Source organism: Puma concolor, chromosome A2 (genome assembly GCF_028749965.1).
Source record: "Puma concolor isolate L17-30 chromosome A2, mPumCon1.1.hap2, whole genome shotgun sequence".
NCBI lineage: Eukaryota > Metazoa > Chordata > Mammalia > Carnivora > Felidae > Puma > Puma concolor.
Genome location: NC_141668.1, coordinates 2,882,702 through 2,950,440, shown reverse-complemented (window position 1 = coordinate 2,950,440; position 67,739 = coordinate 2,882,702). Strand labels below are relative to the sequence as shown.

General features: G+C 60.9%; 1 protein-coding gene and 2 long non-coding RNA genes across 3 annotated transcripts; 2 read left to right on the top strand and 1 right to left on the bottom strand.

Annotated features, from left to right (window-relative positions):
* Positions 1-1,696: 1,696 nt before the first annotated feature.
* On the bottom strand, positions 1,697-6,688 carry LOC147582922 (uncharacterized). The gene is made up of 3 exons (XR_015243678.1): positions 2,558-6,688; positions 2,303-2,474; positions 1,697-2,049 (listed from the first exon to the last, which is right to left on the bottom strand). It is a non-coding gene; the product is annotated as an uncharacterized LOC147582922 (long non-coding RNA).
* A 7,556-nt stretch (positions 6,689-14,244) lies between these two features.
* LOC147582921 (uncharacterized) lies at positions 14,245-44,268 on the top strand. The gene is made up of 3 exons (XR_015242577.1): positions 14,245-14,355; positions 35,675-35,778; positions 44,106-44,268. It is a non-coding gene; the product is annotated as an uncharacterized LOC147582921 (long non-coding RNA).
* An 18,096-nt stretch (positions 44,269-62,364) lies between these two features.
* Positions 62,365-67,144, top strand: EN2 (engrailed homeobox 2). The gene is made up of 2 exons (XM_086685551.1): positions 62,365-63,079; positions 66,388-67,144. The coding sequence occupies exons 1-2, from the start codon at positions 62,383-62,385 to the stop codon at positions 66,702-66,704; spliced, it is 1,014 nt and encodes a 337-aa protein (XP_086541677.1). The 5' UTR covers positions 62,365-62,382; the 3' UTR covers positions 66,705-67,144.
* Positions 67,145-67,739: the final 595 nt, after the last annotated feature.

Genomic DNA, 67,739 nt, shown 5'->3' with positions numbered 1-67,739 from the left:
CTTCAGGAAGTGTGGACGCCAAGGCCGGGGGGGGGGGGGGGGTGCTGAGAGTCTGCAGGTGAGGCCGCAGGTGCTCCCGGGGAGGAGCGGGGACACCGGCTCATCCTGGGTCCTCCCGAGGGGCCACCAGGGGAAAAGAGACCCACACGTGGCTGGCACAGGTGATAACACAGATCGGGTGCTCTCACCCCACGGCTGTGGGTGTTTCTCTACCCCTCGTCCGGCCACTCGTGACACGTGACCGAGGGAGGGCCTGCCCTCAGGATGCCCCGCTCCCAGGGGTCATCGGAACTGGGCCAGCTGTATGGGAAAAGCCTGCTGGACACACAGCCTCCAGGTGCCGCGGAGACCCTGCGGGGTGCCTCCGGGACTTGGGCAAACGCTGCATCTGTAGGCCACGTTCCGATTTGGACGCTGCAAGGAGGGTGCACTTAGCTAGCTCTGCAGCAAAGCCATCCACTCGGTGTGGGGACGGTCGTGGGGGAGGGGGTCAGCAGAGGCAGGCAGGGCTTGGGTAGTGCTTCCTCGGCCGAGCGTCACTACCCGGGGAGCTGGTTCCCGTCTGGAACGGCGGCCCACACCTCGGTCCCCATCTTCTCTGGTCAGGCACCCTCTCAAAGGATTTGATTTTCTCTGAAGGAAAACCCATTTGCCACCTGAAAGGTGGCAAAGCGCTCGGCACCCACACTTCAAAGGCTCCCCGGCCCCCAGCCCTGCAGGTGTCCTTCCCCTTTCATTTAAACTTCAATTTTGCAGCAGCTGTGGATGAGGCCAATGTCAGGAGGGATGTTTTTGAGGCAAGATCGTTGGAGGCTGGGTGAATGTGACCCCAGAAGCAGGACGGCTGGGAGAGACGCTCATGAGTGCCCGTTTCCTGTAGAGCACAGACCACACGGGGGCCGCAGGCGAGTAACAGCCGCTACTCGGGGGCCACGCCATCTTGGGGTTCAGAGACCCCCAGCCCCTGCTTCACCCGGGAGTGGCTGTGCCCCTCCTCAGAGGAGTCTGCAAAAAAGGCTCATGACAGTGAAATCCAGACCCGCCCGTGTGTCTTCCGGTCTCAGATGGTCTGGTTAAAACAAACAAACAAACACCTGCAGCATCCATCCGTTTATGGGGTCTGGGGTAAAGGAAAACTCGCAGGAAGCGAGTAATTTCCCCAAACTCCATCAGGCTGTTTCCGTGCCCCCAGCCCCCGAAGTGTGGAAGCCAGGAACCCCGACGTGAGTGTGGTTTTGTTCCAGAGACAACAGGGGCACAGTTTCAAGCCGGGCAGGTGAGGTAGGCTCCCTTAATAAGAAAGCCTCTCCACTTTAATATTATTTTCCCTACTTTGGAGGGAATCGTCTGATCCGTTACCAAACATACTTCCCGAGCTCTCGTCACAGCGTATTAAACAGGCGTGGCTGTTTCTGGATGGGTTGGGGGACATTCACTTAAGGGGGCCGGTGACAGCTTCACTCCAGCTGTGTTTCTGCCGCCCCGTGGGAAGACAGGAGGTTCGGGGGACAAGGGTCGCCAGTGGGAACAGGTGTTTAGGCCGAAGAATCCCAAAGAGGCTGGCGTTGCTGCCCGGATGGTGGACAGAAGCAGATGGACGGAGGCCAGGTCGCCAGCGGGGATTAAGTCTCATTAGATCAAAGCTAAGGACGGGGGGGGGGGATGGGGGGTGGGGGGTGGGGGCCCAGGGTCAGCATCGGGAATCTCTCCCGGCAGGGGTTATGGGACAAATGGCATGTGGGGCCAGCTGCGCTCTTTGATTTGGGAACATTGGAGGCTTCCTCCAGCTCACCCTCAGGGCGGGGACCAGGAGGCTCCGAGGATGAAAGGCCGGGTCCCAGCAGCCAGGTGGGTGGCCGGACCTCCGTTGCCTCCTCCTTCCCCGTCCATTGTCCTCTCGCGACAGTGGATGGTGGGCAGGACGGGCCTCTCTTTGTGAAGGTGACGCTGTGCAGGGCCAGACCGTCTGGAGACAAAGCCTCCATCGCTTACCTGGGGGCGCGTCCCTTGGGCAGGTCACCAAACCTCACGGTGCCTCGGCTTTCTCCTCTGTAAAATGGGAAGAATGAGGCTGGAGCCTATCCCCCAGGCTCGCTGTGAGGCTGCATTCCTGAAGCGGCAGGCACGGTGATCGCTGCTCAGGGAGTGCTCCCCAAGTACGCCTGATATCAGCTGCCGGGGCTCCCCTCTTCCCCGCCCGTGGCTGACCTCCGATGGTGGATGGTCGGTCGATCATTTCATCTGGCAAGGCCCTGGGGAAACCCCGCCCCCACCTTGCACCTGCCCTCCCGAGGCTTCTTACCTGCAAAGGTGATGCACCTTTGGACCGGAAGTGGTGGGAGGTGGGACTCGTTCCCCGGCCGGAGCCCCTTTCTGCCCCCCGGAGGATGTGGTCCTAAGGGGTCAGGAGAGCAGGTGCAGAGGTGGCGAGAACGGCAGAGGCTTGCGCGAGGCAGCACGGTCTGCTCAGACCCCTGCAAGTATAAAAGGGGCCTTCCACGGGATGTTCTAGAGCATGATTGTCCTGTGCACGTGCGTTTAGATACATCTCCCTCACCTGTCGTTCTCTCACTGGCCCAGCTCAGCACAGGTGAGGAGGCGTCTTCACATGCTGGGCACTGGATCCAGGCTCGAAGCTGAGGGAAGCTGTCCACAGGAAGTGGACAGTAAAAATGGGGGAGTGAGTTGAGCAGCTTTTTCGCCATAGTGTGGAAGGTTCTAGATAGGCCTATCGGTGCCCCATTTATCCAAGCAGTAACTAGGAAACTATGCTGGAGGCCGCCTTCCTTGAGTTAAAGCACACAGATCGTGGGGTGCCTGGATGGCTCAGTCCGTTGAGCGTCCGACTTCGGCTCAGGTCGTGATCTCATGGTTCATGGGTTCGAGCCCCGAGTTGGGCTCTGCACTGACAGCACGGAGCCTACTTGGGATTCTCTCCCTCTCCTCTGCCTCTCCCCCCACTCATGCACATTCTCTCTCTCTCTCAAAATAAATATATAAACAAAAAAAAAAGAACACAGGGGTGCCTGGGTAGCTTACTCGGTTAAGCGTCCGACTTCGGCTCAGGTCACGATCTCGCGGTTCGTGGTTTCGAGCCCCACGTCAGGTTCTGTGCTGAGAGCTCAGAGCCTGGAGCCCGCTTTGGATTCTGTGTCTCCCTCTCTCTCTCTCTCTCTCTCTCTCTGCCCCTCCCCCACTTGTGCTCTGTCTCTGTCTCTCAAAATAAAATAAAAACATTAAAGACAACCACACACAGTGGGGCAAGCTCTGGGGGGCTACAGGGCCCATGCACCTGCATATCCCTCGGCGCACTTAAAACCATGTTTGGCTCATAGCAGGTGCTTGATAAAATTTGCCGAGCACTGCTGTCCAGAGATCTTGGATTCCAGCATTGTCTCTCCCAAAGGACTCGACCCCACCTCCTCCTAGTCAGCTCCGTGACTCATCCACTCACATCGGAAATTTGAAACACAGTCCCTGATCTCTTCAGCGGGTTAAAAATCATCCCAGCGCCAAGCGCTCTCTTATCTGACGACGGCCCCCCTGCTCCGAAGGGCACGGCCACAGCAAGTGCACGGGGCGGAGTCCAACACGCGCTTGGCCATTTGGGCCACAAGGAAGCAAAACACGTCCCGCCCCACACCACTAAGAGCAAACGTCATGCGTTGAGATATTTATGCATTTCTGAAGAAACGTATAAATGAGTATTTGCTCATCCCTTTTTAGTCTAGGCTTCTTCGCTCCGGGGTGAAGGGAGTAAGGCCGGCTGATCATCATTTTACAGGCCAGTCATCTGAGACCCCTCCCCTCCCCAAACCCAGCGCAGAGCGGGCTCCCCACGGGCACACTGAAGGGGTCGGCAGAATATGTCAGCTCTCAAGACAGATCTTGGTCAAATTCTGACCAACTTACTAGCTGTGTGGCCTTGAGAAAGTTGTTGCCCTGTTTGTGCCTCAGTTTCCTCACTGGATGGGATAAATGGACCTGCCTCACTGAGTCGTTGGAAAAGATTAGCCACAATAATCCACGAAGAGCGCTCAAAGCCACCTGGCCCGTCCCGTGGTTATTGTTACAAAGGAGGCCCTGGCTACACCGCCCGGCCACGGCCGCCCTCCGCCTGGGGGCCCGTGAGGCCGACTCCCATGGTCACAGGAATTATTCCCGGGCCCCTCAACTCTCGCCGAAGGTCCTGTTTTGCACGCAGCTGGGTATTTTTTTGCTAAGATTCTGCAAGCATCCAGGCAGGCTCCAGGGAAGGGTCTAGGGCCCCAAGAGAAAAGCGTCAGGATCCGAGGAGCTGCCCCCTAAGCTCTCCGCAGGGTTCCGCCGGCAGCCCTGAAACGTGCAGAAGAATGTGGGGACCCCATCCAACCTGTGACAGTCCCTGGCTAGATTTCCGGTCTTTGTCAGCCGAACAAAGGCGCGTCTCCCCGCTCCCTGCACCCGGGAACTAGACCACCGTGAGCGGAGGAAAAGGAAACATAATCTGGCTGCGGTTGTTGGCGGAGAGTTCAAGAACAAACTCCCCTTTGTGTCTTCCGGCTCCGTGCAGGAGAGTGATAAAGCCAGCGAGGGGAACAGGAAAACAATTTCTTGACTCGCTCTGTCGCCTAGCTCCCTTTCCCAGGACGAGCTGCTGGAGCAGCGCTGGGCGTGGGCTGGGTGCACCCTTCTCCCCTGGGGCGTGGAGGCCGCCAGGGCGCGGCGCAGCGGGTGGGGGCGGGGCGGGATCTGGGGGCCTGGAGGGCGTCGCTCCGCCGCCGCCGCCGTTTGGGGCGCAGCCCGGAGGCCAGGCCCGCCCTATCCTGGGAGCCATCGAAAGCTCCAAAGCCTTGTCTGAGGTGATGCCCATGGTCCCACAGCTCCCAAGAGCTTCTGGAAAAGTCTATGGCCCTGCATCCTGGCCTCTCTGAGCCGGAGGAGCCCTTTCTGTGGGCCCCACCCACCCCTTGAACAGGTTCCGTTGGGGAGAGAGATCCTACCGGGTGGGACCGCGGCGCCGGCACCAAGAAAGGTCTCCTAAGCAGACCCGAGCCCCTGCCTCCACTCGCATCCTTCCACGTCTGACCTTACTCCAGCCTCATCGTGGAGGCCTATGCACTGGTGGACTCGGACTCCTTGTTCTGCATTTATTCGAGAATGTTCAAGGGAGAAACCACATTTCTCTGGACCGGGCCAAGAGTTTAGGGCAGGAGTGGCGAAGACGGTCTGAAAGGACTAGGGTGCGCGCCTTGGCAGCGAGCAGACGGAATCCGCACTCCTCCTGATCCTGGGACGGGGCCCTGGAGCCGAGCCCGTCCCGCGCAAGACGCCGGCTCCGGACCCGGCCTCCGGGTCCCGCCCGTGGCTCCCTCCGGGCGGCCCCTGCCTCCGCCCGCCCTGGCGCGCCCTCCCCCAATCAGGGAAGTGCTCGAGGGCAGGTGCTCCTGAGGTCGGGGAACAGCCGGCACAGCCCAAGACCTGCGGGGTCCCTTCTTCCTGTGGGGAGAAGCTCGGGGCTCCCCACCCGCGGCTGCCCCCAGAGCTGGAGGCTGGCGCCACGGGGCGTCTCAGCGCGCCCCCTGCTGATTGCGCGGGGCGGGGGCAATGCCACCTCCCTGGGGAGGCCCCGTTTCAGAAGGCGGAGAGGAGAAAGGCATGTGTCCCTGGCCAAAGACATCTGGTTTCGGAACGAAATCTCCAGAACGAAACAAAAACCAGCCTGGCGGGACGCAAGCATTGGTCAGCGTTCCCTCTGACTGGTATATGGCCAAGGCGGGGAAGAGAGGCCCCTGCCCGGGCCGCCTCCCTCTTTGCTGACCCGCCTCGACCGCGGGCGACCCCAGAAATCAGGTCTCCCAATGGGTCTCCCGCTTAGACAGAATCCAGGGTCCTAGGCATCTGCGGGTCCACGTGCACCCGCAAGGCCAGAGGAAGGCCTGCTCCCTGAAAGTGGCCCGGGGTGGGAAGGGACTGGGGGAATGACTTGGCCGCGGCCGCTCCCGCCCGCAGCCCAAACGCGCCCGGTCTCCTTCCTTGGGCTCCAGGCACCGAACGAGAACCGCTCCGGCCCCGGATTTTTTCAAATCACTTTTGCTGGTTTTCCGTGGCTTCCCTCCCGAGAGGCTGGGTTTCCGGCCAGCCCTCTTGCCTCCTCGCCCCACTGCTCCCTCCGCGCAGCCCTAGGGAACAGCGCGGACGCCAAACGCGCCGGGGCCCGGCAGGCTCGGTCCTCGTCCGAGTGCGCTGAGCGAGCTGCTAGGGGGCGCGGCGCCTCTCGGGTCCCCGGGAGCGCAGTGCGAATCCCGGCGCCAAGGCCCGGCCGGGCGCTCAGGTCTCCGGGCCCGAGCCCCGCCGCGCAGCTTCTGGGGGGCGCTTCAACCCTCCGAAAGCGCAGCTTCATTTATTTATGTGTTTTAATGTCGTCAACGGGCAGCTAAACGAATTGCAATTTGTAATTTTTATGGTTAATTTGAGATCTCGCTCTTGTTGGCTAATCCTGTTAGTTGGCGGCCAAACAAGGGGAAAGTCGTGTCGCCGCCGCGGTGGTTCTAACGGGCATTTTACGTGAAATGACACCGGCGGCCGGAACAAAGGGCGCAGCGCATCCGCAGGCCCGGCGGCCGCGGCGGGTCGGTGCCGGCGCCAAGCGAGCCGAGGCCCGGGCTCCGCGCGCCCCAGCCACGCCGCCCCGACCTCGAAATCGGGGGGCCCCGGTTGTGGCCGCGAGCTCCCCCCCCCCCGCGCCCCAGAGCCTCGCCCCGCGGCCCCCGAGCCGCCCCGGCCTCGCCCACCCCGCCGGGCGTCCGGGCCCTCCTGCCCTCCTCGCCTCCTCTCTGCCTCCCCGGCCGCTCTTGGCGCCGGGCCCCACGGGGAGCGGAGCGGGGAGCGGGGCGGTAGGGGAACGCCGTCCCTTCGCCCCCCTCCCCCCTCCCAGGGGCAGCCACCGTGCGGGGGCCCCAGCTCCTTCCGGCCCCCGGCGCGGCCCGGATGGGGGGGGGGGGGTCCCCGGGGCGGAGCGCGCGTCAGTGGGGGCGCTGGAGCGCGCGGCTCGGCTTGTTCGCGCGTTGTCGCCCGCGCCGTGTTCCTTGTCCCTGGCGCCTGCTCGGTGCCGTCCCAGTGCGTTTGATTGAAACGCGGCTGCGAGAAGGTGTCGAGCAGGGAACGCGGCGCGCGGGGCGGGCGGGGCGAGGCCGCCGAGAGGGAAGGGGACCCGGGCGGGGAAGGGGCCCCTGGAGAAGCCCGGGAGCGCGGCGGCGCTGCTTGCAGGACTCCTATTTTGAAATCGGCGGCTGTGCCCTCCGGGGCGCAGGATGCAAGGGTCAAGTGTCACTTCCTCTGGCAGTCAATCTCCAATATTCCTTGTAATGTTTCTAAATGGACGAATTCATTACGCGGGGGACACGTGAATGGGGAGAGGCCGCTGGCGCGCCGGGTCAATAGCGTCCACTAATGGTTCATTTTGCACAGCGGAGCGCGGCGCCGTGGAACCCAATCAATAGTGTTCACTTCCTCGCCGCCACGGGCCTAAAGGTCACTTAGGGAAGGTGGGAAAGGGCAGGCCCCCGACAAGTCCTAACTGTCTCTCCTCTCCCCCTCCCACCGGTTCCCCCCCCCCCCCCCCCCCGCGACCTCCTCCACCCTGGCGGTGGAGAACCGGGTGTCTTCCGGGGGGCGGAGGGGGTTGTAGGTCGCTTTTGCAAGGACAGGGGCTCTTCTGGCTAAGGGGAGGGCGACAGGGTGGCAAGCCAGCAGGCGGGACCGCGGTCTCTCCTCCCGCTGTTTTTCAGAGGAAGCGTTGAGTACAATGAAAAAGGGACCATCTCCTTGTCCCTTCCCGCGGGACCGCCAGGACAGGAGAGGGCTGGGGCAGGCAAAGCCCACTCCTTCCGGGGGAGGAGATTTCAAAATGATCCAGGAGAGGCAATGCCCAGAGAGGAAAGCCTGCCTCAGCTGGGTGGCCTTGAGGGCTTCCCCGAAGGGGTCCTGGAGCTCAGAGGAGGGAAGGACACCCAGAAGGCCACCCAAAAGTTTCTCCCGGGGAGATGTCAGACGGGGCTGGCTCCAGATTACAGGGTGGAACGAATTCCCTGAGTTTGGTGAAGGGAAGTAAAAATTTGCCTTCTGGAAACCCCTCCAACCCTGCCCACCGCAGCAACCAGAGAACTTCACCTCTCTTCCCTTGTCTTCCTGGGGTTCCCACGGCGAGGAGGAGGAGGAGGAAGGTCATGGGGTTCACACTTGGGGGGGGGACATCGAATGGTTGTATCTGACCCTCTGAAACCTGTGACGCTCTGGGTATACATGGCCGTCCCCCGGACACGTGTTTCTCGCGGGAGCCGTGTGGATGTCATAAAAGGCAGACTTTGCACAAACCCTGCTTGGCTGAAAGGAGATGGAAGGGGTTGGAGTCGCGGTAGGAGGTGCAGTGTGCGCTTACTTATGGGCGTCAAGGCCAAGGTCAGGGGAAGAGAGGGTCCTTGGTGAGCGACCCACAGAAAACCCAGTGAGCTTCCGCTGCTCTCTCCCTTGTGGCTGGTGGCTGGCGGGGACCCAAAGGCAGGGACAAGAAGGCATCTCCGCTCCCTTTGGATGTGAGGAGGTAGAGCGGAGTGGAGGTGAATGGCTCCGAGTTAAGACGCAGCCACCACCTGCTTGTCTTGGCTGCTAATGCGTTTCTCACCTCCCCAGGCTTCAGACATATCTATTCCCCCGAAAAGCATGCTTTTAAAGAAACTCAGATGTGAGGACTGTGGCAGTGCTGACTGTCCACAATGCATCCCGTCTTGGCTTATGGTCAGACGGTTCGTTTCCACCATCGTCTGCGGGTCTCTTTGCAGCAGGGGGTTTAAAACTGTTTGCACTTTGATTTACCTGGAAACGCACTTCCCTCCTCCAGCTCCGTTCCCCACGTGTGGCTGCCTGTGAGGCCACTTCCAAACCTCCTTGTCCTCCCCATCGGGTACCTGTGCCCAGGGAAGGCTAGAGCACTTTGCTCAATTGAAGGAAGTAACCTGTACGAATAGGTAAACGCAAGCTAAGGCAACACAGCTAAAATCTTCGGCCAATTAAATCTGACATTTTTTTTTTTTTTTTACCAAATTCCGGATCTTAAGTTATTTATTCAATCTTCAGTTATCCTATTAAAAGGACAAACATATATCCTATTAAAAGGACAAAGGGACCTTTGGTGCCAATATTTTTTGGAAAGCAAGCTCTTGTACAGATTCCCACAGAATACGTTCTTTTACTTAAACTTGTCTATAATCGAGCTTCTCGAATAATCATATGAATGCTGTGTCCTCATCGTCGGCCTCCTCTAAGCCTGTGAGCCAAAATACTGTAAGGTCAAGCACTTGCTTTTTATTTATACATATTAAAATTGCTCCTAAGAGTGGACTTTTCGCACACGATGTGTCAGGACAGGAAGCAAATGTTGTTTGAGGGGAAGATTCCAATAACAACCCCATTTATGCAAGCACATCAGAGCAGAAAGAATCATTTCTGTTAGTTAACATTTTTAAGCCAGAAAATTAAAAACAAATATTTAACTTCCCAATTTGGAATTCGGGTTGGCATTTGACTGCAAAACTTTTACAATGCATACTCAATGAGTTAAACACAATCTTTACTAGCCAAATAAAACGGCCTTCGTGTGGCTCAAAAATAAGTTTGAATAAACTGAAGGATAAATAAAACGTGTGAGGATGCCCGGGGAGGGAGCTGATGTGTGCGAACTTGGCCAAGAGACAGCTTTTGGACTCTGCCCAATTCAGGGGTTTTAAGAAGTCTTTTATTAGATGCTATATTTAGAGAAGACAAATATTGAATAAATACGTACACTTACAAACATTAACAGTTCCCGCTTTGTTCTCTTCCACGCCGACTTTACGGTCTGTTGGGGATGAACTTGCCCTTCTCCGGTCTCCATTGCTCCCTTTCTGTTTGGGGCTCACGCTCCCCCTCCCCCTGAGTGTTCTGTGATTGTGCGTGGGTTTATCTCATTTCCCCTACACAGGCCACCAGTGGGGAGCAAGAATTGGAACCTCGCGGCTCACTGGACGGCCTGTTGTGTGCTCCGAGCCCCTCCAAGTGAGCAAAGGAAGGAGGTTTCTAATGTGGGGGCCGCCCCCAAGCCCTAACATGATGTCCCTTCTGGTCCCAGCACACACCTGGCTAGGCCTCCCTAAAATGCAGCTTAGCTGGCCTCCGTGGTCCTAGCGCTGAGTTCTGGCCAGAGACATCCTAGTATTTCCTCTGTGCTCTGCCGGTGCACTCCAAACCCCTCTCCCAACATGCACAAAAACATGAGAGCTCTCGAGCCGGGAGCTTGGGCTCCGGCCTGACCAGGGCTCTGCTGGGGCTGGGGCAGCCCCGCGTGGGCCTTGGCAGAGCTCCCTGGGCCGTGGAGCCCCGGCCCCCCCCCCGTAATCTGCGCTCCTGGAACCAGGGAGCAGCTCTCCCTTCCCCCCCACCCCTCGGTGCGACCCCAGCTCATGTCCCGCCCCTGGGCCCCAGATCATTTGAGCTCAGTTCGTTCACCGGTGCAGACCGCCGTCCTTCCAGCTGGACGCTGCCAGTCCCAAGGCTGACAAAGGCACAAATACAGTGAGAGCCCACTCGTGTCTGTGGGCTCGGAGATGGGGAGGCAGGGGAGGGGGCAGGGGTGCAGACTAAATGCCTGAAGGAAGAGGCCGGCCTCTGGGTTTCTCCAGGGCCCCTACAGGTACAAAAGGAAAGGCGGCCCTGCCCCCTCCTAGGATACCTGGGATTCTAGGGATACCCTGGAGAGGAGAGCCGCCCCCACACCTATGAGCTTGAGCTCTTCCTCTTTCACCTGAGCGGAGGGTTCACCCCTACTTGTAATTTCTGGCTAAACAACAAATGTTATGATTAATCCGGATAAAGACAGTCTCCCTCTAACACACACACCTGCTGGTTATGCACAAGCTTGGGAAAATCAGCAGAGGGTGTACATCCCAGGCCCAAACAAAGGTGTGTGAGTGAAGGGACGTTCTGAGATGTTTTCTACACCTTCGGTCAACACGCAGCTGCTGTGGAACTCCCCCCCCCCCCCCCCCCCCGCTGTCCCTGTCCTCCATGTTGACAGTTGTTTAGCCTGGCCCGGTCTGGGGACGCCTCTGTGTCACTTTAAGCTTGGGGTTCAGCAGAATGAGCCAGAGAAGGGCAGGGGAGGGGTGTGCCCCACGTCCTCCCATCGTGCAGCACCTACGGGGGGGGGGGGGATGGTGGTAGGGGGGTCGGGTAATGATGGCAGACGTCTGGGAGAATGAAAACCTCACTAAGAGATACAGACCTGAGTAAAGGAAAACCCCCAAATGTGATAAAGATGGGGAGAAGAGGCAAAAAGGGTCAGATTCTTTGGGCCTTTAGGACCATCAACTGTCTCATGTGTTCAATGTGTTCACTAGAGGAACCAGACCAGAGTTCAGACCAACGAGGTCGTGGGTCTTACCCCACCTATGAGAAAATAACGGGCCCTGGGGTCCTGAAGCCTTAGCAATAAGTGAGATTATTGATTAGTTTTTAAAGGGGCACCCGTGCATGAATTCGCAAAGCAAGCCATTAAAACATGGAATCAGTGAGATGCGGCCTTGCAAAAGGGCTTCGTTACTGCTAACGCACGCACACACACACACACACACACACACACACATATACACACACACTACGTTACATCTGGGAAACAGGAAACATTTTAAAAATAAATCCCTGACTGCACTCCCACCAGATTGATCAAAAGGGAACCACAGACCTCTTGGATTCACCTAAATGCATCGCCCAAGAAAACTATGAAAATGCATTATCCAAGACTTCGCCAGCCTGCCCGCGGGGAAGCGCTCAGATAGCAGTTACCCAAGGTAGGCGAGGCCAGGGCTCAGACGAAGCAAACTTCTCTTTCCATTCCCCCGGACAGGACACAGCTAATCTGCCTCCGTGAGCAGACATCGGCAGACATCTACCCAGTGTTCTGGCCCTGCACGGTTCTTCTGGGGACACCTGTCTCTCCCTATAGAAACTGACGTTCCAGATCTGTGCCCTCCCCGGCTTACCGCGTAGGGAAGCCGAAAGAACCCCCTGGCCGGCCTCTCTCCCCGCCCTCCCCTCAAGGGGGAACCTTTGATCAAGCAGAACTTTTCTTTTCCTTTGGCCCCCCCCCCCGGAGCTTCTAGAACCTCAGAAGCCTTTTGGATTAATTCTGTCCCCTCTGGCTTTCTGTCTGCAGCTCATCCTGAAAAGCGCTCTCAGAAATGCCACAGACAAGTCAGATTCAATGACTTCCCAGTGGTTCATGAACTGACCGTGGCTACCTCGGGAAACGCACCCCGGGGCCCCCAAAGTTCATGGCTCAGCGCTGTGCACACTGAAACAATTAGAAACGTTCCCTTGCTTTGCCCCAAAGAAATCGTGTTAATGTATGACACACAGGAGCCCGATTAACAAATCGAGACTAAATCTGCATGTGGCGAAATGCAATAAAGATCTACGTATTTTTCTCAACAGTAGAAACAACAGGCTTTGCCATGGAGTTCTGCAGTGTCTGCGTTTCTCTGCTTTTAAACACCGAATCTGTCTGGGTATTTAAAAAATGAATCGATTGCTGTCGCTGCCTGTGAGGAAGGAGCCTGTCTGCAGCGCGTGGGGTGTCCTTCCATCAAAGGGACGCCAGGGGGCAAGAGGCGTTAACAAAGAACGGGCGTAGACACGCTGCCTTTATCTGCCCGTGCGTGTCACTTTCCAGGGCGAAATGTCATTTTGCAAGGTTATACGTTTCCAATTCCACACAGAGCCTTATCGCTCATCATTTACCTCTTGGGCACAAACAAACATCCTCTTTAAATAAAACCAGGGAAGGGAAACGTATACCCTCGCACAATTAAAAATCACGCAAGAATGCCAGACTGTATTGAACATTGCTGATAATCCGACTTACCTTGCTGATACTTTGGCCTAATCCTATTTTCTCCTCGCAGGAGAAGGATTCTGCAAGGCCATGTTTCGTTCTTCGGGAGGATGGTTTACCTGGCCGGTGGGCCAAAGGGTGCAGAGCCCTCCCCCCCCCAACACCCAGGCCACCTAAGGTGGGGAGGGGGAGATGGCGGGCTGCCCGCCTGGCCCAGCAGGTTGGATGTCCGAGTGCAGAAAGCAAACGAAATCACTCAAGGGAAACTTGGCTGGAGACAAAACACATTCAATTTCCTGACTCCTCCGCTTTCTGTCCCGAATTATTTGCTTTTGCAGGGGCACGTTAAACAAATTAAACACTAAAAACAGAACCTCCCTGGCTCAGAGCATCGTCGTTGTTTTTTCTTTAAGGCTATGGTAATAACAGTAATAAAAATGAAAGAACACAATGGCAGCCTGTCTTTTAAAAAATAAACTCAATTTGTCCCCTCCAGTCCTTTTGGCAAATTCTTATCAGGCAGGGCCGAGCAGACAATGGGGGCTTTGTGCTAATGGCTGCTGCACTCCGCTAATGGCTCTGGAAGCTTCCACACTGCTTATTTGGGCTCCTTCCTGCACCTTGGCCCTGCAAACAGCGGCTTCTGGGGACTCTGACATCAGCCTGGCTCCCCCGTCCGGATCTGTCCTGAGAAAGGGGCCTGGTCTGAGCGTTGCTGAGGAGCCCCGGCGGTTCAGGATTCTGTTTCTCCTGCACACCCTTCCCTACCCACCCCCCCTCCCCCCCAGTATCATTTCTCTTTGAAATGTCATGAACTTGGCGCTTTCAGACCCAACCGCGGGCTCAGGCCCCAGACAATGGGATTGTCAGAGGGCCAGCGCCGAGTTTTTTCTGCGTGTGCACCGAGCGTTAAGCCTTTTCGCCCACAAAACGGCTCTGTCTGACCGGGTCAGACAAAAGCCAACTTCCACCCTCCGCCTCGGAGGGCATCTGGGCACAGCCGGGGTGTCCAGCGCCGCGCCGCCCGCTCCCCCTGGGGGGGAGGGGGTCCCAGCCACCCCACCCCCGCCCCGCAGCCCAAGCGCAGGCTTCCCCCCCTGCCTCCCGCCGTGGTGCGATCACCCCAGGCCCCCGGGGCTCCCTCTGCGCCCGCCCCCTCCCCGCGGCGCAGCAGCTGGGGGGCCCCCCCGGCCCGCCCCTTCGTTCGTCCGGCGGGCCCTGCTCTCCGAGGCCCCCCCCCCCACCCCCCCGCGCAGACCTGCAGACCCTCCCTCCGCACCTCCCCGGGCTTGGGCCGCGGGGCCCTGCGGCAGGGGCGCGTGTGAGTGTGCACGAGCGCGTGAGTGTGCCGGGGGCGGGCGGCGAGCCGGCGCCAGGCTCCAGGAGGGACAAGAGGCCTGCTCGGTTCCGAAAAGACCGATGAGAACGCGGGCGCGCCCGACTCCGTGCGGGTGAGTGTCGGGGGGCATCTCTCTCCGGTGGCCCTGGGCTTGGGGGGTGGGGGGATGGCGGCTCCGGGGGTGGTGGGGGACCGCTGCCCGCCGACCTCCTGGCCCAGCCCGAGCGAGCGCGGCCTCCCGCCCCTGGGCGCCCCGCTCCACCTGCGGGACGAGGGGGAAGCGAGCTGGCGGCTGCTGAGAGCTGCTCCCCGGGTTCACGGTCAAGGGCGGCCCAGCGGCGTGTGCGGGGCGGGGCGGGGCGGGGAGGTGGGGGCCCGGCGCGCCCAGGGAGCCCTGCAGGCAGAGCCCGGGAGCGGGCAGGAATCTCGGGCGACGGGCGGGCGGGGCCTCGAGGCAGGCTTCGGAGGGAGGACGGTGCACTCGGGGACGTGGTTTTGTTCCTCCCTCCTCCGCCGTGGAGTTGAGTTTCAGCACGGGCAGGGGGCGGGCTGGAAGGAGAAGGCGGCCGTGAGCGCAGAGCGCCCTCCCACACACACACCTGCAGCAGAACGTGGGCAGGTGGACGTCTTCCAGCCACAGAGTCATATGCAGCGACCCGGGGGTCTGGGGAAGGAGAGCGGCGGGCGGAGCGCGGCTGGGACGGGGCTTGGGAGGCCTGTTTTCCATCCCAGATAGGCCGAGGAGCCCCTCACTAGCCGTGGGGTGAGTGAAGGTGGACTGGACAGTGTCCCCGCCGCCTCTGGAGCCCTGCCCTCCCAACGGTGACTTCTCCCATCTCTGTCAGTGTCCTGGGGCCATAACAGGGTCCTGCAGGCTGGGGGCTTGAGACAGCAAATGTATTCTCTCCCGATTCTGGAGGCTGGAAGTCCGAAATTGAGGTGTGGGCAGGGCCTTCGTTGCCTCTCCCCAGCTTCTGGAGAATTCTTGGTTCTCCTTAGCTCCGCGACGCAGCATTCCAAGACCGCATCGTCACATGGCCCTCTTCTCCCTGCGAGCCTCCTGGCCTCATCTTCCCTCAGTGCCCGCAGAGGCTTCTGCTCCTACCAGGCCTGAAGATGGCCTTGGGGGGACCCTGAGAGACGACCATGGGTCCCAGCAGCCCAAGAGGCCGCCAGGGGACAGCAGGAACAGAATAGCAACACTGCCCGGGGAGCCTTGCACGTCCCCTCTCTGTTCCTGAGGAACCAGGGCTTGGAGCAAGGTGGGCATCTTGGCTGGCTCTTTCCTCCCAGCAGATCGCCGTGTCGCCCCGGGATGCGCTCAGGGTCCTTCCCCCTCTTGACCTCACCCCATCCCCTCCTCCCTTCCCTTCGGGGCTAGAGTCTTGATGGAGCGGGGACTGAGCGTGGTGGCTGACGTTGGCCGTTCCCCAAAGGGGTTGCGACAGAACAGCGCATCCCCAGGAGACTTGGGGCTCTGTGGCGCCCTCCAGAGTGAAGGGTTCCGGGGCCCCTGGAAAACTTCAGCTCCACCGAGCCCTCGGGCTGTGAGTGGGTCTCACGCATGGCTGGGACCTCAGGCCAGGGAAGGGGCAGTCACCGTGCTTGCAAACTTGTTGGTCCCTTCCAGCTCTAAGAACTTGGAACCTGTTACAAGCTAAAGCTGGCCTCCCCCCCCAGGATGCCCTATCCCTGCACTGTTTCCCCACCTCCTCCTAATTCCAGGCCAGGAAGTGTGTCCCTCATCTGGATCCTGTGACACCAGGCCCGAGGTCTGTCACCACACCAGTTCCATCGTGCCCGCTCCATGCTTGCACACGTGAAATCCCGACGCGATGCCTTTGTTTCTGTGTCCCTGGCTGACAGGGACTTTCACGGGCCCGTGTGCAGTAGGTACTTAATTAATGCAAGTGAATGCGTGTCTGGCCACTGCTCCCTGGATGGGGATAAAGGGAACACTCCCCTGACTTAAGCCCCTTTTCCTGCAAGTTGTGTTCCGAGAAGACAGGACTTGTAGCAACGATCCACGCGTCCCTCGTTCTACCCAAACTTCATCTACAGGGGGAAAGGGAAGGAAGCCGTGTGGATTAAAACTCAGACAAGACCCCCAAGCAGAGAATTCGGGATTCCCGAGTGTGATCGCTGGGGCCCGTATCCCGCCGTGGGAGGGGTGGTGCTGCAGACCGGAAGTGGGTGGAACAGACAGCTCTGGGGCCGGTGCACCTGCTGGTCCGCCCGGAGCCCCAGGCCACGGGCGTGTTCCCGTGTCACACCAGGCATCTGCACCTCCCAGAGGGTTTGCTGCCCCCTCAGCCTCGGCAGGGAGCTGGCGCGCCCGCCTTTCCCGCCAGCACCTTAAGGCCCCCGGTTTCCTTGACCTTTGCGTCAATTTAATTGTAGGAATGGTGAGGCTGGTTTGTGCACCGCGTGACGCTGAGTGGATGCGTGTCTGAAGAAATGGTCGGCGCCACAGGAATCCAGGCCCTTGGGCAGCAGGTACCGTGTGCCGGGCGCGGTTGTTCACGGGACGCACCCGGCCAATCCTCACGTCGAGTCCGCAAGGGTGGCGCTTTCGTCATCCCCACCCTCTGCAGGACGGAGCAGATGGCGGGGGTCAGCGTCTGCTCGGCCACTGGGGAGGAGGGGCCAAGCCTCCGTCCTTGGGCAGACCACTCAGCTCGCCCCTCTGTGAACACCTCTACGCGTCCTCCGCTCCCCGAGACGGTGAGCTGTAGGTCGTTTGGAGGGCGTCCTGCACATTGTGCGCGGATCAAGGCACATCCGGCCCCATCAGCACAGGGGCATCGTGCAGAACTTAGGGCGCCGTGTCAGAAGGAGCCCGGGACTAGGCCCGCGGCATCTGGCCCCTCATCTAGGTAGGGGAGGCTTGGGGCAACTCATCTTTCTGGATGTCAGCTCCTACGCAGGCTGCTTTCTCATCTGTACAAGGAAGCCACTGCAAGTCAACTCTGTGGGGCCATGGGGACCATCCAAACGGGGACAATGGAAGCTCCCTTGAAAAGTGCCGGGCAGTGCACAAAGGCAGCCGTCTGCCGTCGTGAAAGTGAGCCCCCTTGGAGGACACCCTCACAACACAAGTAAACCTGGGGCAGAAGGTTCTGGTTGCTTAGACCAGAACAAAGCCCTTCATCCCAGCGCGGAGAAAAGAGGACTGGCCAGGAGTCAGACCATTTGGGTTTTAGCCTGTCAAAGCCTTTTAAGTGTTCTGCTTCGTCAAAGGGTGTGTTACAAACTCAGCTTATTTTAAGGTCCCCTTCGCTCAAAACCTTTGATGTTTCATATTTGAGTAGGAGGCTGTTCCTCCCTCAGAGAGGGCATCCTCGGCTTTCTCCGCCGAGTCCCCTGCTCATGGTCGCGGCCCCTGCACCTGCAGACCAGTGTGTTCTCCTCGGGGGTGCGGTCGTGGCCTTGGAGAGGGGGCTGGGGGGCTGCTGGGTGAGGAGGTGCTGGGTGGAGCCTCTGTAAGACAGGACCAGATAGGAAGGGATGGCCAGGCCTAGGGGGGCAACACTCCCACCAAAGCGGGGAACAGGCGCCCCGGCACCAGGGGGGGTGTGCCCCCCACTGTTCGCGGAGAGAAAAAGCAGACTCGCCTCCTGCCCCGTAGCGTCGGAAAGAAGAAACTGGGGTTCTCAGTGGTCCGGTGAGTTACCCGAGACCCCAGACTACACTCTCAGTCTGTCTGTCCCACTCTTACTGATTTCACCAACGCACGCATTTGGGCTAACGAGTCCTGCTCGCAAATGTGGCGGTCTCGTTAGGAGAGCGCCACCAGCGCTAAGGACACAGTGACGGAAGGCTGGGGGCCAGTGAGTAGCTGTGCCCTGTCCTCGTGGTCGGTGCCGGTGCAGCGGGAGTTCCGGGGAGGCGGGGCCTTCTCAGGGTTTGCAGGACACCAGGCCCTGACCGTCTCCATGTGCGCGTGCCGGTCCCCCCGCTCCAGACAGCCAGGCCTGCCCTGTCGGGCACCTGCTGGGTGTCCCTGGGAAGCCTGCACGTGGGCTCTCTGCGCCCCTCCCTCCCAGCCTGCGCTGTCCTCTCTCACACGGTCCCCAGCATGGGTGTCCCAGGGATTTCCCCGAACCCGACATTTGGCCGCTCTCATCTTGGGGACTCGAGGAGGCCAAACACGGTCAGCGGCCAGGGTGGGAGAGATCACCCCTGTTATGCAGAACCCCCCAACATTTCCCGGCTATAGATTGACTTTACCACTTTGCAAGAGCTGCTCCCGTGGGAGGGGCGGTGCTGACCCGGAGGCTGAGGAGCTGGCCAGGTCTCGGGGGGGGGGGGGTGCGGAGGGCTGGCAGTGAGCTGCATCCCGGGCCCCGAGGCCACGTTGCCTCCTGGCTGGGCCGAGGGGGCTGGGTGGGAGCCGCCGGTACCCCCACAGCACTGTAGGGTAGCTCTTGTCCCGTTTCACAGCAGGGAAACTGAGGCCCAGGAGGGCAGGTCATGGGTTGGAGGTCACCAGCCAGTAAGGCACGGAGCCGGATTTTAAATCTGGCTTCTTGAGGCCAAAGCCTGCCAGCGCTCCACCCCTAGGCCACATCAGCCTCCGGTGCAGGTGTAGCGCCTGGTGTGGGTGCCTCTGAGACACCCCTTCTCCTTAGTAGACCCCTGATGCAGAGGGGTCTCCAGAAGCAAGAGACTGCGGCTGCCGGGTGCACCATGCAAGGGCTTGCTTCCAGGGTGTGGACTTCAGGCCAGTGTGAGCCTGGCGGACTCCACGAGCACACCTGCCTGGTCTGAGATCAGGCAGGGGGCGGGGTGGGGGGGTCTGGCCGGAACGCCAGTGAGCTGAGACTCGGGCCCTTAAAGGAGCTATGTGGTGGCCCAGGGGGCAGTCCAGCAGAAGAGTGCTGGGGCGGGCCGGAGAAGACAGGGCTGGCCTGTGGGGCCACCTAGAGGACGCCTCCTCCGGCTTGGGGCTAAGGGACTGGTGGGCGGTGAAGGCCGCTTGGAAAAGCAAGAAGAGGGCCGGTGACGGATCTGGACCCTCATCCCGAACACAGCGGGTTGTCTGGGAACGGCTTGAAGTTCACGGTCAGCTTGCCACGAGCGTCAGTCGCGTCCCCAAGGGGAGAGAGGTGGCCCGTGGAAGGGGACACGGGTGTGGACGCCTGGGCCGGTGATGGCAGGCAGCAGCCCCCACCCCGTGGCTTAGGGGCGGTCACCTGATGCTAGAGGAGAGGGGACAGACAAGGAGCAGGGGACGCGCACCTCTGATTTCCTGTTGACCTCCCACCGCTCAGACCCAACTGGAGCCAAAGGCCAAGGCAGCTGCTGGGTTGTGCCCAGTTAGCTCCTCCAGGCGCAGAGAAGGGCAGTCAGGTGGGGACGACCCGGCCCAGAGGCCGTAGGACCAGGTGGTCCCCCCTCTGTGACGGGGAAGCCCCCACGCCTACCACTCCTCGGTCCCCGGTTCACGAATAGAGAGGAGTCCCGGAGGGCCCCCCCACCCCGGTCCGGCATAAACAGCCCTGCGGTGCTTTATTCGGAGAAAACCAACCAGCGGGAGCTCTGGCCGTGTTGAGGGGCCTCTGTCCACCCACAGGGCTCCGCTCACGCTCCCCGTTTGGCACGTCACTGTCCTCATTGCCCCCGTCACAGGCACGTCGTGCAGGGTGCGGTGGGGCCAGCCTGCGGGGGCGCGTGACCCAGATCGCGCCGGGCCTCCCGCCAGATCCCAAAAGGGCCAGGCCACGGGCTTTCGTCAGCGGCCGGGGTAGGTGCCGTGGAGTAGGAGGTACCACGTGTGTCCCGGGACCGTCACCTGTGCGGTCCCCCCCTTCCCACGTCAGCCGCTGAGTGATAGGCTCTCTGAACTAAGCGAGGGAGACCCAGGCTCTCCGGTGGGTCCCTTCGTTGGGTTCTGGCTGCGAAGTAAAGGGAAATCCAGAAACGCCGTGGCTGGAAGCTTAGGGCCCAGGTGTGGGGCACACACGGTCCTCAGCGCTACCCGGCTTCGTAAGAGACGCCGAGGTACGGAGCCCGAGGGACACAGGGACGCCAACAAACTTCTCGCCAACTACGTGCACCCAGGACGGGGGGAAGGCAGGGCGGGGTGGGGGGCGGTCTTAATCAAGGCAAGTGACTAAATGGCAGTGACATTCAAATTAACATTATTCACCTTTGGTCTGGAGAACAGTGAGCGGATGATCGCAGGCCGTGTATGTTTGAGTGGCAAGTCGTTAACTATAAAAACTCACAGTATGGTGTCTCTTGAAAAATACTGCAAAATGAAAAGCATAAAGCCTGTATTTTCCCATTTCATTAAAATATGAGTGTGACCCCCCCCCCCCCACCGCCCCGCCGCGTGGGAACGTAGCGGGCGGACCGCCGCCGGCTGGGCTGAGAGTTCACGGTCCCCGCCCGGCGCTCAGAACCCCGCCCGCGTGCCGGGCCCAAGGCTGCCCGAGTGTTTAAAATGTCGGAGAGCCACTCTCAATATGCACGGCCTGGGACGCGGGCTTAATAAAGCATCCTCCTTCACAGTCGCGGGTCGTGCCGACAAAACGCAGCCGCTGAGGCCGGGGAAGCCCGCGAGGCTGCGGCCTGGAGTCACGCGCTTTCCAACCCCGGGCGGGAGGGGTGCGGTGTGTAGAGTCGTGTGCAAACCCCGAGTCTGTCTGCGGCTTCATTTCCACGCCAGGCCCGGCGGCAAAGTGATGCGGTGGGAGACGCGTGGTGTTTTGGGGCAGGACCGACACATCTGCTCACAGGCTGAGCTCCAGGGAGCCCTGGGGACCCCAGCCCAGACGCTCCCCTGGCTGGTGGCTGCGACCTTCCCCCCCCCCCCCCCCCCGGCCCCCGTGGCCCCTGCGGCCAGGAGGGAGGGCAGGGCTCCTCTGGAGGGAGGGAAGGGGCGGAAGGCCAGGAGATCCCCGGACGACGGGGCGGAACAGCCCAGAGTCAAGGTGCTTGTGGACCACTGGGTTTAGAGGCTCGTCTTCTTTGAACGGGGCTCTCAAAATCAGGAACCAGGGCCCTATGCGATTCTGTACGGTCTGTAGAATTTCCATTCCCAACATTGGAAAGACGTGTAAAAATACGAACATGTGCAAAAAATAAACAAGTGTAGAAAGTAAAAAAGAAAAAAAAACCCCATCCACCACCCGTCAGAAGTAAGAGTGAAATGAATGTGTTTGTTTTCCATAGAAAGTATGAAAAAAACAGCTCTGTGTTGCTTTAGGAATCGGCCCCGGGCTCTGAAAGCCGGGGAAAGAAATCATTTAAAATTTAATTTTAAACGAATGACGCTTTCTTGAGAATCTCCATTCTGGGCCCATCGCCTTAGCAGCACAGACCACACTTTCCTTAGATACCAAATTAATTGCTTTGCTGAGAAGCCCCGCAGTCACCCAGGAGGGACTGAGGGGCCGCCCCTCCCCCGTTTCACCTGCGACCTGAGAGCTGGCGCCTCCCACGGTCCTGGCCTTGGGGACTGTGTCTGAAACAATGAGGGAAATGCGACTGTTGTACAAACTGGGTTTGAAATGCCTTTTCCAGACTTGCTTCTGGAAAGGCACCGTTTGGTCTTTGGACGCCATCCAGGCGATGTCGAGATCACCGCCCTGAAGGGACCCCTGGTGGTCTCTTCCGGGGGGCAGAGGTCCTGGCCGCCGGGAGGGAGGGCTGCCCGCTTCTCCCGTCCCTCGATGGAAGCCGGCCCGTGGTCAGGGGGTGCGCTGGCCTCCCGCCCACCACACACAGCCGCTCGAGACCCAGTCTGCTCTGTTATCGACTCTCCGCCCCTCGAGGACCACAGGGACCGTGGGGAGGAAACGGGGAGACCATGGAGGGGCTGAGGAGCCTCAAGGCGGGCGAGGCTGTTGGCCTGGGTGCAGGCCGCGGGGGACGCCTTAGCGCCCACCCTTGTTGGGGCGCCCACGGTTGTCTTTCCGGAGACAATGGCACGGCTCCCTACTCACACTCTGGGAAGGGCATCCCTGCAGGGGAGGTTCCAGCGGGCCCCAGGCAGCACCCTCTGCAAGTGCTATTTCCTGCCCACAACGTTTCGGTTCCAGTAAGTCGGGCGTGTGAGCACTTGACGCCTCAGAAAGCCAGCTCGGAGGAGCGCTCCCCCGCGGTGTGGACAAGGAGGACGACTGCACGGCCGCAGCCTTGCCCGAGGACACGGACGCTTACCCCAGCTCCCCTCTCTCCCCAAACGCCAAGCAGCCCGCGTGCGTGAACCCCTTTGTTCTCCTGGCTGCCGTTCCGAATTTACAATATTTGATCGAAGCTGCACGAGAATAATGATCCCCGCTCCTGAATGTTTTCACGACGGCACACTGAGGAGCCAGCGGTGACGAAACGGCGAGGGGCGCCGTGTGATTCCCCGGCCAGCCAGAGGCTGGGGGCCGCCGCTGAGGGTCCCTGCCGCCCCCGGGGCCCGGCGTGATTGATGAAAACCCTCCCGGAAGGCGCTCCCACTCGGCCATGCTTTTAATATACGTCTTAACACGGTTATGCTTTTAATACACGTCGTAACGCGTGGGAGCGTGCCGGGGCGGGTGCCGCTGGCCTCCTCGGCCTCATCCGTGACTGTGGGTCACCCGGCTGCCCAAAGGCCCTCAGACGTCATCATAAGTGACACTTCTCCCACCATCCGTGCGTCAGTGACATTATCAGGTGCGGAACGAGGGGGAGAAACAGACCGGTGGCCTCACCCTCTGACAGCTTACCGCACCCCCACCCCTAACCCTTCGGGGACAGAGACGTTGAGCTGCGGGTGAGAGTTCCTATTTTCTTTATTCTTACATTTTCTTGGAACCAGAGGATCTGCTCTATAAAGGGAAGCAGCGATTTTCTAGGAGAGCCGAGGTCAAGGCGAATGAGCCCGGGAGAGATGAACACATCTCGGTTTGGGAGTCCACCAAAGTGAGTTTGGGTCCTGCCACTTGCTAGCCACGAGTCAGGCAACTCACTCTCCCAGAGCCTCCGCTACCGTCCCCGTAAAATACGGGCAAACGTAACGGGATGCTGTGACTGCTAGACCACAAACCGGGGCTCAGGCACTCACGAAATAGCGGGTTCGCCCAGTAAGTGTCCTCGGACCAGTTGCCCCATGTGGTCGCTGTTGTGTCAAGGTTCAGCTTTGGGCTAGCGGTGCAGCCTGTTTACTGGGCACCTATTACGCGTCAGTGCTAATGCGGAGACAAACCGTGCCTGGCGCTGCCCCGCAGGGCCTCACGGATCACACACGTGGAAAGACGAGCAGGTCGCGAGGTTGGAGAGGGTGCGGTGCCCGAGGCGGGGTCGGAAGGTGCGAGCTGGAGCTTGGAGGGGTGGATGACGCCAGGAAGGGCATTTGGCCAGAAGGAACAGCAGTCACAGAGACACAGAACCACGGCCTCCCTGGTACGTTGCCGGAGCCTCCGGGAGGGCTCGTGGGGGGTGAGCTCAGGGCGGGCTCCTGGACGTGTGGCCGTGGGCTGGGACCCCGTCCTGCGAACAGGAGGGCACCATAGGGGTGTCTGATGAGGGAAGTGACATGGTCAACATTTTACTTTGGGAGGACAGTTCTGCCAGGAATGTTTGCCTGGGAGGAGGTGAGGACAGCCCGGGGGACAGCGGCTATGGAGGTGAGCCAGAGGAGTGTGGGGCAGAGCTGGGGTGAGGTCTCAGGGAGACCGCAGAACGGAAGGCAGGTGCGGGCCAGGCAGGACAGAGGTGACAGCGCCTTGGACCAAGAGGGCACATCCCGTGATGCAGGGCTTCCCGGGGACTCTCCTCACAGCAGCCCCGGGGGGGTGGGGGGTGGGGGTGGGGGCTGGCCATTTGTTGCTTGCACCTACCTTACAGGCATGGCCCTGGGGCTGGGACAAATGTCGCCATCCGTCCAACCCACGTCGCTGGCGCACGCTGAAACCACCCAAGGCTTCCGCACTGCTTCCCAGACTCGACGTGCGCCTCCCAGGACCCCAGGGATGACGCAGGGAATGCGTCCCCACGCACCCCCTCTGGGACCACCTTCCCCTGTCTCCGGGTGCCAAGGGCGCTGAGCGAGGCCTCGGCCAGGACCGGCCAGTCGGCCGGCAGGCCGCAAGACTTGGGGCTGACGCGATGTCAACTCGGTGCGGTAACGGTGGTTTTCCCGCTACAAACGGCGAGTAGTGTCTGTGGAAACAGTGCAGGCTGCCTGGTGGCTGGCCCGTTTCCACAGTGGAAACCGGCTTGTGGGATATGTTTTAAAGGTCTAGCGTGGGGGCGCCTGGGTGGCTCAGTCGGTTGAGCGTCCGACTTCGGCTCAGGTCACGATCTCGCGGTCCGTGAGTTCGAGCCCCGCGTCGGGCTCTGTGCTGACGGCTCAGAGCCTGGAGCTTCTTCGGATTCTGTGTCTCCCTCTCTCTCTGCCCCTCCCCTGCTCATGCTCTGTCTCTCTCTGTCTCAAAAATAAATAAACATTAAAAAAATTTTTTTAATAAAAAAAATTAAAAAATATGAAGGTCTAGCGTCATAAGAATGCAGAAAAGCTGCTCCTGACTCTCCATTCCCTCCTGCAATCCTGCCCCAGCCGCCCAGCCCCGTGGGGGCTGCTCCCCTGCCCAGCTGGGTTCTTCCCACTTTGCTGCCTGAGAGCTGCGGGCTTTTTTTTTTTTAAGTTTATTTATTTATTTTGGGACAGAGCGCACGCGCACAAGCCACGGAGGGGCAGAGAGAGAGAGAGGGGAAGAGAGAATCCCAAGCAGACCCCACGCTCAGCGTGGAGCCCTACGCAGTGCTGGAATTCACAAACCTTGAGATCGTGACCTGAGCCGAAATCAAGGGTCGGGGGCTTACCTGATGGAGCCACCCAGGCGTCCTGAGACGCGCGTGTGAGCGCTTAGCCGCGGTCGGCCAAGCAGAGCCGGGGTGCTGCCTGAGTAGGAAGCTGGCTTGTCTGGCTGGTGAACACACTTCCAGACGCACGGGCCTCGTGTTACCCGTCGCGGATGGTGTCATCCTCCGTGCCCGTGGACCGTCACGCAGCAGCTCGGTACCCACGGGAACGGTCTCACCTGAGGGGGGAGGGGAGGGGGCGAAGGGTGGGGGGATCTGGCTCACCTGGGCAGCTTGGTTACCCAGACGCCCTCAAGCTACTTACACAGGCTGAAGACACAGGAGGGCGTTGAGGGCAGACCCCTGGCGCACGGCACAGGGGTCCTGAAGTCACGGTCCGGAAAGACACGGGTGGGAATAACACCCCACGGAGGCAGCGGGCAGCCAGAGTCCCTGCGAGCATCTCTCTGGAGCTGCGCGTTGAGAACCTTCGGTGTTGAGCCTTGAGGTCAGCCGTGGTGGGAGCATTTCTACCATGAAATCCAGCGAACGGCACAAATCGGGCGCCCTGCCTCCACCCCCGAGCAAGCCTGCGGACACATCCCCGCGGAGAACGGTCTCAGGGCCTGGACGTCCCAGAGGGGTCGCCGGCCGCCTCGGAAATGAGAACGAACCCGGGCTTTGAGGGTTCGCTGTGTTTAAGGCCTGTCCACCTGGCCAGGCCCGAGTCCAGATTTAAGCAGCCCGTGCTGGTCCCCACGGCCCGATCCCGGCCACTTGCCTGGCCCTGACCTCACGTTAGTTGGGTGCTGGGTCTCGTAAAACTTCTCACAAGACAACAACACTGTTGTCTTATTTATTTAGGTGTTTATTTAGCACCTGATATGTGCCAGGCCCCGGTGCGAAGGACCTCATGCGCACGAATCGTTTCATTTTCTCCAAACGCCTACGAGGCGGATAATGGTTTCCACATTTTAACACCGGAGGAACCTGAGTGGGAGGAGTTGAACCGCGTCCCGCAAAACTACGCTACGGTCCTACCCGCGGGAACCCCAGAACGTGCCCTGTGAGTAAAACCGGGGTCATCGTACAGGGACTGAGCTCAGGCGAGGTCGCCCTGGTGGGTCACGCACAGGCCCCCACCCTGGGAAAAGGAGGGAAGTCTGGACGCAGACACAAGGGAGGAGCCGCGTGCGGGCGAGGCGGAGACGGGGCGGGTCAAGCCACAGGTCACTGGCAACAGCAGAGCCGGGAGAGGAGCCGGAGACAGGTTCCCTCACAGCCTCAGGAGGAAGCGACCCTGCCGACCTTGATGCTGGGCCTCTGGTCTCCAGAGACGCCGGGAGGCTCGCAGAGGGCAGGACGGGGCCGCGTTCACAGGCGCCCGAGGGGACACGACCACAGTGTGACGCCCCAGGGACCCTCAGGAGCAGATGGCCCAACCCCTTGGTTCCCAGAGGCAGACACTGAGGCTCGAGGAGGAGGGGACGCCTGGAGCGTCGCGGAACAGGGGCCAGGACCGGAGTGGAGGACTGCGGAGTCCCCGCATGTGGCCCGGCTCCCCAGCCCGCCCCGAGGTCGCTGTGTCCCCAGCCCTGGGTGTCCCCCCGGGACAGCTCACCATGTGGCCGCAAGAGTCCCCCGCTGCTGCCGGGCCCGCCTCGCCCGCCTGCCCACGGACCCCCGCACACCCCTCGAGAACTTTGGCTCCTCGCAGGTGGCATCTGAGGCCCCTGGAGTTTTCCAGAAGGAAAAACATAGTCTTTCCTCCTTTCCCTTTGACTACGTTCAGTCATCTTTGCGCCAGGGAGAAGTCCCCGTGTGACTTCTGTCGGACGTCTGACACTTCCCTCTGAGCAGCAGCCCAGGGGGCCCGCCGTAGAGGCTGAGGCGGGAGAGGCTCATCTCGGGGGCTAATGATCGCGCTGGCCTCAAATGGTTGCCGCGAGAGGGACAGCGGCCAGTGCACCGTAACCTCATGCGTTAAGGAGATCAGTGAGCGCATGAGCAGAGAAGGCTGCCCGACGAAGTGTGTCCGTCTGGGGTGTGCCCTGTAACCCAGAGGGATACGCGGTCCACGGGGGCCTCGGTGGCAGCCCAGACCTCACGCGGGTCCCCCCTCCTGTCTTGCTGCCCTTTCTGCTGTGCCCTGGGCGTCCTCCACGGCTCCCGGCCTCCCTCGAGTCTCCCTCGTGCGTCACAACCAGCACAGACACGGCCCGCCGAGGTACGGCGGTGCGCAGGACTCGGTTGGACTTGCGTGGAAACTTCTAGAAGGGGCTGGAGGGGCTCGCTGCAACGCCGTTAGGTCCCAATCACGCTGGAGGTGACTTCCCACGCCGTCCCCTTGCAAACGTGCAAGCCACACGGGAACATCTGTAAAATGCTGGAGGCTCCACCGCGTGAGCTGCAAAAAACGAAAGTCCTCTGACTTCGCCAGCTCAGTGACGCTGCTGGGGGCCAGTTTGTAGCGCTTCTGCCAGAAACCCAGCTGGCATGAAAGGGGGTTTTTAATCCAGCCTGGAGTAGCCTCCCGCGTTAAAAAATCCTTTGCACGACTGCAGAAGTCTCCAGCAGGCCCCGTTTTCCCTACAGCTAGAGGAGGCGCGACGTCTCGGCCGGCACCGTTCGGGAGCCAGATCCTCGTGGCCCGAGCCAGGGGCAGAGGCCGGGCCAGCAGGTCCCGTCCACGAGCCGAGGGCCCCAGCCTGGGGACAGCTCTGACGAGGGGAGGTACCCACGTGGGATGCAAGCACAGCGTTCAGACCAAAGGGGAGAGCTCTCCGAAGAGCCGCGAACAGCTGAATTCAAGAGAAACAACACAGATCGGCGACCAGGCTTTTCAGCCCCCGATTCTCTCTGTGCATCCGGTCTAGCTCCCAAAACCCCGGGCGGAATCGGACCCCCGCTCACGTGGCTCGGGTGCACAGACCTTCGTCCACTCCCACCGCCTGCGGAACAAAGGCCACGTGCTTCATTCTGCCTTCTCTCCTGCAAAAAACAGAACGGTTTTTAAACTGATGGTGAGGATTGTGTTCGTCGAGCCCGCAGGCTCCCGTCCATTCGGCCAAAGGAGCTTCAGCCCGGGGCCTGTCCATTGGGTGGGGGCGGCGGCCCGCACCCCAGGGCCCGGCCGGGGTCGCTGCGGGACGCTTGCACGCTGGCCACGTTCTCTGACCTGGGGCGGGGGGTGGGGGTGGGGTTGCTGTTTGGGCTTACTTCCGTCTCTCCAGATCTGCTCCTGGGGTCCCGGCACGGCGGCCAGCTGAGTCACGGATTCCTCCGCGTGCGCCCCGTGGCCTCGAGAATACCGTCCTGGTCTGGCCCCCACAGCCTTCGGAGCCCTCCCCGCCCCCTCGCCCACAGCTCCCTGGACACCAGAAGATCTTCAGGCCTCGCACCCGGGCTCGCACACTCTCCCCCTCACCCCCACCCGCAGAAAACTTGCTCGCCTCGAGGTCCAGGCCAGACACCCCTCCTTGTGAGCAGACTTCCTGCTCCCACAGCCACGAAGTCCAATGAACTGCCCCCTTGTCTACAGGCGCGACCACAGACCACACCGTTCCGGCTGTCCTGTGCTTCCTGTCCACGCTCGGGGCACACACGTTACTGCACAATCGCGTGCAAGTGCCTGAAAGAGAAAGGCTGTGGGTTGGTCCTCTCTGCCTCTTGCCTGATGCCGTGGACAGAATCTAACAGACGTTATAGGTTGGAAAAGGTGCGAAGAAGGGTGTGTTAGGGGCTGAATTGTATCTCCCCGGATTCGCACGTTGAACCCTAACCCCGGGACCTCAGAACGCGACGGCATTTGGAGACGCGATGTTTAAGGAGGTGATTGAGGTAAAAGGAGGTCACCAGGGTGGCCTTGATCCAATTCGACTGGTGTCCTTATAAGAAGAGGAGATCAGGGCATAGACGCACGGGGGGAGGATGGTGTGAGGACTTGGGGAGAAGACGGCCGCCCACGCGCTGGGGAGAGAGGCCCCAGGAGGAACCAGCCCTGTGACACCTTGGTGTGAGACTCCCAACCTCCGTCAGTCCCCGTCCCTCTCTCTGCCTCGTTCCCACCGCCACCCGCAGCTAAGAGCCTCCCCCAGCAGTCCTGTCCCGGCCTCCCTGAAGTGCCTGCCGGGGGCTCAAAGGACACAGCCCTCTCCAGCCGCCACCGGCCCGGAGGCCGCCTCTGCAGGCTCGTTCACGCGGGTCCCGAAGGAGCCCCTGCCGCAGGAGACCCCCTCCCAAGCTTGGAGAGGGGGCACCCAGAGAGGGAGGGGTGGGGTGTAGGAGCAGGGGAGATGGAGGGAAGCAGAGGCTGAGGGCGGAAGGGAGGCCGGCCGCCCGAAGCCTCCCCTCCACGCCGAGAGCGGCCCTGGACCTGACAGACAGCGCCCGTGCTGGTTCCTCCTGTGCGTGTGCATGCCTGCGTAAACGCCCCCGCCACACCCCTGCAGGAGAGCCGCCACCAGCAGCTGCAGGATCAGGAGATCGCAAACCCGCTCTGTTTTGAAGATGTCAGCATTCAGGCGGATCAAAAGTCGAGCCCGGAGGCTGCTGTCAGCCTCCCAAGCACATAACTTCATACAGTTTCAGAAGCCCCGGTGCAGGGCTGTGGCTGGAGGCAGGCGAGCGTCCGCTCCAAGGCTGCGGGCAGCAGGGAGGGAGGGAGAGGGGCGGGGTGGGGGGCGGGGGTTCTGCAGGGTCGTGGGCAGGTGGGGCGGCATCTCCTCTGAGCACCCTTCCCAGGGGGGGGGGGAGGGCCCTGGTGGAGGGGCCGAGACACCGCACCCTCCAGCTTCTCCAGGGCACCCCAGAGAAGCTCTGAGACGGCAGTGTGATTTCCTCCATGGGGCAGCCAGGAAAACAGGCTCAGAATTATCCGGGGGTGGATGAGCCACAGCCAAGGCCTCCAAGTCCTAGAGTGCAGGGAGCAAGGAATAGTGGGGAAGGGCAGGGGGCCGGGGGTCACGGTCGATCAGGAATTGGTTGACGCACCATGTAGGACTGAGCAGATAGAGCTGGGTCAGTGTGAGCGTGCGGCCCCCATAGCACCCTCACAGGCTGCGTCCTGTGAGGAGTCGCTTGTACGTTTCTGCGGGCCTCTTCCCCTGTGTCCCCGTGTGTCCCCTCCCCCTTTCCTGCATCCTTAAGTCTCATTCATGGGTCATGAGACACCACCGGTGTCTCCATGACCTCACTGGGCCCTGAGCTCTAGGCGGGGATGCCTGCCCCGCTCCCAACTGTAAGAATGGAAGAAAAGACCAGAGGGGGGATCTTTCATCATGCCCATTGGAAAGGCAAGGAAAGTGAGGCACGGAGAGGCCAAGACAGTCGAGGTCACATAGCTCACAAGTGGAAGGAACGCACGAAAATCCAAGCAGTCTGGACCCAGAGCCTATAATGTGAAGCACTCTTTACTTACAGCGATAATTCTTCATTTTTTTAAAACAATTTTCCTGGGGTGCCTGGGTGGCTCAGTCGGTTAAGCATCTGACTTTTTTTTTTTTTTTAATTTTTTTAACATTTATTTATTTTTGAGACAGAGAGAGACAGAGCATGAACGGGGGAGGGTCAGAGAGAGGGAGACACAGAATCCGAAACAGGCTCCAGGCTCTGAGCCGTCAGCACAGAGCCCGACGTGGGGCTCGAGCTCACGGACTGCGAGATCATGACCTGAGCCGAAGTCGGCCGCTTAACCAACTGAGCCACCCAGGTGCCCCTCGTCTGACTTTTTATCTCAGCTCAGGTCATGGTCTCGCCATTCATGGGATCGAGCCCCCCATCAGGCTCTGTGCTGACGGCGTGGAGCCTGCTTGGGACCCTCTCTGTCTTCCTCTCTGGGCTCCTCCCCTGCTCTCTCTCTCTCCCAAAGGAAATAAATAAACACTAAAAAAGATTTTAATTTTTCTAAGTGTAACTGTCTCCATGGTAACCTGTGGCCACATTGTCCGGGTACCGCTTTCCCGAAAAGATCCTGCTCAGCTCCCAGTGTGGGCACCCGGCACACCAGCAGGGGGGCTGGGAGGTGGGTCAGGCTAGACATGGACAGGGTCACTCTCCTCTCCTCTCGGGGGTCCTCTTGCCTCTTCCCGCCTGACCCCAGCGTCCCCCTGCCTACACCCATCTCCCCTCAGGATCCCATAGCTATTAGCACCTTGTGTGGATGCTGTCGACCTGGTGAACCTCCTCGGAGTAAAGGAAGCCTCACCCAAAGGAATGAGCATCTAACAGTGAAAATCTAGGCCCGGAAGCACAACGATAGGAAGTTATTTGGGATGGGGGGGAGGATTTCCCCCGGTCCCTATGCTCAAACCGCTGGGACTGGGCGGACCGCTGTGTTTGAGGACGGCGCCCCCAGGAACGGTCTGTGCTCAGAGCCCGGTTGTTCCGGGTCAGTGCTGACCGCAAAGGGCAGTTCCCTTCCTGCTGGGAACACCCGCGTCTTGGTGCGCGGTGGTTACAGGCCGCCCTGCAGAGGTCTGTCCGGCCCCACGCTGGGGGTCTGTCCCCACCTAACCCGGGGCACCAGGAGCCGAGTGCGAAATCTGCCTCCTAAGAGTGCAGGTGCCGGGGGCTGTGGCTCCTGGGCAAATGTCCTGGCGGCTCAGGGTTTGAGATGGTTCCTGGATGGGGAGTGTGTGCGTGTGCGTGTGCATGTGGGGGGTGTTTCCTGTCTCTGGAACAGTCCTCCTCCAACAAGGATTTCCCGATCTCCAGCGGGGCCCGGTAGGCCGGGGCTCCCGGGAGCTGGTCTCTTGGAGAAAGCGGGGGCGACATGGGTGTTGGAAGGATACTCGCAGCCGCTGAGCTTGGCCTGCTCTGCCCGTCCCCGGCGCCCCCAGTCTCTCCGAATCTCGGAACGGGTTGAGGCTCGTCGGGCTTCTTTGGGCCACGCTTTCAGACCCCCCCTCACCTGTGTCTCATCAGCCGCGTCTGGACACGGAGACAGGGCTCTGACATCCAAACTCCACTCACCCGCCCTGCGGACGCCCCGGGGACCCCCGTGGCTGCAGTTGGCCTGCCCTCGGGCCCCCCTCCCCGTGAGGCGGGGATGGTAGGGCCCACGCTGGAGGCCCGCACGGACGGAATACACAGCTCGCCAGGAGTCACAGAGCACGGAGGCTCCCCTGCCCCCACCCCCACCCCCGCAGTGAGTCCCAGAGGCGCGTGCAGAGGAAGTTGCTCCGTTAGCATCTGTCCGCGAGCCGGCTCCTGGAACTGGGGGCCAGGGGACCTGAGCGGTCATGTACGCCCTGCGCGGCCCTGTTCCCGAGGACGGCTTGTCGCCGTTCCAAGTTACGTTACCTCTCACCTGGCTCCCTGCCTCCGTAACCTCGGACCTTCCCCGACCTCCGGCAACCTGGGGGAAGATGTAGGAACCAGTTCTGGGCTTTAGGTCCTGTTCTAGATGGTCGTAGCTTCCCGTTCCTGCCGTGACAGAGGACCAGACGCAGTGGCTTTGAAACAACACAAACTCACTGGCTCACAATTCTGCGGGTCGGAAGGCCGCCGCCGGCTACAGGCGGGTGTCCACAGGGCTGGTTCCTTGCGGAGGCTGCAGGGGGGGGATCCATGTCCTTACCTTTCCAGCTCCCAGGGGTGCCCACACTCTGCTACTGGCCCTCCCTCCCCCTGGGGTGCCAGCGACACGGCGCCCCTCCCGCCTTCTCCGTGCTCACACCTCCCTCCGGCCGTGGCGGGGAAAGGACCCTTGTGACCAGACGGGGCCCACCCAGATGACCCGGGCAGTCCCCTATCCCAGGTCCCGATCACGTCTGCAGAGTCCCCTCCACCACCCAAGGTCCCATATCCACAGGTTCTGGGGATCCGACCGCGGGCATCTTGGGGGGCACACCTCCAATCCCAGAGAACCCAGAAACCCCGCCCCTCAGTCACACCCCCCACGTCTCGGGCCAGGAGCCCTCAGGAGCTCTCTGCCTCTCCAGTCCTGAGCTTGAAGCCGGTCCGGGGGCCTGACCCGCACCCTGTCCCCACCGGTGCTGCCTCAGGCCCCCCACTGCTCTGCTGTGTCATGACCCCGTCCGGGCCCTGCAGTGGCCCTGCCTCCCCACAGCTCCTTTCTCAGAAACTCGGGGGAGGTCAGGGCCCGCCCACTGCCGCGGAGACCCCTGGGTGCTGCCCCACCGCAGGCTGCAGATGCTGGGGTACTTGTGGCTCCTTCCTGTATTGGACGGCATTCAACACATGCCCTACAACCCAGCTGTGGGTCCGCAGCGTCGCCCCACCCTCCTAAGCCACATTGTCACAGCCACCGAGCAGCCAGGGCTGGCCCTCCCTCGTGTGGACAGTGTGACGGGGAGACGCTCAATCCTGCTAAGCCTCAGTTTGCCTCTCTGTGAAACGGGGGTGATACGAAGAGCACCAACCTCATCAGGCTGCCGTCAGGATGAAACGAAGTCCTGTGCGGGGTGCCTGGCTGGCTCAGTCTTTGCGGCATGCAAGGCTTGACCTCAGGGTTGTGGGTTCAAGCCCCACATCGGGTGTGGAGCCGACTTAAAAAACAAAAAAGAAAGAAATGAAACCCGAGGGGCCTTGGGTACGGCTGCAATACAAGTGCTCCTACAGGTTAGCCACCATCATCATCACCGTCCCTGTCACCGTCGCCTGCAGACGAGTTCCATGAGGGAACCCACATGAGGAAGGTCAAGTTTTGGGTCCGAGCCCAGTGCCGCCACCAACAAGTTCTGGAGCTTGACCGAGTCACTTGTCCCTTCTGGACCCTCCTCGCGCATCAAGCCCATGCCACGGGAGCGGCTGAGAAGCGGACCCACAAGGTTCTGGAAAGCTGCAAGTGACTGCATTGCCAGAGCACGGACGTGAGTGCTCCCTGGCACAGGATAGGGTGTCAAACAAGGGCACGTGGAGGCATTCCCACCTCTGGGGTCCTCACAGCCTGAGAACGCTCTGCGCGTCCTCTCCGTGGGCACTTGGAAGGGCTCGTCACGTGGCCCCGGGGGAGGCCGGGGCACAGGGGGGCAGAGCGTGTGCCCCGGGCCAGCAGCTGCCAACACACGGCCAGGCCTCCTGTGCCGGATTCGGTCCTCCCGGCACCCTCATGGTGTCCTTGTCCCGGGAACATATCCCCGGTCTGCAGAGAGGGCCGGCTCCGAGGAGGTGGGCTCCACCCTGTGCACGAACGTGCCGTAGGACTGGGGCCCCCGCTGCTCCGTCACTGTCCCCTGCCACTGGCCCGCATGTGCAGAAAGCCACCAGGGGAGGGGCATCTGAGTCAACTTGGAGAAAGTGAGACGGGGCGTTTGGGGCACAGGGTGGTCCCGACACAAGGGCCCAGAGGGAGAGAGGGACATGGGTGCCCGGGAGCTGACCTGCTCTGGGCTGCATCGTAGGAAAGAAGCCCCAGGTGCCCCCCCCCATCACCGCACCAGCACCTGCAGGAGCCCGAGTGTCCCGAGTGAATGGATAAAGTGTGGTGTGTGCACAGTGGAACATTACTCAGCCCTAAAAAAGAAGGAGATCTCGCCATTTGCAACCACACAGTTGGACCCAGAGGGTGTTGTGCGAAGTGAAGGAAGTCAGACAGAGAAAGGCAAATGCCACATGATCTCAATTGTATAGGGAAGTCTAAAACAACGACAACAAATGCAGAAACAAGGGCAAAGCAGAGACAGATGCCCCAGTGCACACTGGTGGTGGCCAGAGGGGGTGGGGGCGGGGGAGAGGCAGGCTTCCGGTTGTGGCCGAACGAGCCCCAGGGATGAAAGAGACAGCGCAGGGAATCTCGCCAACGGTGCTGAGGTACCATTGTGTGGCCACAGCACAAGGCTGCACCTGCATTGAGCACAGCACGGTGTCCACACTTGCCTGGTCACTGCGTCGTACCCCGGAGACTCAGGGCACATTGTGGGTCAACTACGCTCCCGTGAAAAACAGATAAGTGAATGAATCATCAAAGAACAAAAACAATTTGGGGCTCCTGGGTGGCTCAGTCAGTTGGGCGTCGACTTCGGCTCAGGTCATGATCTCACGGTCTGTGAGTTCGAGCCCCGCGTCGGGCTCTGTGCTGACCGCTCAGAGCCTGGAACCTGCTCCGGATTCTGTGTCTCCCTCTCTCTCTGTTCCTCCCATGCTCACCCTCCGTATCTCTCTCTCTCTCTCTCTCTCTCTCTCTCTCTCTCTCTCTCTCAAAAATAAATAAAGATTAAAAAAAGAAGAAGAAGAACAAAAACAATTTAAGGAAAAGAAAAGCGCCCCAGCTGTGGCCCTGGTGTCTTGTTCGGGATGGTAGGGACACCCACCCAGGCTAGGAGCCAGTTGAGGCCAAGAATCACAGCTTGGAGTGATGCTGTTTGCTCACTCCACAGATGTCTAGTGGGGCCCCCGTGGGCCAGCACCGCGCTGGGGGCTGGGATGCACCTTCTCCCCTTGCTGACGGAACAGGTGATCGGACTAACGCGGCATTATCTACCTTTTAAAGATCTCCGTCTTGTTGACACACACTCATTTGCCTGTTCATTCATTCATACAACAAATGTTTCCTGGGGACCTCTGTCCTCGGCACGGTGAACACAGCCGAGAACCAGACGGACAAAAATCCACCTCAGAGTTCCAGACCCTTGCTTCCGATGAGGAATAACCAGCATTCTCTCGGCGTCTCTTTTTCGTGGCAGCCGTGGTTATTAATCCATGCCTGACTTCGAAATGGAAACTCCGAGACCGAGTTAATTGCCTAATTACTTTTGGAGAATAACCCACCAACCAACCATGGGTGAAGGTGAGTCTAAAACTGGATATAAACGCTCAGAAATGAATGAAAATATAGCATCTCTCCCCCCCCACCACAGAGTGTCTGTGTTTCTAAAGACACTGAAACATTTTGAAGGATAAAATGTCAATTTCATTGTTTAGCACGGGGTGGCTCTATGTTGTGTCTGGGTCTTTATTCTCATAAAATGATTTCAAAAAACTATGCACTGGGGAGATTCTGTAACCAAAATCAGTGTCCGACGACAGCACGTGAACAAAGAGGGAAGCCGGGCGGTCGATACCACGTGGCAGGGCAGGGTCTGGTCAGCCTCTGGGCCCAGTCACTCCTCAGCCCTCCTCTGCCCGGGGTCGCGTCTGGATGAGGCCGGGACATGGCGTGAGGATTCATTGCAGCAGGAGAGGGAAACAGACACTTGTAGGCTCAGTTGGTACTTGGGGCTTCGGGGGAAGAACGTCTGTCCCTGCGTCTGAGGCTAGACCTACATAACCCTCGGGTCCGTGACCTTGAGATTCTCTGTGAAGCTACGAGAAAATGTCCTTCTCTACGTGAAGACAAAACATGGTAATTCTGCGGGGAAATCTACTTATAAATAACACAGTGTCGTGGTCCCAGGCAACTCACATCCACCCACTTTGTATCTGAAAGAAACGTCAACAAGAGAGGTGGAATGTTTGACTTTCCCCCTAAATGTCCACTTCCTATACTTACTAAGTGGTTGTGGTTTTTTTTTTTGGAAGGCAGGTTTTTTTTTTTTTTAATTTTCTTAAAATTTTTTTAATGTTTATTTTTGAGAGAGAGAGTGAGAGTGCGAGCAGGGGAGGGGCAGAGAGAGAGGAGACACAGAATGCGAAGCAGGCTCCAGGCTCCGAGCTGTCAGCACAGAGCCCGACGTGGGGCTCAAACCCACAAACTGTGAGATCATGACATGAGCTGAAGTCAGATGCTTAGCCGACTGAGCCCCTCAGGTGCCCTGACCGTATGCATTTCTAATAGATAAAGGCTTTTTAGGAACGTGACCACCACCCTGTTATCATGCCTACCAAGCCGGCTAATGCCCCCATTCCAGCAAATGCAGTGTGGACGCCATCCGTCAGCGGGGCCAACACCTTGGTCTCGTCCGCGGGCGTCTGCTCACTGATGGGGGCACGTGTCCCCAGGGTGGTCGTCTTCTGCCGGAACCAGGCCATTTTGTGAATCCTCTGTTCTTAGCTGACTCTGTCCCCTCTGGCCTGGGGCACCATGGACAGTGACCGGGCCCCTCCGCCCGCCGGAGCGGACTGTCCTGGGGCCCGTATGCCCCCTCCTCCCACAGCACCCCCAGAAGTGGACTAGACTCCTAGTCCTCAGCGTGGTTTGCAAACTGCTCTGAACCTTACGTTGAATGTGAACTGTGTTAAAGACAAACAGCTAGGGGCTGGGGGGCCCTTGTTCCTCTCCGAACTCTGCCAGTGAATCGCATGCCCGGCCAAGTCCTCTGACTTATCTGGGTTTGGATTTCCCTGTGGACAGGGAAGGGGGTGTCACTTCAGTCACCCGGAGAGCCACGTATGCCCCCCCGTCCACGGAAGAGAAGGAAGCCCTCACCCTCCAGAACCCTGAGTCACCCACCGATCGGATCACCTCGGCTCTCGTTTTACGCCTGGCCGGGGAGGCAGGAGAGGGAGGACTGAAGAGGGTCGCGTGCAAGGCCATCGGGCCGTCTGATGAGTGGCCGCCCCTCCAGCACCCACGGCCGGCTCTGGGGCCCCGCAGGCAGACCCCAAGCTGAGACAGGGCTCCTGCTCGAACATGTAAAGCCCTCCTGCATCATTGCCCTGGCCCCACCCCCACCACCGCGGGAGGCCAGCCGCGGGCTGTGTGTGCAGGTGGAGTGGGGCGGTGTCTCTGTCCCCACGTGGCCTCGTGGACGCGCCCCCGTCGGTACCTTCAGCGCTCATCGGGCCCGCAAGAGCAGAGCTGTGCCCGCAGACTGGGCAGCCGTGTCCCCTGCCCGCGGCGGCGCGCACAACCCTCTGCTCACACGCGTGTGCCCACGTGTGTGCACGATGCAGCCGCGCGCGCACACACGCGCAAACCTCCAAGCTCCAAACGAGCAGAGTAACTCAACAAAAAGTGCGAGGCACGTTTCCGGGAGACCGGGATGCTGGCACCAGTTAAGCCCCACAGCGGTGAGAAGCTGCAGGCCAGACGTGGGACTTACTGTCTCCGGGTGTCTTAGCGGGGTCTCGCGGAACTCAGCAAACCGGGGCAGGAGATATTTCTAAAGGAATTTTACTGCATTAAAAAAAAAAAGGGATACCTTTTTCTGTAAGGCCTCCAGTTTAATAAGTATCCGGGGCTTACCCTTAAATTCACCGGGGCTCAGCGCTAAGGACTTTATGACAGATTTGCCACTCATCTGAGAAGTGGCCTGAATCCCGGCTGTTATAGCTGATAGATTTATCAAAGCCGCTCTCCTTGGCTCCCGGGTGCGTGGGGAGCGCCGAGAAGCCGGGAGGAGAGACGGGAGAGGTTTGGGAGTATTAGCTGCGGAGACTGGAGCCGCCCCGCCCGGAAATGAGCCACGCGTGGGCTTAGAGACGAAATCTTTGGAACGGGAGGCACGTCTAGTTACGGGGAGCCGCGCAAAGCCGGCGCTCCGCTTCCACAGGCCGGGCTGCACCGAGTTGGGGCCGCGTGGACGTGGAAGTGGACGCCCCCTGCCCACGGCCTCACACCTGCTTCGGGGGCGGGCAGCGCGCGTTCCAGCTCCAGGGTCCCCCGCTAAAGGGTCCACCAAGGGGCCCTGCGCCCGAGTGGGCAGAGCAGAGTGGCGCCCACGGCCACGCGGACGCCCCTCACGCCCACTGACCACGGTGACGTCTCCATTCACTTTCCTGGGTGCGCCTCTCTGAACCATCGCTGAGGGCGTTTCGCACCGAGAACACCCAGGTGTGCGGGGGCCTGGTGAGCGATGACGTGTCCCCCGGCCTCCGACGTCCCTGCCGGCGCCTCGACCAGAGGTGTCCACGGCGGCCCCGCCGTCTTCTCTCCCCACCGGGAACTCGCCCTACTGTGAATGGCCCCGGCAACCCGTCCTCTTGGGTGGAACCCACGCGTCCCGGGTGCCCCTATTCCCCCCAGTCCCACACCCCAGCTGCTGTGTGCCCCCCTCCGTATTCACACGTTGAAACCTCCTGGTTGTGCAACCACGTTCGAGTACTTTGCAATTTCTTCACCCGTAAACTTCTTCACCCTCGTAGTGGCAACGAGGCCTAAATGTTTTGTTTAAATGCCATTGTCGTCCAGCTCAGGTACGGCCGGCGTCAGCCCTTCTGCTGGTCCCGTCGCTGAGCCTACATGGGACGGGAGCCGCTAACGAATGTGCAGCGACACCGCCCCTCCCAAGAGTGCTGGCCTGCGTTGCCTGCCGTCTGGTTTGGGGTCCGCCCGGAGACCCTCGCCGGGGCAAGGGACGTACCTGGAGATTCAGAGATTTGCAGAATGGCTTCTTAGGATTTAAGGGCTGGGAGGGACCCGAGTCCTCACCCCCACTTGGCACATGGACGCTGAGGTCCCCAGAGGGGCGGCTCCTGAATCAGCCTGGTCCCCTTTGAGCCTCAGGACTCGGTATGGAGCCGCCACAGCCTTGCCCGAGCTGTTCCACAGGGTTCGAGGCCTCTGCCCGCCCCCGGGGCCCTCCCCAGGCCCCAGCCCCCAGGTGACCCCCCCACCCCCCCACGCACCCAGGCAGGGTGAGTTCCCAGGGGCCTCACCCCGGCTCCCCCAGGGATCGGCCAAGGGGATCGCCGTTCGCCCCGGACTGTCACTGGTCAAGGGCTTCTGCATGCAGGAAAGGGGAGTCAGTTACCAGGCGGGTGGACCAGCTCCCGGTGCCTGCGGGCCAGTGGCTGTACCCGTGCTGGGTGTCAGGAAGGGAAGGCCGTGGGTGGGGGCGGGGCCCTCAGCAGCTGGAAGGCAGCTGACGGGTGGAAGGGCGCCACCATGGCCGGCTGCCCGGGGGGGGGGGGGGGGGGGGGGACCGTGCTCACGGGCGAGGGCTGGTGAGGGACGGGCGGGTGCAGGGCAGCCAGTGCAGGGCGGCCCCAGCTGTCCCCCACCCCCAAGCTCCCCTCACCTCCAGGACACCGTCTTCCATTTCAGTCTATTTGCGCCTGATAAGCCGGACTGGGGTACGTGGGGTGAAACGATGTAAACCTCTGAGCCCAACTATGGTGGCCCAACTATGCATCGGTCTGCCTGGTGGTGATGGCGGCTGTGGATCGTGAGACGCAGTCAATTCTTGGCCAAGGTTCTGGTGGTCATCTGGAGGCTGATGCCGGCCCACCCCCTTGGGAGCCACAGCTGCCAATCCCTCCTGGACCGAGGGTTGGGTGGCCCAGGAGGGGGACAGCCCTGGGCCCCCGCTCTTCAGCCCATGCTTCTGGAAACGCCCTGAGATACCTCCTGACCGCTGGCTTGGTTGAGGTCTAGCGGGACAGGCCAGCCGCCGTTAAACTCCCCCCTGGGAAGTGGGTTTCCGAGCCGTGGCTCAGCTTGTGGAGGTGCCACAGTGTGTGCGTGGTGGCCGTCTGCCCCAGGACGGCCACGCCTGACCCGCTGGGTGTGCAGCCCGGGTGGAGGCAGGGCCTTTGGACAGAGACCTGAACTCCTGGGGTCTAGTCCCACCTTCCCTGGAATCTTCTGGTAATGAGATGAAGAACAAGAGACAGTCCGAGAGAAGTAGACGCGTCACAGCTCTGTGTCCCGTATCCTCGTTGGTAAAGTGCACAGGTCAGATCCGGTCACCTCCCGCACCCTCACAGTCCCATTCGGTGGCTGTGGCTCCGTCTGCCACCTCAGGGTCCATTCAGGTCCGGAACGATGTCATCCCATCAACGATGTTAAGCCAAAACCTACGAAGTCACAAGTCTGCTGCCTGGACAGCCTTGCCACCCGTCACGAGACCCGATGGTGGGCTTTCCCACCTCTCCGGCTCCAGATGAGGGACTGAGCCCACGAGGCGAGGAGCTGCCCGCGGCGCCTGACCACACCGTCCCCCGTGGGTGCGCGTGGGGAGAGACGATGCGGGAGTCTCTTCAACATGCGACTTGCCTCAGAAACTCTCCGCCCTGCACGCAAAGCGAAGACAACCGTCTACCCATCTGGCAGACCGTCAGTGCCCCTACCGTGCGCTCTGTCCGCTGGGTCACCGCACGCCTGGTGGCGTTATCAGCGGTGTGGCCTCGTGGTCCCCGGGATCAGAAGCCACTTGGGGTAAACTCAGCATCACTAACTGCGTGAGCCCGAACAAGTTACTTGGGCTGTCAGCACACGGGTTTCCCCTTTTCCAGATTTAAGCTGCGTCAAGGGAGGTGGGGCTGACAGACGATGTCAGGCGGGGGTCATTCAGAACCTGTTACGAGGACAGCAGTGACGCTTGGGGACAGCGGAACATATGGTCACCGTCACCCTCCGCTGTGTCTGACCCTCAGCACCTCATGATGCTCTTACCTGAAGCCACATCGGGACTCGAGTGGTGTTTTTTCCATCGGGTGCAGAAAACGTCTGACTGAAGTTTGAGTCTTGCCGTGCGTGGGGAGATCCAGTGAGATATCCTTTCTGGAGAGCGAGAGAACCTGGCCTCTCTGGGCCCTGGGAGTGTGGGAGGGCAGTGAGCTTGAGGGCGAGGCCCGAGCTCCAGGTAGAGCCTGACCCGGGGGCATGTGGCCTTGGGTGGAAGCTTCCGGGCTCCAGAGGTCTGTGGACATTCATGTCCAATATGGCGGTAGGGCAGCCAGGCATCCCAGCCCCAGCTGACTCCGGGTGTCCTGTGGCCCGCTGGGGGGCGGGGGGTGAGCCGCGGATGTTTGTGGTGCTCTGTCACAGCAGCCCGGGAGATCATGCACAGAAAATGACAGAAAGGCCAAGAGAGCCACAGGACACAGAGCTATACCACGTCTGCCTGCCTCTTTGCAGAGAAGAAAGGGCTGGTTTCGGTCCCCGTGAGTTAGGTTTCCTGTTACTCGCAGGCAAACGCACTCCCAGCTGATCGAACTGTTCAAACGGGAAAGGCTGGAGATGTTGTTAAGGGACTGCTTAAGGTGCCGTGCTCTCAGCGGGCAGGGGGCTGTCGGAAAGATCCGGTCTTTCTGGGAAACGACAAGGCGAGTATCTGGGGATTCAGTAGGTCCGGGCCCCAGCAGGGTAACCTCTTTATAGTATTAACGAGTATTTCGGTAGAGGTGTGAACAAGTTACACACGGAGTTTTCGTAGGAAGATGAATCTTCGTTGAAAACACCTCCGTAGGCGCCTGGGGGGCCCAGTCGGTTGAGTGTCTGACTCTCAATTTTGGCTCAGGTCCTGATCTCACGGTTCGTGGGACGGAGCCCCACGTCAGGTTCGGTGCTGACAGTGCAGAGCCTGATTGGGATTCTCTCTCTCTCTCTCTCTCTCTCTCTCTCTCTCCCCCTCTCTGCCCCTCCCCCCACAAATAAAGAAATAAACTTAAAAAAAAAATAAAGAAAACACCTCCCTCCCTCACCAGCACCCTATGGTGGGTCAGACGTTTTTCAAATGTGCCCCCCAAAGCCCAGGTGAATGACAGTGGCACGTATCACAGTCTCCCCGTCCCTCGCTCACTCCAGCCTGGGAGCACTCGATAATCAGTCTTTCAGGGTGGGAAACCCAGTGCTAATAAATGTAGGACCCGACTAAGCACTTACTGTGGGTGCGGATTAGCAGCCGAAGCAATAGAAAAGCTCTCGGGCGCCTGGGGGCTCAGTGGGTTGGGCGTCCGACTTCGGCTCAGATCATGATCACGGTCCATGGGTTCAAGCCCCGCGTCGGGCTCTGTGTGGACAGCTCGGAGCCCGGAGCCTGTTTCGGATTCTGTGTCTCCCTCTCTCTCTCTGCCCCTCCCCCGCTCGCTCTCTCCCTCCCGCGCTCTCTCTCTCTCTCTCTCTCTCTCAAAAACAAACATTTAAAAAATGAATGAATTAATTAAAAGGAAAAAAAAGAAAGAAAACTCTCCAAGCTCATACTCGCTTAGGACCTAAGTGGACGAGTCCCTCCCAGTCCTGCTACCCGCTGAACTGAAGCTTCGAGAAGACGTGTGAACGCGCTGACCCCTGCATCTGTGACTGCGGCCTTATTGGGAAATAGGGTCGCCAGGGATGCAGTTAGGTGACATGAGGTCAGACCGGAGTGCGGGGGGCACTACTCCAACGTGCCTGGGGCGCCAAGGAGAGCCAGCAGTGAAGCCAGACGCGCAGGGAGGCGGCCCTGCGGGGATGAAGGCAAAGGCTGGAGCCAGCTGCCAGCCCAGGAGCACCAGGGGCCGTGTGCATCCGCCAGAAGCTGGAAGAGGGAGGAAGGACACCCCCCCCCCCCCCCCCCCCCCCCCGTTCCTCGCAGGTCTCGGAGGAAGCAGGGCGCTGCCGCGACCTTGATTTCAGACCCCTGGCGTCCAGAACTGGGAGGCATTTGCGTGGTTTGAAGCCCCCAAGTTTGTGGTTTGCAAGGCAGCCATAGGACAATAATATTGATCACGGACACCCAGGGAGCGCTTTGCAGTAAGCACGCCCAACCCCCGGCCCTGAAATCCGGTTTTAATGGCCTCGGGGTTGGGGCTGCGTGTCTGTGACTTGGACCCAGCAGAGCCCGTGTGATGGGCCAGAAGCGTCCCCGCCACGTGCTGGGTGAGGATTAGCCTCCGTCTGCAGATCGGAGGCTCCGGGGAAAACGTGCAGTGCCCGACGGGAGCCACGGGCTCACCTGCTCGGCACCGTCACCCTAGGACCCTCTGGGCTCCGACAGCCCACAGTCCGGCAGGGGCCCCGGCCCCGGCCCCGGCCCGCGACCCCCAGGGCCCTCGACTCCCTGAGGCCACCATGAGCGCCTGCGCCCCTCTGTGCCTCCTTTTTGGTCTGTGTGTTTACAAAGCCGACCGGAGCCAGATCCCAGGGAGCCACTAGGTGCGTCCGTGCCCAAGACGGAGAATTAATTAAATTTACGGCTCCGGGTGATGTAAAATAAATTAGGTCTCTGTGTCATTGATTTAAGTCCTCACACCTTGACAGCAAGTTTACTTAGGATGTGCTATCTCTGAGTAAAATAACGCACACCTCAAGAAACGGAAGCCGAGTGTAGAGATTACATGAGCGGCTCCAACTTTAGGAAGTAGGTCACAAATGAGGTTTTACCCTGTGCGTGGAGAGCTCAGGGTCGGCTGAATTATTCATGCAGTCTGCGCTCCACTGTTTTAAACTCGACAATTGAACACTGGCTTGGAAGGTCATTAACACCCAGGAAAAATGCAAATGGTTTTTCTCCATCTTTTTAATTGTCATAGCATGAGAATCACCAGCACGCGGAGATGAGACGAAAGCAGGTCCCCTCCCTGGTGGGGGAGGCGGCTCCCACCTGGCACACTCCTCTCGGATGGAGACTGGAGAAGGTTCCCGTGGGCAACTGCTTCCCCGCAGAGACCCTGGCTCGGTGGGTGAGGAAGCAGATTGAGGTGCTATTTAAAGCCGTGTTCTCATACGTGAATAATCAAGAGCCTCTTTCTTTCTTTTTTTTTTTTTTTTTTATTTTTTTGATAGGGTGGAATTGGGGGCAATGCTCAATTAGCCTAGAAACTATCCCCTCGCCTGGCCACCTGTGGAAGGAGAAATCCCACGTAGATCGCAGTGGCAGAGGGGACTCTTCCCAAACCTTCATCTTGGAAGTCCACAGAGGTGTGGAGATTCGCCCCGAGCGGCTCAGCGACTTAATGATGGTCGGAACCGGCACCCCCTCCCGTCCCCAGCCCAGTGCCCGATTCACTGCACCCCCTGTCCCCCAGGAGGCAGATTCGAAGGGCTTATGTGCAGAACATTTAATATCTGTAAGTGCAGCTGGAAAAAAAAAAAAAAGAACCGAGCAGGTTTTTAACTTTGAATCCCAACCTCGGGAAGGCTCTGAATACAAATCGTAACCGGTTTCTGTTTCCTGAATCCCTTCGGGTCAGTGGGGGGAGGGGGGGTGCCACGGCCACCCAAAATTACAGGGTGCGGCCAGGGAGCCGGGAGCTCCTTCACGGAGCCCTCGCCAGGCGCTGCCTCAGGGTTCCAGTTCTGGAACCCGGTCTGGTGGGGGAGACAAACAGAACACACAGGCAGAGGGGCAAGATAATGGGGTGTGCTCACTGAGGCCTGGGGGGGCCAGACGCGGGGGCCACGGGGAGGTCCCAGCTTCGCCGGTTCCTAGTTTGTTAGCCGACGGCTCATTGCGTCCAAGAGATGGTCAGATCTTAGCGTGCGTGCCAATGACCCGAGGGGCTTGTTGAAAACACGGATTCCCAAGCCACACCCCGGACTCCAGGAGGAGCTTCTGACTCAGGAGATGTCGATGAGGCCAGGATTCTGGCGGGTGAGCCTCGCTCGCAAGGTGAGAGACACCAGGCTAGGGAGAACTGGGCCCGCCGTCCGGAGACGCACAGGTGAATCCTGGATGGGCTCCGAGGTGCAGACGTCAGGGGAGCAGAGGGTGAGGTGTGCAGCTCTCGGGACATCCCTGCCTGATCCCGCAGACCTGCTGCGTCAGCATTATGGCCCCGCAGAGATGCCGCCGTCCCAGGCCCCGGAGCCTGCGCGTGTGTTCCCGGTGGGGACTTTGCGAGCCCCACATTCACGTGTTGGAAGCTCATCTTCAATATGACGGTGTCAGGAGCTGGGGCTTCGGGAAGTGTCTGGCTCACGAGGGTGGAGCCCCCACGATGGGCTCAGTGCCCGTATGAGAGAGACCCCACAGGGCCCCCTCCCCGCTTCAGCCGCTGGGGACACAGAGAGAGGCTGCCATCAGTGGACCGGGGAGCGGGTCCCCACCAGACGCCAAAGCTGCCCACACCTCGTTCTCGCACTTTCAGCCTCCAGAGCCACCGGGCTATTTATGCGGCCCGTTCTGGGGCCTGTTGTGGTGGCCTGAGCTTACGCGGCAGAAGGAAGGGACTCTGCAGATGTGACTACAATCTTGAGATGGAGACATTATCCCGGATCCCCTGGGTGGGTCCAGCGGACTCACGAAGGTCTTTATCCCAGGAAAGCAGGACGGTCAGAGGCAGAAAGAGGACCCGTCAGAAGCCAAGGCTGCGGTTCTGGGCCCGGGCGTGGAGGCGGGGCCCCAGCCAGGCTGCAGGTGTAGCTGGAAGCCGGACTTTGTCAGGGAAACGCACCCTCCCCTGCAGCCTCCAGGCCACCACCTTGGTTTGAACCCGCTGAGACCCGCTTCAGAACTCTGACCTCCAGAGCAGCAGGGTAGTAAGTGCAGGTTGTTTTAGGCCCCCGCACACTTGTGGTGATTGTTTTAAACAGCACTTTGCTGTGGCAGAGGGAGGAAATGCATCCACCTCCCAGTGAGTAAATCCGGATGGAACCGGATGGAACCGTGCCCGCGGCTCCCCACCTGCGCGCACCCGGACTCGTTCTGTCTCTGAGAAGCTACCCCGCCCCCAGGAGGGCATGCCTACCTCGCCAGCCCCGAGCTGCCTCCTTCCACAGGACAGGACCAGAAGCCTCCAATTCACTTAGGGCACCGTCACTCGGCAGGCGGACCCAGTCCCGACCGGGACACGCGGGCACCGAACTTACCCCCCCCCCCCCCCCCCCCGGTATCACAGGTGGAAACGCGTTCCGGAATGTAATCAGGAGATGTTTGGAGCATCTTGTGGTGGGCTCCATCCTTGGGGACCGAACACACAGCGGCTCCAGGGTCAAGGCCACCTCCTTGCCAAGTGTGGAAACAGACCTCGAGGGCGAGCTGGGGGCGCGCGCTAGGGGTGCAGTGGGCGGCCTGCTCGGGGGCAGGGCTGTCGGCACCGGGTGCCTGCGCCCACCTGTGCTCCCCAGAGGGCCGGCTGGGTGTCTGAGCTAGGTCACTGCCCTCGGTAAACAGCTGGACACTGTCCCCACCTCCAGGCTGCGAGCTGACCCCCTGAGGTCCTGGGAAGGAAGCCGAGAGAGGGGGCCAGGAAGAAGCCATGGTGAGGCCCCAGGACCGAGCCTGCGTGTGGGGGTCACCGACACCGGTCCCCGGCTCTTCGTACGCAGGTGCGCCCGCACCGGACAGGGATGGACCTCCACGTGCACACGGGCTCAGGATTCCCACGGCAGGTGCGTACAGCACATCATTTACCCCCTGGCACAGGTTTATCTGATTCTCAGGTCACTGAGCCCAAGACTCATGTTACGGTGTGGAAACCACAGCTGAGGACCCTGGGAGAGCCGCCCATGCCCTCAGGCCCCGGTTCCCCGTAGGGGTCACTGCAGGCTCACTTCCAGCCCCTGCAGCTTCAGGATGCTCAAGACCCCTCCCTCCCAAGGAAAACTCGGGAAAGCCTGGCCGGTGCAGAGAAGCCGGGAGAAGGCATGGGTGGCTGCCCCCACCTCCAGGGTGGGACCTTTCCCAGTTCAAGGGCTCTCTGTCCTCCTAGGACTGAATGACAGGCACTGGGGAGCCAAGGAGAGGTGGGTTGGGGGGCAGAGCTAGAGGACCCTCCCGAGGTCCCCAGAGTCACAGGCCCTCAGCTGCCCCCTCTTCCTACCAAGCAGCCTGATGACCCCAGCCCAGCCTCTGCACCAAGCCGTTAACTTTTCCTTGTGAAACTGAACATGGGGGGAGGTGGGGAGGTGACTTTGTCAAGCTCCCTGATCTTAGTTTGGATTCACTTCCTAGCCAGGAACGAAGGAAGGCGGCAGAAGTGGGGGGCCTGGGGTCTCGGGGACAGAGCCCAGGGGGCAGGGGCTCTGGGCGTGCAGGGGACTACCCTGGGGAGGCACCAAGGCTATCGGCCCTAAATAGGAGCGTTGACACCTTCTCGTTTTGTCTTGGGTGGCACGGCCAGCCACAGTCTCACGACCAGCACCACAGGAGAGGAGAGAGACTGTGTCAACCAGTCTGGAACCTTCCAGGCCACAGTGGGGTGCGTGTGCGTGCGTGTGTTCCCTCATACGCCCACCAAGTCTGTCGGGAGGAGTTACTAGCTTGTTTGTGAAAAACAAAATTGAACGAAACCAAAAGGACCGTGGTGTTGCTCAATGACCCCTAGGTGACGGGGAGGTGTTAGGCCGCCTGTTGGCCAGCCACCTTACCCAGGGAGGCCCTGGGAACACCGCGCCACGTCCCTGGCAGCCAGCCCCTAGGGGTCAGGGTGTGACAGGTCCCGGGGAGTCTCGGAAAGTCAGTCTTCATCAGCTCCTATGATTACAAACAGCTCCGGTTATTACAAACGAGCCCACAGCATCTTCCCGCCCGTAGGCCCGTGGAAAGCCAACCCTCGCGGGTGCACAGATAAACACCTGTGCCAGCTGAGGTGACCCTGCGTCCGAAGCCAGGCCCCGCGAGCTCAAAACCCTGCTCAAAACAAACACTGACTGAGCAAAGCGTGTGCTCCAACGCGTCTGTCTCGTCAGTCCCCGTGAGGCTTCCCGGTGAGGTCCGTCACCAGGAGGGCTTTTCCCGCGGACAAGAGCCTGAGATGAAACCCCAGCAACCAGGGCCGAGCCCACCCGTCCCCTCGGCCCGGCCCTCTGAGGCCACAGCCAGACGGGGAGCTGCCCTGGGAAGCAATCTCAGATCTCGTAAAGCGTCCGCTGGAGACCACGGGTCAAGGCCGCCTCTCCTGTTCCAGCCCCTTCCCCAATACCCAGTGTGGACACACATACACAGGGGCCGCTCTGGAGGTATTTTGTGGATGTGGTTACTACCTACAATCAGTTGGCTTGAAGGAAAGGAGATCACCCTCCGCAGTGAGGTGGGCCTCGTCCAACCAGCTGCAGGCCTTCAGAGCAGAAACGGAGGTGTTCAGAGCAGGAGGAAGGAATCCTCTCTCAAGACGAGCATCAGCTCCCGCCCAAGCACCCACCCGCCAGCCTGCCCGGAGGATTTTAGGTGTGCTCGACCACCGTCTCGGGAGCCAGTTCTGTAAAACCGGTCCCCTGTTGGCCGCTGGCGAGCCCTGGCTGGTGCAAGAGCCCACGGGGATGCTGTGCTTTTGGATGGATCCTTCCACGTGAAGGTTCCAGAAGGATGCCCAGGACACAACAATCATTCAATAGACGTGACCTGCCGTGGCTGCTCTGGGCCGGGGACAAGATACCACGCTCCCTGCCCTTGGGGACTCTCCCTCACACACCCCGTACTCTCTCCCCAGAGACAGGGTCCGACCACTAGGCCACCCCCCAGCCCTCCCCCCTCCCCTGGACCGGGGCCACCGCCCTTCTGCCCACTGGCCCTTCTGTGGGCTTAGCTCCACTAAGTCCCCAGTGCGCTCTTGCTCTCTGTCCGCTCGGCCCTGCCCCGGGTCGCGGCCTCCGCCGCTGCGGAGCGCAATTCTAGACCCGTCCCCCAAGCTGTCCCCACCCCATGCTCCCACACCCCTCCCCCAACAAAGCCAGCTAGACCGAGGCAGAGGCACCGAGGCACAGCCTACCCGCCACCCAGCTCTCCTGGGGCCTCACCTCCAGGAACCGTGAGGTTGGGTCCGCCTCTCTCCCTCTCGCCAGACAATGGTGCGCGTTGGCGAGGACGTGGAGAAATTGGGACCCTGCACATGCGGGTGGGGATGCACAAGGTGCAACCACTGCAGAAAACAGTGCGACAGTTCCTCCAAACAATGTCAAATAGGGGCACCTGGGTGCCATATATATGTGAGTGTGACCCTCGGGTGGGTATTCATGTTCAAAGGTAGCTTGATTAGTTAAGAGCGGGAAGGGTCCCTGTGCACTTGAATGCCTACAAAACAGTATTTCTGTCCTATGTCACTTTTACTTCTGGACAAGTAGATCGTCATAGAAATCATTTCTCTTTAAGAGGCATTATATCCTCTCCCTCAGTCCACCCAGCTCACTCCAGAGTGAAGGGTGAATTAAGAAATGTGTTCAGGGGCCCCCGGGGGGCTCAGCCCATTGGTTAAGCGTCCGACTTCGGCTCAGGTCACGATCTCGCGGTTCATGAGTTCCAGCCCCACATCGGCCCCCGGACAGCTCAGGGCCTGGAGCCTGCTTCGGATTCGGTGCCTCCCTCTCTATGCCCCTCCCCCATTCGCATTCTGTTTCTCTCTCTCAAAAATAAATAAACATTAAAAAAAAAGCGGTTTTATTAAACCTTGGCCCTTGGGCACATACGTATCGTTTCACCGTTCTGGGTGGAGAAGTGGCCACGTCCAGCAGGGAGGCTCTTGCCGGCCGAGCTGCGAGCCAAGCGGGCGTCTATTCCTGGGACTCCATTCTGCACAAAACGACGGCTGCCGGACAAACCACGGTTATCCGGACTTGGGTATCTGACTGACGTTTTTGCGAGAATAAAAGAACCAAGGCTGGCATGTCCAGGAAAACCAGAGCTGTTGCCAAGAATCAAATTTGAGTTTCCAAGTGAAAAACAAAATTTTAGAGACCCTGTGTCCAATACCCCGAGCCAGACCACCTCCCAGTATTTCAAGCCGTTTCTGATGAATTCGACGGTGACAATAACAAATGTGACCGTGTGGTCCTGGGTGACGAAAGCATCCGCGTCTGGAAGAGCTGACCCGTGAATGGTGGTGCAAAATCTTTCATGGCTCCAAGGTCCTTTCAAATTCAAGGGGGTTCAGGAGAGTAGGAAATGTTCGTGGATGTGGTTTCCGGTCCCATGGTGCAACTAACCTTCCCGTAACTACCACTTGTTGAATTTTGGTGTAATATTATGGGGAAGACTATCCACGATTATCTGACAAAAAAAACCTAACAAAACATTCCTTCCTCTTCCAACTCCCCGTGAAAGGTGGGGTTTTCTTCATATACCTGGACCAAAGTAAAGGCTTGCGCAGCAGAGGTGCAGAGCCAGCAATCTTCACTCTGAAGCCAGACGATTAAGCGTGTAAACGTGTAAAATGCTACTCTTCTGACTAATTTTGTTTTGTTTGAGGGGATACAGTAAACGTTCATTGAAACATATTATTTAAGAAAACATGAGGAGGGTTTTTATTGTCATTGTAAGTGAATCAACAAATACGTTCACAACGTTGGTCTTAATTTCTAATATAATAAATATCAGTAGCAGGGCGCTTTGGTGGCTGAGTCCTTGAAACATCCGACTTCAGGGGCGCCTGGGTGGCTCAGTCGGTTGAGCGTCCGGCTTCGGCTCGGGTCATGATCTCGCAGTTCATGGGTTCGAGCCCCGCATCGGGCTCTGTGCTGACAGCTCGGAGCCTGGAGCCTGTTTCGGAGCCTGTGTCTCCCTCTCTCTGCCCCTCCCTCCCTCACTGTGTCTCAAAATGAACAAACATTAAAAACTAAAACTAAACTAAATATCAGCAGGTATAATCCAAATAAAGAAAGGTCTTTGGTGGGGGGGGGGGGCACCCGGGTGGCTCAGTTGGTTAAACATCAGAGTCTTGATTCCAGCCCAGCCCAGGTCTGCACTGAGTACGGAGCCTGCTTGGGATTCTCTCTCTCTGTCTCTCTCTCTGCCCCACCACTCTCAAAAGCAAGAAATAAACATAAAATAGGGGCGCCTGGGTGGTGCAGTCGGTTAAGCGTCCGACTTCAACCAGGTCACGATCTCGCGGTCCGTGAGTTCAAGCCCCGCGTCGGGCTCTGGGCTGATGGCTCGGAGCCTGGAGCCTGTTTCTGATTCTGTGTCTCCCTCTCTCTCTGCCCCTCCCCCGTTCATGCTCTGTCTCTCTCTGTCCCAAAAATAAATAAACGTTGAAAAAAAAATAAAAAAAAAAAAAAGAAATAAACATAAAATAGAAGACAGGTCTTTGGGACCCTCAATAATTTTTAAGACTATTAAGGGGCTCGGAGACCAAAGCTTGAGGGCGCTGGCTGGGTGTAGCCGTGTTCTAGCTCCTCTTGTAGGACCGGGCTTGAAGCCACAAGGGACAGGGCCCCGCCCGCCCCACGTGCGTGTTCCAGCACAGCCCAACTGCACCCACACTGACACAACCTCAGGAAGCCAAAAGTGCCATGAAGAACGCATGCCTGGGTCAGGCACGGTTTTAGACAGCATGGCCTCGTGTTGGCTGTCTGTATCCAAGGATCCGCAGGAAGGATGTTCCAGACAGCGGGGACAGAACCCCCTGAGGTGGGGGTGGCTTGCATGGAGAGGGAGAGTGCCTGGGCCTGCAGAGGGAGGCCAGTGGCATCTCGTGTCCGGCAGGGTCCTGAAGGACGCTTACAGGGTTGCCTCTCATTCTCCGCATTCTTGGAAACCGCCTGTGTAGACGAAGGACCTGAGGGCGTCTGACCTGCACTCACTCAGGCTTACTCAGACTGCAGGGACCCGCAGGGATAGGAAGCTATTCGGAGGGATACCGCAGCCATCCCGGTGGGGCAAGAGACAGCAGCAGAGGGAGAGGGAGACAGAGAAGAGGGGTAATCAGGGCCTAGCGAGGGTGGCCTGGAGGCTTCGACAGAGAAACTGGGTGTTTGGGGGAAACCTAGAAGGAGCAGACTGGGGAACAAGGAAGGCAGGACCCGAGCTTGTAGACTTCAGAGTGGAGGTGGCCAGGAGGCAGTCAAAGCAGGAGTCTCGCGCTCAGAGGCGGAGAGAAATCTGGATTGCTCACCGAGTAAGGCACGTCTCTTCCGAGCTGCCGGGAAATGGGGGTGGGGGTAATCACAGGCAGCCGGGTGCTGGGGGGGGGGGACCCAGGTGGAGAAGGACATACCGGGCTCAGGTTTTCTTTGTACTCCTGACTGCCACAGCTCCCAGAAAATGTCAGAGCCCCTCTTGTGGCTGGGGGCGGCTGGCCCCCCTTGGGGGGGGGCGGGATTTATCCTCGGGAATCTGGGGAAGGGGAAAAGCCAGAAGGGCTTTCCCAGGAGATGGGAGGGAGCCGGGAGGCCGAGGCCCGGCTTGGGGAGTCTGGGAGTCTGGCCCAGGAATCCGAGGCCCTGCTCCTGCAGGGCGGCCAAGGAGAAAATGCATCTTCCCACCCGCTGCTGCTGCGGGGGGGTGGGGGGAGGCTCTCCGGGGGTGCCCTGGTCACCGAGGGACAGAGAATCATCAGAGGCGTAGATGGCAATGGGCACCGTCGTCGTCAGTGTCCAGAAATGGTTGATGCGGCCGCATTGAGACACAGGGTATGTTTGCAGGCACAGCGCGCTTTCGGCGGCCTTGGCCTCTTCTGCCGGGCTCCTGGAGCAGAGGAAGTAGAAAGACTTCTAGACTTCTCCTGCTCTTTTCTGGACCAACGCTGCCCCCCCCCCCCCCCCCCCCCCCGCCGCAACTGGGCTTTTTAAAAACATGTCCGGACCCTCTGCTTCAGTGATCCCCTCCCGGGGCCACTGAGGATGAGAGGGGTCGCCGAGCCGTAATCCTTTCTAACCTCTGACCTCGCTCTCCTTCCCTCCAAGCAAGTGCCCCACCCCGCCCCCCGCACCCCTGCCTCCCTTCCCGCTTCTCGGCCGCTCCCTCACTTAAATGCAGGTGGGGGGCCGCTTCGGAGGAGGCCAGGCCGGGACCGCCTCGGAGACTCAGCGAGACCCACCTTGCGGAGAAGGGGAGCCCGGCGGCGGGCGCGCGGACGGGTCTCCCTCCCGAGGGGGCTCTCCTGGGCCCGGCCCCCGGGGTGCCTGCGCCCCCACCCCCGACAACGGGGAACACCGGCGAGGCCACGACAGGCCTCGATTGCAAGCTGGGAGGAGCAGTGGGGGAGGCGTTTGAAAACACAGCTCCTTGGGGAAGCCCCGCGCGCGCGCGCGCGCGCGCGCGCGGACCGGACGGGGTGAGGGTTTAGGTGAGCGCGCCCGGAGGCCCCGGGGGGGTCGGCGAAGGGCGCGCGCGGGGTGGGTCAGAGGCGGCCGCGATCCCGGGGTCGCTGCGGGCAGGAAGCGGGAGGGTCGGGGGTGGGGGTGAGGGACACGCAGCTCCAGGCCGCGCCTCCGCTGCGAGCGCCACCCTTTCACTGAGGCCGGGCGAGCGGCTTTGAAGTCGCGGCCTCCGCGCGCCCCCCGCCCCCCGCGGTCCCGCCCCGCGCCGCGCGGAACCGCCAAGTCCGGGCCGTGCCTGCTTTGTCGCTAAGCGCTCTTTGCAGCGGCTCATTGGACCACGTCGGTGGGGCGATCGCAGCCCTCTGATCTGTGAGCTGCGGAGAGCTCGGCGGCTGGTTCACAAATCCGCGCCCGGGGCCGCCCTCGCTGCGCCGGAGCCTGGGGGAGGGAGGGGCGGCCTTCACCTCGAAGGGAAAGCCCGAGGCTGAGAAGTCCGCCCCGAGGATCCGGCCCCCGACCCCCGGGCCCCCGCTGTCGAGCCGAGACCCTCTCAACTGGGCCCGGGTCCCCTCCTCGCCCGGAGGCAGGAGCCCTGCTGGGGCGCATCCCTAAGGGCCTACTCTGAGCCTCAGGCTCGAGTGTAGACCTCTCTGCCACCCGGGCAGGGCCGGCGCCGGAGCCACAGCGCCCCCTCCCTCCCTCTCGGGGCGTGGCGGGGCACCTGGCAAGTCACGAGGAATCGCCCCGAAAACCCCGCCTGCCCGGACTTCGCAGCTCACCCTGATGCTCAGGGGTGGGGGTGGGGGAGGGCACCCGCGGAGGAAACTTGCCCGGGGGCCTCCTGGGGGTCTCGCAGTCGGAGCTCAGCGAGGGACCCCCTCACCCAACCCCGCGCAGCCGCGAGGTGGGGAGGGCAGTTCCGGGGGAGGTAGAGGAGCCGCGCCCCCGACCGAGGCAGCCACCCCTGGAAGGAAGGGCCCGGGTCACACACGAGCGAGCAAAGGCCCGCGCCCCCGCCCACCCCCGCGCGCGCACTGCCGGCCCCTGCCCCGCGTGCCCGCTCCGCCTGTCGGGCGCACTACGGGAGGACCCGGCGCGGGGCGTCCCACCCCCGCCGCCGCCGCCGCCGCCGCCGCAGAGACCGCAGCCCCTGGGCGCAGAGGCCTGTGTGCCCGCCCGAGACACCTCCGGGCCCTTCCGGGGCGCTGCGGGTGCGCGGGCAACTCCCCGATCCCGCTCGGCGGAGCAGACGGGAGCGCGGCGGGCGCCCGTGGGCTGCCGGGGGTGGGGGGGGCACCCCGCCCCGAGCACGGCCCCCCGCCCCGGGGCCTGCGAGGGCGAGGCGCCCTGGCTCCCGGAGAGGGAGCTCTCCTAGAGCCCCGGCCCAGCCTGGCCTCGCTGCTTTCCTGCTCGCTCGATTTTCTGTTTTCCGGGAGTTGTTCTTACTGCGGAAGGGAGGTTCCCACCCCGGGGCAGAGGGCTTGCGAGCCTGCGTTCGGCCCGGTCTCCAACCCGGGGAGACGCTTCCCTCTGCGGACCTTCCCGATCCTAAACCTGTTCCGGGCTTCGACTGCGGGGAATGCACCCGAGCGAGGTTCCCAGCAGATCCCCACTTGGTCTCGCCTTCTGTTTTCAAGGCTGAGCTTTCCGGGGCCGCTTGGCACGAGGAGCCGCTGAACTCGTGTCTGCAAATAAGACAGAAAACCTAATTGTCACCCAGAGAGTGTCGTCTGTTGGAGGGGGGGGGGTTGGGGGGAACCCGCGCTTCGCCTTCCGAGCGCGTGTGCCTGGCGCTGGCACCAAATCTAGGCCCGGCCGGCCGCCTCGGACCGCTCGCCCCCCGGGCGCCCGGGGCCCCCAACGTCTGTAACCCAGAAGCGGCGGCGCCGCCGAGGCATCCCTGGCGATGCCGACCGAGAACTAACGTCGGCGGTTAATTAGAACAGCTCGCGCTTCCCGCTCCCGGTACATGGGGAGGTGTAAATCCCGAGGAATTTAAGGGCATTAGCTACATACGTGGGAAATCCTCGCTCATATCCCATTTCTCTCTCGGAGCCTGCGCTAATGCTCCAAATGGCATAGAGTCCCAGCACTCTGCCGGCCTCGCAGAGGCTGTTGTGTCTTAAGGGATTACTGACATGAGACACGCAGAAAACGCTGGAAGTCCATAACGTAAAACGCAACACAAAGAGGCTGCCTGCGGAGGGATGGGGTAGTTTTGTTAGAGGAACTGAGGGGAGGGAAGAGTTTCGCAGGAGAAAGAATGTTCTGCAGTGTGGCCTCGCTCTAAAACATCGCGCCCCGGGTTTTTTCCTGGAGGGGAGGAGGAGGGTGGAGGGAGGTTCTGAGGGTGTCCCCGGCCCTAACAGCCCTCTGAAAAGCCCAGGGAAGGGCAGCCGGGGCCCTGGTGAGGACTCCCAGAGTGAGTTGCTAAGGCAGGCACCCACTGGGCACCCCCGCCTGGTTCCCGGCCCCCCTTGCAGGTTCACCAGGCTGGTGCATGGAGCCTTTGTCCCCGTCAAGGGCAACCACCCTTCCGACGAGTGCCCTTCGGTACTTAGCACAGGAATTTGCCAGGTTGGGACGTACCCAGCTCCCATACACCGTTCGTTTGAGAACGTTCTCCAGTTAGATCGTCATGCTGAAGAGGTGACCGACTTTGTTGAAGTCCCTGAAATTGATCCATAACTCGACCAAGTACAGGGAATGTTTGGATTTAAACCACAAGGTAGTTTCACCCTTTTATATCCAAGTATCCAGTTCTATTTGCTAAAGGGACAAAGAAATCACCTTGAACATAGGTTTTTGAAAAATCCTCCCTCCCCCAGCTGAACCAGGGGCATAACTCTACTGAGCGCCCCCCCCCCCCCCGCCCCAGTGAGGCGCGCTGTTCAGTCGTGGACGTGTGAGAGTGACGGTGGAAATCTAGACGAAGGCGCGGTTTGTCTCGCGAGCTGGGCTGGGTCCAGGGACTTGAGTTGAGCCTGAACTTGTCGAAAGTTCTGAAGACCTGTAGCTCCTCAAACACACTTCCAAACACAGCGTAAAGTCAGCACACGTGGGTGGCCTCTCCACGGTTACCTGTGTCTTTGAGGGAAAAGAAAGAGAGGAAAAGAAACCTCGTGCTCTGCGAGGTGAAGCAGGTGTTTGGGGAGGTTCCTTTCGAAGATCTCGTTCTCCTTCCAAAGACCCAAAGGAAGACAGTGGCTGGACATGCAAAGTTCTTCCACTCTTCGTAAGTAATCATAAGATCGGAGAGGGGGGCTCGTTCTCTCCCCAGCTCCGTTCCCCTTGGCTGTGTCGTCTCACTCTGTTCCTGCTCTCAGCTCGGACTCTAAGTGCCGCTCTTCAAAATGCCTTTGCCAAACCAACTTTGCCTATTTTCCTCTGGATTATTTGGAATGCGTCACTTTCCTCTGGGGACGTTTTCTTTACAGTAGAGGCGTTTGGTCCTGGAACAGTCCATGCGGCCCCCGCCCGTGACTCTCTTTGTACAGGCTGCTCTGGGAAAACATCCATGCCAGACCCCAGAGCCTGTGGTCCGTCCGGAGAGCAAGTGGGCCCAACCTCCAAAGGGGTCCGGGTTTGACTGGGATTAAGAACGGCAGTGAAACAGGGTGAGAGAGCAGGAAAGGGCCCCCCCCCTCCCGCACCGGGGCGCAAAGGGATTCCCAGAGACTCCTTCCTGAATCTGCTCGCCAGAGTCCTCTGGCCCTGGAGAAAGTCAAGGGAGGGTGAGCTTGGGGCCAAGACCGAGGAGAGAGTTCAGGGGTGAGTTCACGAGCACAAGTACGGCTGGCCTACAGATCCCCCGTTAGAAGCTTCTGTTTGCAGGAGAAACCAGGTTAGGGGTGGTTTCCGCAGGCCAGTCTCCCAGCTCCGGAAATCTGCCCACACTCCACACTTGCCCCAGCTCTCCCAGGCTAGCGCTAGAGCTAAGCGGCCCAATGAGGACCTCTCCCTGTGGCCTGGACAGGAGGGCCGTCTCCAGGGGTGCCTCACCCACATGGTGCCCCCTGCCACCCAGGAGCTTTGCCTAAGCACAAGCTGCTGCTTCTCCGGCTGCCCCCACCGGAGCCCAGACAGGCAAGGCTCGCTTGCTGCCCAAATACCCTCCTCAGCTGAGCCTGCCTGGGCACCCACCCGCCCAGGAGGCTCTCTGCGGCACCTCAGGCACCTCTGGGGAGCTGGGGGACCACTGCCGGCCTGGGACAGGAGAGGCATGAGGCCTGGAGCCCAGGAGTGGAGGCACCTCAGCTCCCGCACAGGCTTTGGCCTTCCCCCGGCTGGCCACTGCGGTGTTTCACCCCTTCCTTCCTGGGGTCACCGGGCTGAGGCCCCAGACCCCAGGCCCAGCCTCCAGGACCCTGGGCCCCAAGTCACCCCGCTGGGTGTGTAGGCCCCTGCTTCCCTTGGAGGTGAGCACAGACGTGCTCCCCCGCTCCTGGCCCACCGGATCCTTCCTCTGTTACTCGAGCCCCTTCAGTGCGGCCTTTGTCTGCAGGCCCAGGGCGGGCGGCTCAGCCAGGCTGGAGGCAGTTCTGCTCGGCCTCGCTTCCCCGTCCAGGCCCAGTGCCCAGGGCCAGGCAGCTCGGAGCCGGGCTCCCAGCCAGGGGCGCGGGGCTTCCCAGCTTGATTGTGCCGGGGTTGAGATTTCGCTCTCTAAAACCGTGGGGCGTCTCTACCAGCCGAGTGGCAGGGACCCCTCGGGGAGAACGCCGCTCTCACTGCCTCCGTTTTTTCCTTCCTGCGTGTCCCCACGCCCACCTACCCAAGTGTGGAGACTGAGGGGACCACGGAGCTGCCACCGAAATGTCACCCTCCTCCAGCCTCATTTTAAGAGAAAAAAAGGAGGCTGAACCTGCAGCCAGGCACCCAACGTCCCCAGGAGCTCCCCTGCCATCCACAGCCCCGCAGGTTTTATTTGCAATGCTAGTGTCACTGTTATAAACCCACGTGTCCAGCAGCGGTCTTTCCTTTTGACACACTTCCAGGTCCCTCTTTGTGCAGCTAGCCCGGGAAGGACGGAGGCGCTTCTCCGAAAGCGGGTGGCTTGCTGAGGCTCTCCCGCACCTGGGAGAGTAGCAACGTTCGAGGTTCCCGGGCCGCGGCCTCCTTGTATGCTAAGGAGAAACACGGGTCCGGCGGTGGTCCGCTCGATCGCGCAGCGACCGAGAAACCGACCTTGAGCGCGGCCGCAGCCGGCAGGGTCCGGCGAGAGGGGGAGCGCCGCTCGCCGGGCGCAGGGGCGCGGGCCGCGGGGCCGGCCGAGCGGCGGCAGGGCTGACATCTCCGGGACCGCGCGAGAATCTTACAAACGCCCACTCCCCGCACTCCGCAAAAGCGCGGCCAGGGCAGAGTCCCGGATTCCGCGGGAGGCCGGGGCTGGGCCTCAAGCGCGTCTTGCAAGCTTCCTGCAACAGCTTGTTCGCATGTCTGTGTCGCAAGATTTAGAATCCCCTCCGCTTGTGCAGCTTCGGCCCGGATTCACTGGCCCTCCCCGCTGGCGCTTTGGATGCTGCTCCCTCTCTAGGGGTGCTCTTTTGGGGAACTATTGCCACGTGTATTGACCGGGTGTCTTGAGGTTACTGCCCACAAACAGTCTAGGTTTGCCTGGAGATCATGTGCTGCTTTGCAGAGTTCCTGCTGCAGCCATGACTCGGAGCCTGGGTTGCAGGAGAGAACACAGCAGAAGTCCAGCACCCGGGGCTCACTTAGTGCTAAGGCAACCGGAGGCCAAGTTTCCCAAGAAATTAGAAAATATTTCTCGGAGCCCGCCTAATTGATTTTTCATGGGACAGGTGGGGAAATTAACCTGGGATGCCTTTGCAGGAAGCAAACCAGCCATGGGCCTTCCCTCCGCTCCCTGCCAGCTCTGGAGCCCGAAGTAATTGGACATTCGCTGGCTGGTGATGACTAGGGCTCTCAGAGGTGCAGGAAAATTTCCCAGAAGACCACAGGCATGTGTCGAAAGGGTGCTCCCACAAACCTTACCAGCCCCATTCTCCTAGGGGCAGGCAGACTGGGAGGTTTGAGTTTCTGGGACACAGGGAGGGCCCCTGGCAGGTGTGTGCCCAGACGGATCATTTGGCAAGCACCCCTCCAAGGGGAGGAAATGTGGGTCACCCCAAGTGAGAAGTGCCTTCCCCACCCTGTCTGAGCCCTACAGAAGATCAAGGAGCCTCCCCATCTGCCATTAGAGCCTACCAGCCCTCAGTCCGCTTCAGGGGCCAGGCGACCCAGGCCAGCACCTTCGCCTGTCCCCATCCAGGCCCCCCCTCCGAGGGTTGATCTTCTGGGGAGCAGAACCCTTGTAACTGTTGCTCCTTGTCCCACACTGTCCCACGCTGTCCCACACTGCACCCTGGAGCCTGCAGCGGGTAGACAGAGCTGGCTTAGAGAGAGGACAGGCCCCAGGTGCCACCAACCGGAAGAGAGCCGAGCCAGACTAGGATGAAGCCTTCAGTCCTCAAGGTGGCCCGGGGGTCACCGTCCTGGGAAGGCTGCTCGCCCGGGCCCCATCCCACCTCGCCCAGCCTGGCAGTGCCCCCTGGCAGCCCCAGGCCCAGAGCCGCTCCGCAGTGGGTCTCAGCTGCCTGCACCCTGAAACGGCCTGGGCTGGCCAGAGCCCCAGCTCTCCCTCCTCTCCCTCTCCCCACCCCTCGTTCGGCGGAGGGTACTTTTACTGTGTCAGTGCTCCCGAACCCTCCGAGCTGTCCTTTAGGATGCTTCCTGAAGTTTGCAAATTTCCATAAAAATGCATTTTAAGTGATCGACAGGCAAGCCCAGGGAACAACAGCCGCGTTCGGTGGGGTGTCTGCAGCTGGGGACAAGGAGGAGAGAAGGGCAAACAGGAAGGAGCCTCGGGGAGGAGGGGGAAGAGAAGAGGAAACAGAAGTTCAAGTTGGACATTCTGACAGCAACTGGAAAGGAAGTTTAGAAAGGGATAGAGAAAAAAGCGGAGGAAGTGGGGAGACCCAAAAGGACCCCCCACCCCGCCGCTCCTTTTAGATGGTCTCTGCTCTCCTAAGGAGCTCCTTTAAAAGGTTTTAAGACAAAGAAAATGAGGTGAATGGCCTGGTAGCCCCTCAGTGGGGGCGGAGATGTGGGGGAGGAGGGTTGTCTGAGAACTGGGGGGGGGGGGGGGAGGCGGCTGATCTCGGTATTTTCTCTCCGGCCGGTTTTTAAGGTTTGGCTGAGCCGTCGGCCGGGCTCTCCTGTCCGAAACAGGCTTCGGTTATAACCCGCCACGCTCCTTTATTCCTCTTTCCCCGCACGGAGCCCCAAATCCTATTCCCGCGCTCTTCGGGGTCTACATGCATGTTTCATGAGGACCGGTGTCCCCGGGTGGAATCCTACCGTATGCACGCGCCGCCCTGCTCACGCACACGCACACACATGCACACTTACAATGTGTGTCTACGGGAGGAGGGTCCTGCGCGCCAGCTCTGCGTTAAAGACACGAATCTGCCGGGTTACCAAAGTCAAGTGTAAGTGACAATTTCCCTCTCCGCCAGCAAGGAAAGGAGACCACAAAAGTCCCTTTGTATCTCGGCGGCTCGTTTAATATTATTTATGCATTTTTGTGCAAGGAATTGTGGGATTTTTTTCCCCACGGTAAACAATATGGAAATGTTAAAAATAGCCGTCTCGCAGCGCGCGTCCACGGAGGCACACCGGGGGGGGGGGGGGGAGGACCCGGCGGGGCTGTGGCGGGGGCTCCTCGGGTCCCCGGACCGAGAGGCGGCCGGGGAAAGCGCGAGCGAGCGCGGGGAGCGCGGTCGCGGGCTCGCTGGGGCCGGGGCTCCGGCACGCGGAGCCCGGGGACGCGGCCGCTTTAAGGGGGGGAGGGGCGGCGGCGGCGGGGGAGGGGCGGCGGGCGGCCCCCGTCACCCAGCGGCCGCCGGCTCGTCACGTGGGCGCGCGGCGCCGCGGCCATTGGCCCGAGGCACGTGTCCAGGAGACCGGCCCGCGACGTCACTCGAGGGGGCTCTGTTAAAAATAAGAACAAAAATCCAGAGTGAAAGTGTCTCAGGTTGCGCTAAGTGGCCTGGAAACCGCCCGAGCCCGCGCCGAGGCCGAGGCGGCGAGGGCGCGCAGACGGCGAGGGAGCGCGGGCGGCCCAGCCCGGCCCGGCCCGGCCCGCGCCTCCCGCCGCTCACCCATGCGCCTCGGGCCGCGGGGCTCGGCGGGGCTCGGCGGGGGCGCGGCCGCACGCCGGTGGGGCGCCCGGGCCCGCGGCGGGGCGGCGGCCGAGCGCAGCGCGGGCCCGCGGGCCTCCATGTGCGTGCTGGCGGCGGCGGCGGGCGCGCTGACCGCTCGCGCCCCGCACCCTCGAGGGCCGGCCGGGGCGCGCGGGCGGGGGCGGCCGGGCGGCGGCGGCGGCGGCGGCAGCGGCGGCGGCCCGAGCGGGCCCGGGCGGGCGTGAGCGCGGGGGAGCGCGCTGCCTGCATGCGCGCAGCTCCGGCCCCAGCCCCGGGCGGCCGCGGCGCCAGCGCGGGAGCCGGAGGCAGCCGGCCGCGGAGAGGAGCGCGGAGCCCGGGAGGAGCCCCGGGTCCCTGCCGGACCTCTGTGACTGTCTAGCGCCCGGGTGCGCTGCAGAGACGAGGACCCGACTCTTTTGAATCTCCCGGCGTCTGGGTGCGGGGCGACTCTTGCTATTTTTCTAAACTCAACTCGTGGATTGGAACGTGGCTCCGCTCCGAACGCGGCCGGTGACTCCTACGACCCCGGCCCTGGCCGCGGCCGCCGCGCACGCCCTCGGAAGACTCGGCGGGGTAGGGGCGCGAGCCGGCCGCGAGTGTCTCCGTGCGCATCACGGGCGGGCCGAGGGCTGATTGGAGCGGGCGGGGGGGGGGTCCCCGGAGAACCAATTTGGGATTTGTCGTGAACAGCATGGAGGAGAATGACCCCAAGCCCATCGAAGCGGCGGCGGCGGCGGCGGAGGGGCAGCGGCAGCCGGAATCCAGCCCCGGCGGCGGCTCCGGTGGCGGCGGCGGCGGCAGCCCGGGCGACGCGGACACTGGCCGCCGGCGGGCTCTGATGCTGCCCGCGGTCCTGCAGGCGCCGGGCAACCACCAGCACCCGCACCGCATCACCAACTTCTTCATCGACAACATCCTGCGGCCCGAGTTCGGCCGCAGAAAGGACGCGGGGACGTGCTGTGCCGGCGCGGGAGGAGGAAGAGGCGGTGGAGCCGGCGGCGAAGGCGGCGCGGGCGGCGCGGAAGGAGGAGGCGGCGGCGCGGGCGGCGCCGAGCAGCTCCTGGGGTCCGGCCGGGAGGCCCGGCAGAACGCGCCCGGGGCGCCCGGGGCGGGCGGGCCGCTTCCCGGCGGCGGCGGCGGCGGCGGCGACTCTCCGGGCGACGGGGAAGGCGGCTCCAAGGCGCTCTCGCTGCACGGCGGCGCCAAGAAAGGCGGCGACGCCGGGGGCCCCCTGGACGGGGCGCTCAAGGCCCGCGGCTTGGGCGGCGGCGACCTGTCGGTGAGCTCGGACTCGGACAGCTCGCAGGCCAGCGCCAACCTGGGCGCGCAGCCCATGCTTTGGCCGGCCTGGGTCTACTGCACGCGCTACTCCGACCGGCCGTCTTCAGGTGAGCCCGCCGCGGGGAGGCCCGCGGGGTTGCGGGGCGGCGCTGGCGCGGGAACTTCCCCAGGGGGAGAAGACACCGGAACACCACCACCCCCCCCCCCCCCCCCGTCCCGACACACACAAAGACGCACAAGCGGGGACATTGTGCCCGGCTGACGCCGGACCGGGCAGCGGCAGGGAGAAGGGACACGATCGATTTCTTAGACAAGCGGAGGAGACAGGACCTTTCTCTCTCTCTCTCTCCTTGGGGCCACTCCTCGGAGTCACTACCCACCCCTCCCCGCTGGAGTTTATTCGGGAGGACTGGGGGTGGCCGCAGGGCTGGCCTAGAAGCCTGCACTCTTAACCCCTTCTCCGTCCTTCCAACTCAGTCCAGACCCAGAACCCATGTGCAGCCCACCTCAGACCTAGACTCGCCCTGCGACCCAGTTATCCCAGACGAAGCCAGGGAAGAAAGAGCAAGGCTCCCGGCTCTTCCTTCCACCCTTGGGCCTGGGATGAGGAGGGAGGAGCGGGGGACAGAGACCGGGACGGACACAGAGGCGCTCTTCGCCCGGTTTCAGTTGCCCGAGCACACGGTGAGGGAGCTCGGCACCCATCTTGATCACTGCCTGGAGAGGGAGGGAGGCCTGCAGTCCCCCAAATAAAGGACCTGCTCCCAGAGGTTTTGTGGGGCAGCTCCCAGGCAGGAAAGCAGATTTCGGCGGGGAGTGCGGTGGAGGGGCCCGCGGGTGTGCGCAAAGGTGCTGAGTGTATTTTTCATAGATCTGGATTTTGAAAAGCTACATCCGCGTCCTTGTGGAAATCATCAGTTGCATGAAACGCGGTGCTTGGCTTGCAAACCGCCATTAGGACGGACTCCATTTGTCCCTGAGCTGGTAGCCCAGACAGGACCCCTCTGCCCCCCTAACCCTCAACTGTTTTTGAGGGGGGTGGTTTACCCAGATCACCGCACAACCGAGTCACCCCTTGGCCGCCTTCCCGCAGAAATGTGTGTGCCTATTTCTGATGAAATCCAAATTTCTCCGGCTAGACCTGAAATTTGCTCCATTGTTCTCGCCTCCCTCCTTTGTTAATATTTAATTAACATATAGGCTCACAAAGCGGCCGGCGAGGTGTCTCGGCCCCGCTTTGTGCAGCGACCAAGTCGCGGCCGCCCCAGGCCCCGCTGGCCCGCGGGAGCCCCGCAGCCCTGCCGGGGCCCAGTCGCTGGTCTTCTTGCACTCAAAACAAAACAAAACGAAACAACAACAACAAAACCCATAAGGTAACATTGGTGTTTCTTGGCCTTTTACAAAGAAGCAACGCAGAGAGTTTTCTTGCCGAGCTTTGGTTCTGTCTCTGCGACTCTTTAAGTGTTTACGTTTTGAAAGAAAATCAAAGAGAGAACGAAACATTCTGATTTTAGGGAGATTTCCTTCCCGCACAATGGTGTGTATGTTTTTACCGGCTGGTTCGCGGGTGCAAGAGCCCCAGCACCGGAGGAGTTTGGAGGGTGGGGGGCGTGCTTCCCTGGGACGGTGGAGACGGACAACCGCCGGCTCCTGGCGCAGGAGGCCGCGGTCGGCCCGAGCAGGTGCGGGGCCTCGCGAGGCCTCTCCGAGCCTTCGCCGAGCCCCTCGCGGGCGCCCCGGCAGCCTCCCGATCAAAGCCCGGCGGCCCGCGCGGAACCGGCGTCCTGGGCGAGCGCGCGGCGGCCACGGTGGGTGTGCGCGCGCGGGACGCGGGCGGGGGCGCGGGGGTGAGTGTGGGTTTGCTCTAGATTCTAGAAGGCCGGGGCTTTGAGCCGAACGGCCCTTGGCGCCCCCTCTCCCGCGCCGCGGCGGCCTCTGTCCGAGTTTGCCTCTCCCGGAGCGCACGGCCGCGTCCTCGGGCCTCGGCGCCGCTGGCTCTCTGGGGCCCGGGCGCGCTCTCCACCCTCCCGGGTCGGGACTGTGCGATCGGAAACCTCCCGGCGGGATCCCTCCGCCGCCGCCGCGGCGCGGGGTGGCAGGGCTGTCCCCTGGCCCCGCGGGACGGGCATGTGGGCGCAGGCGGGGACCCGGGGGTTCCGGCGGCTCGAGGGAGCCGGCAGGGGGTCCAGCCTCCCGCCGCGGGCGTCTGGGAAGGGGCCGCGGCCGGTGCTCCCCAAAGGTGGTTCCCTTCACGCACCAAGAAGCCCATACGTGCGGCCCGGACCCTCTCCCCAACAGCCTTTGCGGCCTCGGCCTTCAAGCACACCCTCGTGGGGCCGAACTTCTTGAACAGAAACAAAAAGAAAGCGCTGGGTCCTCCTTGTGAGCGCTCCCCTCACAAGGGCCTTTTCAGATAGCCGGTCCGAGAAACCTTGCACTGCCCCAAACCAACCTCAAGTGGTGCGGGGAGGGGGTCCCAGCGGCAGGAGACCCGCGTGGGGGTCAGAAGCCCGAACCCTCTGCCCGAGGTCGGCTGGGCTCCCCTGTGGCCTCCAGTGAGGCAGCCCCAGTCTGGGGGAGCCGGGTCCCCTCTCCTGCACTGGGAGACTTGAGCGGCGGGGGGGGGGGGGGGGGGGGGGGGGGTGTGTGTCGAGTGGCTCAGTGCGTGTGCCCCCTCTCTTCCAGAAAAGAAACAATGAACTTGGGCCCACAGGCCCAGTTAGGGGTGACCGAAAGGGGGCTAAGGTGGAGGCAGCCCGGGGGTTCCTCCTGTTTTCCAGACTCTGTGGCCTCCTGGCTTCTCAGGCCCCTAGCACCTGAGGGGTACCCCCTGTGGGCATCTCGTGGGAATCCTGTCACTGTCCCCTGGGCTCCTCTTCCTGCTGCTCTGACTGCCCCTCCCCCAGCCTTTCTTCGTGGCCCCTCTCTTGGCACCTGCCTGCACTCTGTCCTCACTCCTGGACAGAACCTCAGAAAGGGATAGAAAAGGTCGTGCTAGGAAGTTTTGGATTTTTGCTTTCCTGCGGGAGTTTTCCTTGGAGACCTTTTTGTTTGTTTGTTTGTTTTTAAGTAAACTCTATGCCACATATGGGGTTGAACTCAGGACCCAGGGATCAAGAGTCACGTGCACCCCCGGCTGAGCCAGCCGAGCGCCCCTGGCGACCCTTCCACTAAGCCTGTCCTTTACCCCCACTCACTCCCTCACACTTACACTTTTTTCAGCCTATCTTCTCGCTTTGTGGGGGGTGGGGGGGGGGGACGGGTCCTGGAGGCTGTGTGGGTCCGAGCCCGGTCCCCAAGTCCCTCTGGGACTGGGTACTTTCCTCCCTCATCTCTTTGTCCCTCTGGCTCACTGAGGGGGCAGACAGGCCCCGAGACGTCCTAACCCTGTTCTCTGTCCACCGTGCCTGCCCAGGTCCCAGGTCTCGCAAACCAAAGAAGAAGAACCCCAACAAAGAGGACAAGAGGCCGCGCACGGCCTTCACGGCCGAGCAGCTGCAGAGGCTCAAGGCCGAGTTCCAGACCAACAGGTACCTGACGGAGCAGCGACGCCAGAGCCTGGCGCAGGAGCTCAGCCTCAACGAGTCGCAGATCAAGATTTGGTTCCAGAACAAGCGCGCCAAGATCAAGAAGGCCACGGGCAACAAGAACACGCTGGCCGTGCACCTCATGGCACAGGGCCTGTACAACCACTCGACCACGGCCAAGGAGGGCAAGTCGGACAGCGAGTAGGGCGGGCGGGCGCGAGTCCAGTCTCAGTCCACGCTAAACAATGCAATAATTTAAAATCATAAAGGGCCAGTGTATAAAGATTATACCAGCATTAATAGTGAAAATATCGTGTATTCGCTACGGTTCTGCAATATTCTATGTATATATAATTTACAGGTGGTGTAAAATCCAAAATATCTGACTATAAAATATTTTTTTGAGTTTTTCTGTGTTTATGAGATTATGCTAATTTTATGATTTTTTTTTTTTTTTGCGAAGGGGGGCTGCTTAGGGTTTCATCTTTTTTAATCCCCTAAGCTCCATGGTGGGACATCGGACACTTTTATTTTTTAATTTCAGAAGAAAAAAAAAATTAAAACAACTTGCTAAAGTCCAAAGATTTTTATTGCTGCATTTCACACGACTGTGAACCGAATAAATAGCTCCTACTTGGTCTGTGAGTTCTGCCACTTTGTTTGTGTGGGCTTGGTGAGGACAGCAGGAGGGTATGTAGCCCCCCCCTGCCCTGCCCCAGGCTGGGGGGAGCACAGGGGCCCCCGCAGGAGCGCCCTGGGAAGCGGGCCCTTGGTGATGGGCAGCCCAGGCCCCAGCCTCACCAGGCTCCCCTCCTCCCCCTCTCCCTCCTCCCCCTCCCCCTCCCCCCTTCCCTCCCCCTCCCCCTCCCCCCCTTCCCTCCCCCTCCCCCTCCCCCTCCTCCCCCTCCCCCTCCCCCTCCTCCTTCTCGCCAAGGCCTGGCCAGCACCTCTGTGTATGCTTCATCTCTGTCGTGTCGCTGTCCCCTATCCAGCCGCCCACTGCCAGGGCCAGCTCTCTCGCCTCCAGGCACCACTTCAGGGACCCCTGGCCCAGCCTCTGGCCAGAGGCCCCTCGTCCCTCCAGGCCCAGGGAGTCTCCTGTGGCTCCATCAGCCACGCCAGGCGCTCGCTCGCGTGGGCCCCAGAAATGGCAGAGGTCTGCTGCCTCTGGGCGGGCACAGGGCTCCCGAGAGGGGAGTTGGTATTTTCTTCCTTTCTGTTTGTTTTTTTCTTCCTTTCC

Bases quoted from the DNA above. Each gene is read 5' to 3' on its own strand.
- EN2 (XM_086685551.1), top strand. From the start codon at position 62,383: ATGGAGGAGAATGACCCCAAGCCCATCGAAGCGGCGGCGGCGGCGGCG. The intron at 63,080-66,387 runs GTGAGCCCGCCG...GTGCCTGCCCAG, and splicing joins CTCCGACCGGCCGTCTTCAG to GTCCCAGGTCTCGCAAACCA.